Here is a 72,089-nt window from a genome sequence, read left to right as displayed (position 1 = left end):
TTGATGTGCCACATTTTGCCTGACCAACAACAACAACCTGCTGGGAACATCATTGGCCTCAAAACTATGGAATAAATGTGTCAGCTTATGGTTCTCTCGACAGAAGTACTGGAGTAGTAGACTGTCCGTAACTCTGATGATGTATGCAGCTGTTTACAGTTGGTGGAGCCTCATCAACACGGCACCGAAGATGTTAGTACACGTAGCGTATTCCATCACACCATTGCCACCTATGTCTCTTTAGTTCTTTCTTACCAACCAGGTGGTTGGGGGGAGGGGCCCAAATAAAATCTCTATTACTAACCCCATACCATAACAAACAAACAAAATATTAAATCTTGTGATGTGTTAATTGAAAGGGTGGAATATGGTCTCAAGAAAGTATAACATTGAAGTCTCCTCCAAATACTATCCAAGGCACACTGTGGGGATTGTGAATAATTAAAATGTGTGTTATCTTACATGGCAATATGTATTTAAAATGGCCGGCGCATTGCGACCGACATGGGTCTTCATCTGCTGTTTCCTCATTGGCTATTTATGGGCCACACACACTTCCTCTCATTAAACAACTTCCTGTGAATGCCCTTCATAAAACAAAACACCCTCATAGAACCTAAAAAAAGCCACCACATGTATGTGTGTCTTCTTAACACATGTTTATGTCCTTGAGATGGGCAACCACCAGTTTACTTAAAGGAATAGAAATAGAAAAATACAATCATGATAGAAAATCCATTAGTACCCCTGGGATGAGGATCAGGAGGTTTAAAGAAATCATTGTTAACCATTAAAGGTCAGTGTCTCCTAAATCATCATACAGGTCATGTCCTCTTAGGACATTTGGCCAGTAGTTCATTTGAGACGATCATCTTTCACATGTGAGATGAAATGTATCTGCTGTGATCCAATCCAAGTCACGGGAAAGTCAGGTGACATTAGTTTTCATCAACAAATTGCAAGTTTTGCATTTCAACATTTTGCTACAGGATGTGTTAATGCATAGCTGCATGTTTGTGATGCATAATGATTAAATATGCAAGCTGAGTGGTTAAGAATGGCCGATTTTATTTATTTCTATTGGCCAGGATTTTCAATAATCTTTAATATTAGCGTGTGATATAAAGTTATAAAAGAAATATTTTGAAGAAATATGTGTTGAATGATAATTTTGAATGAAGTAACAAAAACAATGTGTTGACGGACGGAATTCATCTATTCTGTTTTTTAAATTTATTTTAAATTTATTTTGAAACTTATTTTATTTTGTAAAATGTCCTGATATAGAGCACATATTTAGGTTGCAATTTTAAAAATAACCAATTTAGGGGATCCTATTATGTTATGTGTTTGTATACAAATAAATAGGCATTGGCCAATACATAAATCTCTAATTCATTTTTGCTCTCAAATATTGGTATTGGTATATTGAATCTAGTATCAATCAGGCCTTTGTGGAGGCAAGTCCCACAGCACAGCAGTAAGTCCAAGTCTCAATCTCAAGTTTCACATTTTTGTGATTTGGTCTCAAGACTACAGCTCTGAGTGGATTCCTTCTACTTCCAAATAGATATAATATCCTTTTTTGTGACCTTCCCTAGACCTACTGCCCGCTCCGCATTTCCCCTGTTCTCCTGACGCCATGGATCTGAACAGAAAGAGGCACACTAAGTAGCAACAAATATTGTGTCTTGGTTGCTGGGGGCCGGCCCTGAGCTGACGTGTCCTTATGCTCGACCACGGAATTTAGCACCCATGTTAAACCACCTGCTGCTGTCATTTGTAAGTGTGCGTGTGTATGTGTGCGTGTATGTGTGCGTGTGTGTGTGTGTGTGTGTGTGTGTGTGTGTGACACAGAGAGATCATGGGTCACAATACTTCATACGTCATTTTAGATAGCTAAGCCCCTGCAATGAACACACACAAACATAGATATATGCATTACTTCATCACACTCTAAAATTACTCTGTGATAAAAGGTAGCGTGCCCTTCAGAAGGCTTAGACGTTAGATTTTGTTTAAATGTTGTGGCATAAAAATGGAAAAACACACTTTGCTGAGTATTGTGTATTGCATTGGAGGCATGAGAGGAGTGTCTAGATGTTTAGCTCCAATATGTACAACTAGGTTTTTTAATCTTTAAGACCTGTTTTAAAAAGGACTGCTGCAGTCGCTGGAATACCTTTTGAGCACAAGGTTTGTTTGTTAGATTGGTACACGCAGCTGGAATCCACCTCAGTGTGCCGTGGCCTTATGCAGAGCGTCTGTGTCTGTGGCTCGACTCTGACGTGCACACCGCTCGCCTCCACAAGCTGACAGCACTGAGGGTTTATGTTGTGTGTAGACATAACTGACAGATAGTACCTGACCATGGGCCCCCTGCAGCACAGCCAATTACAGCCTGCCATTCTCACCACACCCCACACCCACTGAATCAATGAATAGTGCAAAGTGAATATATTCACTGCCCACATACTCTGCCAGGAACCTTGACCTTGCACACAGTGTCTGAGCTGGACAGCAGGCTGAAGTTGAGTCCCTTTCAGTGGCAGCACGGAGATGTTGATGTTGAAAAGCACTGATAATACTCACTCTGAGTCGGGCTCCGCCTTCAGGAAAGCTTGGATGACCAGCGGTAACTCAGATTTAACAATGTACAGGTAGCTGGACATAGCTGTAACAGACGAGACAGAGAAAAAAGGGGTACATGTGTGGCCAATTATGCATGTTTGCAAATACGCTGGCACATCGAGCAGACAGACACTCGCTAAGCCATGTCACATTATGTTTGTGTAAGTGACAGAGCAATGGCTCCTGATGAGGACATTGAGGTCATGTACTTGTGTTTGAGCAACATTGGGGGAGGTTACTTAACACATAATGGTCATTTATTGGCATTTTACACTGTATAATTAAATCTGACAAAGTTTAGTCTGACAAAGAAGGCCATAATTGTATTGCTTCATAGCATTAATACTTTTTCAAGCAAAAGTACCAAACATTATGAAGCTTCTCCAGAATTTTGCTCTGTTTCCTCTTAGGTTTATTGGCATTTTTTCACTATATTTTGATATAGTATTTTACTCAGTATTTCTAAAATCCTGGCCATGGCCCTGGAAAGTGAGTTACCGGCTTCAGTGTGCCAATCATAACACCAATCGGCGTTATTGAATACACGTTATTGCACCTACTTAGGGCAGGAACAACTTTATGAAAACCCTTGCATTTAGTCTTTAAGCATTATAAATTGAACCAATTTAAATCATGTTAATCATGCCTCAAATGTATCCAAAAAGCCTTGGTCTGAAACAACCAGACATACATGCTGTTCAGTGAGTGGGGGGAATGTTTGTGATAGTCAGCAGACAGCACTGGGAAAACAGCTATTTACCAATACTTCTCCTGATCTTTGCTCTTAGTACATTGTCATATTCCAGCATGTATAGCCAAAAATAAAAATCACATTAATGTTTTAAGGAATGTAGTTGTGTGCGTGGTCGAGTGGGGGATATCATTACAACTCATGTTTTCTGCTACAGGGCTTCCACAAACAGTCTACATATTTATGAACACATGAATCACTAAGTCACATTGGCTTCTCACCTCCAATATTCTGCAGGGTAATTGCTATACCAGCAGCCATTTTTCCAGGAATGCCAAAGGCCCTGTACCCCAGCTCTTCATAAGCTCGAATTCCTGTAAACATTCATATTTAACTCAGTTATGTTTACTGAGACGTCTCTCTGAGCAACACACACATTTTAAATTAAACAAATGAATAAAAAGGTTTACATTCTGGATTATAGAATGAGACTGATTCATTAATGTTCCTTCTTATAAACAGTCAGTCTAATAAGAGCAGTTAAGATGACTGGAAACCAAATCCCTCTAATCATTCTGGCATTTAATTGTGATTAACAGATTTACTGCTATAGGGTGAGTGTTAAAAGAAGACAAACCAAAAATTCCTTCTTATAATCTGTTCACTTTTCTAGATTAATTTGCTAGAAGTGAAGCATGGATCCTAATTTTAACCAGTTTAACTGTATCAGATGTTGCAGAACTGTTGGATTTTCAAGTACAAATAACTTTGATGACATAACTGAACACTATAATTTATAGCTACACTATTTATTTACAAAAGACCGAGACATGACAAATCTTACCCACAATGCCAGAGGATTTCAGCAGCAGATGAATGGAGTAAGATGACAAGGCTGCTATTGCAGTCAGAAGAAACCTGTGACACAATACAGAAGGGACAGTCTTACGGTTTATATATGTCAACCGTATATTTTACCAAATTTTACATTCCTCCTGGGATTATAATCCTGGCCTTATTTTACTGCCCATTTACATATATATTACAATCAAACAGTCATTATGTATTGTGCATGTTATTAGATGCTACTGCCAATGTACCATAACTTATTTACGCAATGTATTGTTTGATCTGACATTCTGTATTAATGAGAGAACAAAAAACACTTCATGAAGCCTGGGAAATTGAACTGCAGTAATGGCTGATTTTTCACTATGCCATTGTCCTGCCTTTGCATGACATTTTACAGCTGTTCAAAGCTTAAAGATGTTCATTGTACAGTAATATTGTGAGACTTTACCAAAAGTTGAGGCACATGTCCAGCATGAAACAAGACGTTCTTGTAACAATACTTCTTTTTTATAATAGAATATAAATGATCTCAATTGATTGAATTGAACAGTCCTACACATGGATCAAAACAATATTTCCCACAAGTCATTTTGCTCTACGAGTTGCAGTGGTCCTCCTACAGAGTCAAGTCAGTGGGCTTGTCGGGGCAGCATTATGGGTCAAAGGTTGGTCCCAAATTCATCACCTTTCTCAGACCTTTTCCCAGCATTTCTGCACACTCTGCCTTTCTTGTAGCCACAACTGTAGTGGGAATACCACTGGCCCCTGTCTGTAGGCAGAGGGATGGAGGACGTGTCCTCAGATTCCACTGAGCAACTTTCCAATCTCCCTCAACAAACAAGCATTTATTTGATCTGCTTTTTAGTATATTACATGCCTTGTGTCAATGAAGAAATATCCTTCTCTGGATTCTGCCGCCTTCGTGACTGCTCTATTTCTGTGTCTCACTGGAAATACGCTGACAAGGAGTGAGAATGTTTATTTGTATCTCTGCTGGTGGATCGAGGGTTCTCTTGACACTATCGGCTATAATCTCCACCAGAGCGACAATGAGGGAAATAAAGTTAGTAGCAGAAAGAGCCACTGAGGCAGCAAGGATCAAACATCTGGAGTAAACATGTATGAACAAAGATGAATACACATGCTTTAAATCAAAAACACAAAAATGACTATAGGGTAAAATAATGCAGATATTCTTAACACATGTGCTCTGAAGCATGTGTCAAAATAACAATGCAGTCAACTAGGAGGCTTGTATCAATGCTTGATTTTTCAAAAAACACATAGTCTTCTTTTAATGAAGTGCTTGTATGTTTCTCTGGAAATAATACATAAACAATTGGGCCTGGAAAGCTCTTTTGTTTGCTTTCTAGGAATTACACTTTAATCACATCAGAGATTAAAAAAGCAGTGCTCTAATGCATTAAAAAACAGACCTAAACATATATTACAGTGAGATGTAATGAAAATAAGATTTGAGGATAACATAGTGAAATGCAAATAAACACTGGTAATCTATAATGCTTTAATACTGATTGTAATGTTGTTGATTTCAATAATAATATCCAGATATCATGCTTTTAATCATACTAGAGGATTATATACTATTTATTTTATTCATTTATTTATTCTGGTGACTCAATCAAACCTACAGTTTTTCAATAAATCTCAAGCCTATATTTTGTATTTTATAACTGTGTATTGTCTTTAGATACAAGCATTTTACAATTACATTTTTGTTTAACTTTGCCATGCATGTGCTGGTTATGGTATGTTATGTTTGACATACGTTGTAGTGATATTAAAGATTGCCTCAGGTTGCTTTTCAAACTTAGCACTGCCATAGCAATGATAGATCCCCAAGTATATATGATTTGAATAACTCTGACCTAATTCCTAACAGGGATTTCATAGGAAATGGCCTGCAGCCTCTTTTATTAGAGAAGTTACTCTTTGAAATCTCTAGCATTGAACTGGCTTCCTATTGCCACAGTTGAATCTATTAGGCTGAGGCCATTCTATACCTAAGTCTCGCTCTTTGCTCTCTGCAGCTACGTAGACACAGACGAGATGACCAAGACCACCAGGGTCACGGTCTGACAGAAATATTATGGTAAGAGCAGAAGGAAGTACATGAGGAAAAAAGTCAAAATGCCTCACACAGGGTCTGGTGGTTTGGTTATTCTGGGCGGTGGCCTTTCTGAATGTGGCAGCAGGGTTGGGAGCATGAAAAAAGGTAGGACCAGAGGTGTATATATCATGGTACTTGATATGTTCTAAGATGTCGGGGCAGATTGTAATTCACTCCTGAAAGTAACCAGCACCACTCTGGCCCTCAATCACACCACTACAGCAGCTCACTCCTGAAGAAGTGTAGTCCCCCAGGAAGCACATTAGAGAATATCAGGAGTCCATAGTGCCTTTGGCAAATTGTTTGATTATTTTTCACCACTTTTCGGTAAATTAAACTAATAGTGTTGTAGTAATGACCACCTAAACCGAGACCTAGTCATGAGCAAGACCAGAGTGTATCAAGGCTGAGACAAGACCAAGACTTGACCAGTGTGAACCCCACACTGCATGAACTCCTACGATAAAATGTGGAACATGCAAACCATAGACACTTCTCAAATTAATCTGACAGATTCACCTTCCCATAAAAGAAACACTTAAATGAAGAGTCCTCTTACATTAGAAATGTCTTGATAAAATAATCAAATGATTGTGGTGAATTTCTAAATTCAGAGTCCTCTTTGTGTGAGACTGACACCTTCAAAAAGTTGAGACTGTTGAATGATCTCAAGTACTACGACACTGTTAAACCATTCAACATTCTCCATAGAGGCATAGTAAAGCAGGGCCACAGAAACACATTGGTATGTTACTAAACTGACAACAATTCAGCAATGAAGCCATTGACATAAGTAACTTTGCCTGTATGCAGGTTCTAGCTCATATTTTGCAAACTGCCACGAGTTGATGAACATGCTTATTTACTCACAAGAAGAGGAGTATGCCAGTGTTGGCCATGGCATACGCCAGTCCCAGGATTCCACTGCCCATAATAGCATTACCCAGGTTGAAGACGGACATGCCAAAAGACGTTTTTCCTTCAAACTGAGGGGGGAAGAAACAAGAGCATACAATAAATGTACAATTTAAAAAGCATATTGTGCATTCTGTTGTTCTTTGTCTGTAAACTTGACTTACATCTTTGAAGCGTATGTGTTTCTCTCCATCCGCACCGGGCAAAAATTCCTCATTCTCCAGTCCTCCATTATTATCATCAAATCTACGGGACAAAGTTATGACTGTCAATTGATGGTCTCTTTATCTATCTCTTAAAATTGTGCACATATCTGCTGTAAACTTGCTTATTTCTTTGTATCATCATATGCATGGAAACAAGTATGCAGTTTAAAAAGCCTTCGCACAAATCTGCACAGACATACCTGGCTGTTTGAGTGCCCTTTCTGAATAAGGATCCACCCGATGAGGTGAGCAGAAAACAAGGTGAACATGCATTAAAAAATGTCAATATTAGGTAGGAAGTAAGTCATACTGTATGTTGCTCACCATGTCCATAATCCTGGTCATTGTTAAATGAGAAACTCTTATCACAAGGACAAAGGTATGCTGATGCATACCTTTGTCCTTGTGATAAGAGTTTCATTTAAACGACAGTTGTTTAAACAATCTAGGATGTGGTTTCAAATACCAATAAAGAAAGACAAAAGGTATAACACATGCTAGACACATGCTGTGTTATAAGGCTACTAACAGTATGTAAGCGGCAAAGTGCAGTCATTCATCGATGTTTACAATAAAGGGAGAATACTCACTGATCCCCTTCTGGCAACGTCTTCATTGGCATCCCCAAGTCACCTTCGGGGTCGTGACTTTTCCCGTTGGATAAGATGTTCATCTCTGACTGAGTTAATTCCATAGTCCAAGTAGGGACAGATTATTTTTGTTTGCTTGTATGTGGAGAATGAATATAGTTGCTCAATATCTTGAATATCTGGGAGAGAGAGAGAAAGGACAGGAATCACATACAATACAAGTGCGTGGGTTTCTTTGTTTAGGATACATTATTCCATGTCCTAACTGCACACACCATTGAAAATGTGCAGCACGCCTTGCACATTTAAAGGCCCTGAAATTATATTTCCAGGCTTTTGTCATTTCACGCCTAGACTACTGTAACTCCCTCCTGGCAGATGTACCTGCTAAGGCCATCCGACCTCTGTAGCTCATCCAGCATGCAGCAGCTCGACTGGTCTTCACCTCCTTAAATGTACCCACACTACTCCGCAACCTTCACTGATTACCGGTGGCCGCCCGCATCCGCCCGCATCTGCCCGCATCCGCTTCAAAACTTTGGTACTTGCGTACCGTGCTGCGAACAGATCGGGTCCGGTCTACATCCAGGACATGGTCAAACCATACACCCCAGCCCGCTCACTCCGCTCGGCATCTACCAATTGACCTGTGACTCCATCACTGCGAGTTAATCACTCGACAAAATCAAGACAGTTTGCTGTCCCGGCTCCTCATTGGTGGAACTAGCTCCCCACTGACATCAGGACAGCAAAAAATCTCTACATAACAGATCTTTTGCGACTATACCTTGAATAAAAACCGATTAGCACTTCAGAGGCACTTGAATGGCACTTACTTATGGTATTTTTGAATGCACTTATTGTAAGTCGCTCTGGATAAAAGCGTCAGCTAAATGACATGTAATGTAATGTTTCCATCAGCTTCCCACTATGATCCTTGGGGTCCTGCATAGGCATAACATTGAGTGCCAAAGTTCAAAAAGATTTTGGGAAGGACTGATGTCACATATTTCCATGAGCCAATCAGATTCAGCCTTATCCTGTGGGGTTTCCACACCTCTGTCAAATCTGATAAAATCACACAGTGGCAGTCTTGATGAAGCAGATAAATAGACTTGTTGCATGATTTTTTGTTTTGGGTGATTATAGACAAATGGGTACATTCTAAATATTATATACCATAGACTTTTAATGAACAATGTATGACCAAAAACTGCATTTTCACATTTCACTGTGACTTCTGATGCCAAAGAAATTATGTATAGTAAAAAGGGAAAGCATGTAGCTTCAGCCATACCTCTTTTTGTACTGCTTTATTCAGTGCAGTTTTGTTGACTGTAATTGCCTTTTTTTGCAAAATTGTAATTATTGACATTTAATTTTCAATGTCAAAGAGCATTGGTCTTGTCTAATAGCTCAGGCTACAGTTCTCGTATTAGTGCATCTACACTTCTGTGAATTCTGCGATCAATGACAGACGTCATGAATCTTTATATTCAATATGTAACATCTGGGTAGCGATGACTCAGTTCTACTGTTGACACAGTGTCTTCCACCACTTAAGGCCTGATGTCATTCTCTCACTCATCCAAATTGTTCACTAAAACTTTTGCAATACATACACCAACATGAACGATATGTAGCGGTAAATGATCAAAGGCTTGGGTCAAATTTCGAACAGTATGGCACATCTTTTGTGCTGTCCAGAACTTTAGTACAGAGCAAGGCAAACAAGTACAGACCACATGGTCAAAGGTCTGTTTTAGTTTTTTTTGGTACTTTTGTTTGCTCATGTCTTTTGGGCAGTTAATGTCGCAAACCTGCAGATTCTCAGTGCTACTGTTCACATCCCACACAATGACATGGTGGTCGTTATGGTGAATATAAGCACAATGTGATCAAACAAAATGCTAAATCACTCACAACAGCAGGCCTTAAATTACTGAGAAAGCAGTTTACAAAACTGTTATTACTGTATTACTATGATCATACATGTCAACAGTATTTTTCCTTAATGAGCATCGGATCGGGTTATTTAAACAATAGTTTGAGAAGAAAGAAAGTATATTTGTCAACCGAGTAATTACTACAAAACTATACTACATTACTCACATCCAATGAAATTATCAATAATTGGCAATATGTGACAACCTTAAACCATGACCCAAATGACATATGGAATGCTTTTCACTTCAGAGAGACAATAGTCTGTTGTTTGCTGCTTCCTCTGTCACGATTGTACAGTAGCTCAATTGTGTTCCCGGTGTCTTCTCAGCCAGAAGATAACCTTGTGTTGCTATTCACAACATGCAGTGTAAGAGGCCACTGCAACTAAAAGAGAAGGCTAAGTAGAATAAAACAAAGTCACACTAAACAACAATAAACACAATAATCAGACATGCTGATAATAAATGAATCCTTCAATCAAAAAAAATTGTATTTAAAAACTAAAATAATATCTAACTTCCATGAGACCTTCCATTGCCTTACCTATTTAGTCATTTTATTTGCCCTAAGTTAACATGTCCCGTGAAATAGTCACAAATGTAAAAGCCCCAAATGTCAATACGTTCTGTTGCAACACCAGACTTTGATGAGGGGAAAACAGAAAACAGCCACTGATATTTACTGTAAATACACTTAGATGCTCATTGTGAAATCTCATGATGCTGCCGTTGTTCATATTATCACTGTTTTGAACTGTTTACCCTTTCCACCTGATTATACAGCCTTGAATAATGTGTCTAATCTGAGACAGTTACAACTTTTCAGTCAATAGTTGTGTAGAAAATGCAAATACTAGCTCAACTGTCCCTAGCGAGCCATTTCTTTCATTCCAATGAATTGCTAGCACAGGCCAGGGAGTATTTTCCATTAACAACTATTAGGGAAATCACACACCCATAAAATAAAGCATTAGCAGCATTAGCTTTTATGATGAGTGATTAAGACCTTGAGAACCACATCAATCTGATTCTGTTAAGGTGCAACAACAATAAGTCACAGTGAAACAGCAGCATTAATACAACGGGACTGGAACTCTGTGGAAACCTCCGTCACGTACACACCAAGTTCGAGAAGAGGTAACTGGATGCAAAATGAGTTCTTTAAAAAGACACATGGCTGGTATTATTTCTGCTGTGAAATGTAATCTGGCAAAAGGACAGGCTGGAACGTTTAGCCATATGTGTGTCTATATAAACTTTGTCCCTCAACAGCTTGTTAGAGACTCGACAGATCCGGTTACTGAAGTTACTGTTGCTGATGCCAGCTTAGTACTGAAAAAATCATAGCTGTGTGGGTCATCTTGAGAACATCCTATTTGTATAATTCAGTTTTACAAACATTAATGGTTATGCACATATGCATGACTTGTTTTGCACCACTAGAATAATAACAACCCAGATACTTGGTACAATTGTGGTACAAAGGAGGGGACACAATTGCTTGTTTGCAGAACTGGCAAAAGTTGCACATCTAACTTTTAATCTTCTGATATACCTCTCTGTCCAAGTCTTTGTTTCCTGCTGACTTCAAATAACGAAGATCAAATGCAAAAATGGTTGCTGTCTGTATATTGCAAGGAACATCTACCAAGCCTTAAAAACGAGTTCACAAGTTCTATTCAAGAACATCTGCATCAACCTCTTGGAAACTAACTTATAACTATACTTGTTCTAGTGAGTAATACAGTGTTTCTATATCAATAAAACATATGAAATCAAGTCCTCTGGGCAAAGAAAACTGCAAACTATTTACGAATATGATCGGTGTCCATATGAGACAGCCCATTGTGTTATATAATAAATCAGCCCTACAGGAGCATATGAGTGAGAGGTCCCATTCTGAGTTGACATTTGAAATGTTTGAACAGGTGGGAGGGTGATTAGTGATTAGCTGTGAGATGTGTCCGTCTGTTAGACATTAGTGTGAGAGAATGGCTTTTTAGGAAACACTTTGCTCCCACAATTATTTCCTGTCTCTTCTGGTGTCAGTTGGACATAAAACAGGGCAGGCACAAGGACAAGTGGGGAGACTGTGAGTGCAGGAAAAGGCACGAGGTTCAGCCAACAGTGCCTGGCAGCACCAGCTTGTCCCAGCCATGTGCTGCCGGGGGCCGAGGAGCACGCGCTCAGGTCCTGTGTGATGTCGGCCAGGACCTGAATCACATATTCTGCTAAGTGGCAAAGCAGGCTGAGGGGAAACATTTTATAACGGTCACTTCGTCATGAACGACAACCCTTTTAAATGCTACAAACAACTCTTAAGGTCCAATGAAACAACAGTCTGGAGCAGTGATATGTTTCTGTTGCCAGTGGATATTCAATCTGTCATAGTAAACAATAGCCATTTGTATGGCTATGTAGTTGTTGTGGAATTAACCATATATGCAATTGATTATGACATTTAAAATAATTCTTAAAGAAAGATAATGAATACACCAATACACAAACATACTTTCAATCACAACTCAATACACAAACTATATGAAAATTAAACGAAATATCTTTGATACCACATCAAATTGTTGAACGATAGAATAGATGATATAGTTCCTATTTCACCCTCTGCCCCCCCACCGTCATATACCAAGATAGTCAGCATTCCCCAAACATTTGGGAGAACAAGCAGGTTCCTTCACATCCTATGTGGTCAAACAAGCACAATTTGAAGATATATTACGATTATAGATTGAACAAGAAAATCAATTCTAACATGAGCCTTAACATTTCGGAATGTGTTATAAATAGCAAATTACCGAAGACATTAGCTTTCTCCGTCACAGCCTACTTACAGTGGTATTAAAGCAATGTGACGCTTGACAGAACACACACACACACACTAAAGATTAAACTGCATCAAGGTTTTCCCTAACTTTTAAGTATAATTGGATTAAATGGAAATATATATAATTTTTAAATACACATTGCATACATGCTTCTTTGAAATATTCACAGTGGTCTCCCATTTTGAAGACTAATCGATGACTGCACTTTAAGTTCAGTATGCAGCAGCAAAGAATAAATGGTATATTGGAAAAGATAAAAGGGAACAACACAAACAGCTGATATCTAATATAATGAAAGTCAACAGAAAGTTTCATAATATATTCTCCCAGCCCACACACAGACAGGAATCGTTAAATATCATAAAAGCAGCACCACTAGAGTGAAAACAGGGCGCCAACACATTATTTAACACACTGTTTTACAAGCAGTAAACACTACGAATGGATGTTATACGGGTGACAACTGACACATCCTGAATCATGATTATAATACAGGACATGGACATGGACACAAACACAGAACACCTGTACAATCCAGTGCAATCTAATGCAGTGACCCTGCAATAAACCCTGCCTCTGTGGACCAATGTGATATGTTTTTTTTGTGACATTTCTGCAAACTAAACAAATCTGTAACTGACTGCATTATTGTGATAGGTGTTCGTGGAGTAGAGAAGACGTAGCTCTACGGTTGCTAATTGCCATTACGTGCTGATGTCTGCAGTTTCTAAACTTAAGGTGACAGGTAATATGTTTTGGGCTGATGGTAACAATGGCAAAAGAAATGATAAAATGTATTATGTACCAGACTGAAAAAGTACATAATGCACTGAAACACAATGGCATTGCAGGTTGTCTGTGTTAAAATGTGTTTCAGTGTAACAATGGCAACTATGCAAATATCATCTTGGTCCATTTATTTAAAATTAAACTAAAAGGAAAGTCGTATAAAAGTTTGAAAAGAAAAGCCGTTTGAGTTTACTAAAACGTGACCCTGTGTCAGTTACTATGATGACTCTGTTGACTTTCATTAATTACAAGTACGTGTTGACAAGCTAAAGAGCACTTACTTTTCTAAGAAAGCAACAGCTGACAGCAGGAGGTTCAGAGTAAGGCCACTCTTGGACTTGAGCACAGGGCCATCTTTATTTGACAGCACGATCCAAAATGCTATATTCACAGACGTAACATTGCTATAGTTAATAAATGGACAACAACATGTGTTGTAGATCAAATCTAAAACAATTTCTAGATTGTGTATCGTTGGGCTATTTGTTGTCAATGAGCCTCCGTAGCACACTCTGTAGCACACGTATTTATAAAAGGAACACGTCACATGAGAGATGTTGATGGTGGCCAACTGTGACTTGGGGTCGGTTTGTATCTACTATGTAGGCAGGCCCTGTAAACCACGGCAGTATCAAAATATACACTCATTTATGTCATGTTCAGATCAGGGTTTTGAAAAGAAATGTCAATGCTATGTTGTTTTACAGCCTCTTTGTTTTGACAGCTACTGTGTGGGCTCTCTCTCACCTCTCATGTATGTAGCATTGCTTTTGGAAGGAGGAAGCCGCTGTTTACAGTGAACACGGTCTGATAAACACACTGAATGCTAGCTTCTCAGTTAACTGCTGACATTCAGGTTGTTTCTTGCTTGGTCTATGGGGATTTATTTCCTGAAAGTCTTCAAATCCAACAACATATGGCTATCTGTAGTATTTTGTTGACTTGAGACCATATTTTGGCACTGATCGCTCAAGAGGGGACGAATGAATTGGAGTGTTTGTGCCATTTTCTACCCATGAAGCTACAGAACACAACAAAGCACAAAAGACGCTCTTTGAACGGACTGAATGCTAGTCCAGTTTGAGCTTTCTCAAAAGATGGTCACCATAACATTATCAATTGATCAAAAAGACAATCTTAAAGATCAAAAGGCCCACAGGGAACATATAATTAATTACATAATTAATGCAATTTAGCCATTTCTAGACCCAACATCAACAAAAGACGTTACAGTGACTTAAATATAGACGACAGCACATAATATGGTCACATTCAGCCCGACGGATTATGGGCCCTGTAACCAGGACAATAATAACCTCTGGAGTGTCTGACACTTAACACTCAAAGGCAGATATTCTCAGGTCTTTTCAGCGTAACAGAGGAGAACAGCTGGCTGCTTCCCACATGGTTAAAACATCGGCCTCCACATGTCGCACACCTGTCCAGCTCCTCCTCAAACCCTCCGCCACTTTGATCACTGCACATTCTGAGGTCAATGGCCGCAGTTGAGCTTATCTGCTCATTCTCCACTGTGATGGAGCATGACAACCCATATAGGGTGTTGGTGTTTATAGAGGGGCCAAAGTCAAAAACATGTCCCCTTAGCCACACCACCTTAAGTACACACACAGAGGTTCTCTGGACAGTCTATCTGTATCCCAGAATCTGTGAGGTTTTCAGTCTTAATATGGTTGGTATTTCCAAATATCTTTCTAATTTAACTCTAAGTGCCTCACACTTGGAAAGTTACATGTTTTTACCAGTACAACCACAGCTGTTCATGATGACTACTCAACATCTACATTTAAGCAACTTGGGGTTAAGTGTCTTATTTCACACAATCAGCACAACAGTACTGTACTATACCCATTTCCACACCCAGCCAAGTAAGTTAAAGATTGAAACTAGCAACATGTAACATACTTGTAAGATATTCCAACACCCCACGACTGTATTGTGTGATTAAATGAATACAACCCACAATTAGCTCGCCGCAACCACGAGAGGTTCTTGAACGTGCGGCTATAACTGACCACCCAAAATATTGTGCTGTTTGCTGCAGCAGAATGTGAGATTGGCCGTGGACAGACACAGAGATGCACACTCACTCAAGGACACCCTCAGTAACACGCACAACGCATCACACCAATAATGGTGCAATTAAGTTTGATGAATGGATTGATCTTTTGGTCAATAAAATGTCCATAGGATATATCCTTACATTTTTAAAATACAAATTACAATTAGCCTATTGGATTCAAAATAGTTGGGGGAGACAATAACATTTCCTCCAAGCCATTATTTTCAGGCACACAGTGATAACACAATACCCCATGAAACAGGCTGAGCAGGAACTGCCCACGCAGGACGCTCTTCCTGTATGTTGAACTGACCATAAGACCAGCAAAGCGCTTTAAAAGGCTGCTACTGGTTGTTGGAGCTACTGGTGTCTATATTGGGTTGTCGGAGCTACTGGTGTCTATATTGGGTTGCCATGCAGATTGTGTGGTGGGCTTCTATCTAAAACTAATTGGAATATTAGGTCGGATATGGTGTTGGTGGTAGGAGGAAAAGTAAATTGTCTTTGCGTTTACTCCATGTGCCATGTGGCTGCCCCCCCCCCCCCACGCAGTAAGGTATACACTGAGAACACGGCAGGAAAGTGTTGTTGTTTTAATAACACAAGCTATAGGCCCCATGAAATATCGCTAAGTTTGATTCAGCGCCGAAAGCTGATTGTGAAGAAGGAAAAAAAAGCACACGTCAACTAAGACTAGGCAACACAAAGACAAAGGTAATATGCGCGTGCGAGTCACACACACTGGCCACGTTGACTAATCCCATTCATCCAGCTGTTGCAAGGCGACTTTATACCAAAGACTTTATACCGCGCCAGCTGATCCGACATTTATGAGAGAAAAGATTCAAAAATGCAAACACGTGTGCTACACGTGTGCAATTTGTCAGTGAGTCTTTGCGGCACATGGTCCTCACATCTGGACTTGGCGCTCACTGCGGGGGCACCAAACATACACCATTCTTTCTTCATTGATCACCCCTCAAAAGAAACAACGCCATGTGCCCCGGTAGTCCGACAGTGTGCCATGTGATCATAGAGGCTACAATATTCATACTACCCTGTTTGTTTTCATTATAACCGGTACATCGGGGATGTACCGGGGGGGGGGCCCCGGTACATCCCCGTGTGATTGAGGGAAATCAGATTATACATTCAAGTTTTGTTTTTCCGCCTCAACCTTTCAATTAAACCGGTTCATTTAAAAACATCGTGTCAAACACAGCAGCATCGCCCCAAGTAAAACCTGTGTGTGTGTATCTGCTTAGAGAACCCAGTGTGATCAGTCTTACCAACGGTAGTTTTCACGAAGCCTCCCAAGTTAATTCCTGTGATGACTGCGGATGGATTTTGATGGTAAGGTTCTATTTCTCCTTGCGTGTCTTCTCTTCCTTGTTCTCAGCGGAGTTGATAGTATCTACATTAGCCTTTTTTTTATATACTCACATTCGGACCGTCGCTCTTAAAGTCAGCGGCCACAAAATGCGCTTTAAGAAATGGAAGGCATTGTAAACCCCTCTGGAGCGCAACTGTGGGGGTCGCATTAGGCCCGCCCCCTTCACCACCGCCCCCATACTTTCGCTGTAGCCTATAGGTGAGTGAAATAGAAGGAACATCAGAGGTTGTGTCAGTGGCTACTTTGGCCTTTACAGAATATACAGTGCGTAAAGCCAAGAGGCATTATAATGGAGATAATACTTATAGTCAATATGTTTGTCATATAATAATAATAATTCATATTTGGAAGTGAATAAACATGTGGATAGGACATTGGGATAACAACGGAATAAATGACCCAGTCTCCACATTTACTCAGGAAATGTAGGTAAATCAGTACAGTTCCCGACAGTGATGATGTCATATATATTTCCCTTTCTCAGACTCTTCTACTTCCCTCTCGGCCTGGTGGATCTGATCCTGATCCAGCAGCTCCCAGCACGGTGCAGCCTGAGATTTGGCACCTTATAGTTAAGAGGGTGGAATGTGGAGAGCTTCCCCGTGCTCACTCATGAGAGAACAAAAGCTACCCGGACACCTAATACTGAGGTGAGGAGGTCACCCTTGGCCTCTGGCAGACACATATTATGTAATAAATGAGTTCACAAATTGATTTTAATTGCATAGTTGCGCAGCAAGCTCAACCAAAGTCCATAAAAACAATGATGGTTGTGGAATAAGGCATATGTGAGTTCACCAAGTATATATCTACAATGGAATATCTACAATGGAAATATCAGCAGTAAATAACTGTATTCACATAGACATCAGAAGAGATATATCATTTTGATATTTAACTCCATGACATAATACTGATCATTACATATACACATATACAAGGTATTTTACAAAGTTATTTTGATAGATTAAAGTGACAGCATAAGTTCACCAAGAAGCCACCAAAAAGAAACTAGTCTAAATTCATTAGAGTGGATAAGTGGCTCTTCTAGTGACCTCTAGGGGCCACCTTGCCTTGATGAGTTTTGAGGATACTAATGTTCAACAGTTAGTTTAATCCTTGTTTACATTTCCACCAACTGGGTCATCTTTTGCAGAGTAATTCAGAAAGTGGTGATCTTTAGCAGTGACACTTTTCTTCTGACCTTCCAGATTGATAGACTCATGATCGAATGGACAGACAGAGACAACACTGATGGATTAGCATTAGGGGGAAAGGATATACATATTAACTAACCCACTGGTGTAGTGGGCCCAACTCCCTAAATGAGAGGGGGCACACCGGATGACTCCATGCCTGCACTCCCACATTCGTCATAGCGTCATATTGAAAAATGTTCTTCCCATGAACATGATCAATGTGTAGGTTTCTGACTCCAGAGGGGTTGCTAATTAGTGGTTATTGTAAGACTAATGCAACTAGAACTGAGCAGGTAGAGGAAATGACTATCAAACCAGTATATGATCCCCCCCAGACAAAAAATACACAAGCATCCAGCTTACTTGTACCCAGGTTTCACCCAGACTATAACGCGTTCTAAAAAGCATACGCTCCACACACCCTCATTTATAAATGTGAAAGTGCTAAATATGTATTCTAAAATGCATTTATGTATTTTGCTAACAAATATCTCTTGGAAGAGGCATAAACCCAGATTGTGCCATACTAAAAGTAGTATCAGTTTTATATTGATATGTTTCTATTTCCTTTCTATTATTTGAAAGAAGAAAAGAAAGATTTGAATCGTACAAAAAGTGCATAGACATATATGTCAATATGTTCTTCTTACAGATGGTTAGAAGACTCTTCAGAACAGCTGAAGGTATTTCACTGTTGTCAAATTCATAAACAACCAATTCCATTGTTGGTTATTTATTTTTCACAAAAATGGATGCTGACAGTAACTCTGTGAATTTAATACAAAGATAGATCATGAGAGGCACACATTGGGGCCTGAGACAGCACAGCACCACATACTAGACCACATACTAGAGCACTTTGTAAACCATGTTTTTAAAGGTGCTATAAAAATAAAGTTATTATTATTACTTTGTTGCTTATGCTTTTGTACAGCTGGATTGTATGGTTTGCTGGGTGGCAGAATGTAAACAGTTTACCACAAACAAATACAGAACTCTGTCTCACTTACCTGGTGCTGTTTGATGGGATCCCAGGTCATATTTGAGTTACATTACTTAAATAATATACTGCACATTATAAATTACATTTAGTTCATTTCCATTGGTCATGTTAAAATATTGAACTTGCTTGCTTACACACAACAGCACTCTACACAACTCAGCCCAAATCTGCGTTAGAAATGAGCAGAACTCGCCAAGTTCTTTTATCAAGTTCACAGTTTATTTGAAATAATGATGTAAGCCCCTTCAATATTAGTTTTTTGTGATATTTCTGAGAAAGCAGGATGGGAAAATAACCATCCTGAGTTTCCAACTCAGACTGCAGGAGTTAGGCAGTATTGTGACAATATATTTATGTAACAGGAGGTTAAGAACATTTCTCCCCGAGGTGTAAGTAACCACCCCTGGGTTGTATTGTATCATATTCCATTGTGTAACACACATTGTTTGAATAAGGACCGACAAACTGACCACTTCTTTGTGTGGACGAACAAAACCATTTCAATATAATGCACAGGCCCAGGAGAATGCACATTTTACAGATAATTTTGACAATGAAAAGTGTATGCCGTATCCAATAAATAACAGCCTTTGATTCTCCATTTATAGGAATTTTCTCTTCATCTCTTTCCACTAACAAATAAATGCACAAACAGAGACCTTGAACTCAGAGGGCAATGATCTCTTTAAACAAAAAGAAACTAGGAGCAACACAATTGGGGGTTTTCTTCAACCTATAACAGTGTCGCCGAGGGGGATGGGGAAGAATCAAATCTGAGACACAATATACTAAAGATAAGTTACAAAATGCTACAAGTGTTGAAAACGAAAGAAAATGGGAAGATGAGTTGAACAAGACTCATTAAGTGTGAATTCTGCAGGCTTTTGCATGTTGAGTGTTTTTTTGGTGCGGTGTCTTAACTCAAAAAGAATGTATCTTTATACACTTATTCCTATTATTACATGCAGTACTTATCTTTCACTGATCATCAGTATAAATAAACAGCAAAAGACTCCAGTGGATTGGTTACGTCATTGCAGAAAAGTATACCTCAAAGGAATAGACAGAGAGCACCAGCACTGTGACAAATACGATGCTATCAGTGAATATAATGGGGTTGAGCAGGAAGCAGGACATTCAACATCCGGACATGCTGTGTGCTAAGACCTGCAGAAATGGACAATTCATTTATCTATAATGACTGGCAGTGTAAGATGGTAGTCATGGAGTCTTTCCAGCTTTGTGTCATTGGGCAAATATATTTGTTGTATTGTACACATGTTCCTCTTTGTGTCTTTGATTCCATCTTGGTGTCTCACGTGGTTCTCATTCGCCTTCATGTGCTGACTTCACTGGTGATGTTCATTCTTACTCTACAGGTGGTCTGTGAAGCCATAAACACCTTGGCTGAGTTATATGTTGACCTCCAGCGGTTGAAGTGCCAGGCCGAGCACTGCTGCTGAAACTGGCACAGACCAAGGACACCTTTATTTAGCAATTCAATTCAATTTAGTTTATTTTGTATCACCCAGAATCACTAAATTACTATATATTACCCATATTCTTAATATTACATAACTTAATATTTAAGTTTAGATGATTACAAATGGGATATGATGTTAATTTAAAAATGGATGCATGTGAATGTTGAAAATAAATGTCAAAGTTGCTGAACATACTTCATGGCTAGATAAATGATGGAAGAAAATGTTGTCAGAAACAGGCAAATAAAGGCACTTCTTTCATTCAAAAGAAGATTATGTCAGGACAAATTCATAGCATAAGTGAGGGAATTGCTGCAAAACTAAGACTTCCAAACATAACAATTCAACAGAGAGCGTCACGGAGTTCAACAAGTTTCTGTGCTTGAACCAATTGTATTCACCTTATATAAGCTTCCATTCGGCAATATTATGAGAAAACACTGCATACACTTTAATTGTTATGCAGATGATACTCAATTATCTCTATCGATCAAGCCAGACAAAACCAGCCAGTTTGCTAAACTTCAAGTACCGTATGTCTTAAAAACATAAACACATGGATGACCTACAACTTCCTGATGTTTTACTCAGACAAAACTGAAGTTATTCTACTCGTCCCAGAACACCTCAGAAATCAATTATCTAATGATATAGTTTCTTTAGATGGCGATGCTCTGGCATCCAGCACCACCATAAAGAATCTCTGAATTATCTGTTATCAGGACTTGTCCTTTAACTCCCACATAAAACAAAAAGGACTGCCTACTTTTTTCACCTTGGTAACATTTCAGAAATCAGGCACATCTTGTCTCAAAGCGATGCCGAAAAATTAGCTATGCTGCGATAGGCCTGGACTGCTGGGGCACTTCCTCCAGCTCCTCTCTCGTCTATAAATGTATGTCCCTTCATTGCACATTACTAACTCTACTTCATCCCTGGAGTCTTTGTACTTTCTCGCCTCACAGGTTTCCATGGATTGTGGTTTTATGTGGACCCTGGTCCTGCCTCGGCCCTGCTAATGCCCACTTGTCTTTATTTCCGTCTGTATGAATTCATGCACCATTAATGCACATTACTAACTCTTCTTCTCCGGAGTCTTTGTACTTTCTCGCCTTTCAGGTTGTCATGGATCGTGGTTATGTCTGGACCCTGGTCCTGCCCGACACCTACTGCTATTATTATTATGTTATTATTATTAATTATTATTATGTTGCCTTGCAGTTAGTATTGCCAATAGCATTACTGCTACTATAGCCACTGCTGCTGTTATTTTTGATAGTTGTAACTTGCCTCCGACTCATGGACTACTGTGCACAGGTGTGGTAAATTAACGTTTTGCTACAATCACTTAGCACACTGCATCTAGTTATTGTTACAATTATAATGCCAATGATGTCCATATCAAATAAAGTCAAGTCATATGAATCATTTGTCTTTCCTCAACCGATGTGAGGTCCTGGGACAGAGGCTGTCGTATGTGTAGCTTGTTAAAAGCCCGAGGCAAATTTGTCATTTGTGATTTTAGGCTATACAAAATAAATTGAATATACTTCAATCATAATTAATTCAATTTAAAAAAGAAAAGGTCTATGTGGGTCTCAAAGTTAAGTAAAAGTAGTCATATTCAGTGTTATACGATAGATATATATTTTTTTATGTATTCATTTCTAAGCAGCACTTCATCGGGCAAGGTTACCTACTTCATATAGCTCTGGTGGTTCAATCTGTAACAATGGATTATATTCTATAAACTGACCATGGTTTGTTTGTCAAAGCTTGAAGTACAATATTTCTCTCTGAAATGTAATAAAGTAAAAGTAGGATAACAAAGAAATACTCAAGTAAAGCACCTCTATTTGTAGTTAGGTAGAGTAAACTTGGTTTCTTTCCACAAAGTCATGAAAACTGATTTACTCCATCTCTTGTGCCTGCATGAATTAATAAAAGACTGGTGTTTTTTGCTATTACACTGCAATATCAAAAAACACCAAACTGCATATTCCACAAGGCATTTTGTCTAGTTGCCACACAATTCTGCAGTATCAGTAATTTAATTTAATTAATTTTTTTCTCTCCAGAGAAATGAGATGCGAGTTAAAAAGCATATATAAATATTTACACTAAAATTTAAGTGAGGATCCCCACTTTTTATTAATTACAAACTAAACTACAACTAGTCTACATTTTCTGGTTTATTTATATGATGAAGATTACGCTTCCTTAATAATACTTTCATAATTTGTTGAACATTTTCTGCCAAGTGTGATAACATAGGATAAAGACCATCTTAAACTACTTTCCTTCCTTTATTTCCTGTATAAACAGACAATATTTTTGTAAAAACTGTACATTTCAGTTTAACATGCTGAGACAAAAAAAAAATGGCATTAAGACAGAAAAATGTAAACAAGAAAGAGAAGTAAATTTACTTTGTCTATGTACAATTTATAAATTATATATTATCGTCCATCTTATGCCTCCATTTTAGATTTGTTCTGCCGTCTGGTTTTTGAGAAACGGCATCATACAGAGTAAAATCAGTAAGGGAGAACGTCTCTTTAGCTTCCATGTCACTTCACGTCATTGTTGATGCAGACATGGTGGCGCTCCACTTCAGAAATAAGCAACTCTTCAGGCCATGATGATAAATGACTTGAGCCCGAGACGGCCAACTCATTCCAATTCAGTGAAGCGAGCAAACATGGCTTTGCGTACTGCGTCTTTGTACGTGTCCGAAGCAGAGAGGGAATAGTTGGTGCCTTTAGTACCAAGTCCAGCTCCTTTTGTTCTCAACTGTGCCTGAGAAGGAAAACCACACACTTTACAAATAAACTAAAAAGTACCTACCAGAGAATCATACAGTTATTGATGCTGATGGGTACTGGTTATTTCCCGACAACACCTGGTAATTATTGTGAATACCTCAATTGGTGCAGTGATTCCCTGCTGGTTGCGACCGAGGCCTTTACCCTCCTTCCATCCCATAGCCTGCAGCATTTTGTTCCCAATATTGTCACTGTTGAGGCCGTCTTTAGTGGGCTGTTCATAGTTACTGCACACAAAAAACACATTTTATTGCTTTAAATATTACAAAAATCACCAAATGAAAAACTAGAGCTCTGCAGGGATTGACAACCCACTTTACTCAAAATGGGAATTTAACAAAAGGTTCCTTACATGACAGGTGCTGGTTGGCTGAACTTCTTCTTTTTGGGTGCTGGCGGTTCGGGGATGCCATATTTTTCTCTCCTCTCAGCCGCACGGTCTCTATATTTTAGCTATTCACCAGCAGCATAAAAACATTATATCACAACATTGACAATGGGAAACAATTTGACTCTAGAAGCCGGTTAATTATGTATTAAGACAAACCTCAGTTTCTTTTCTCTCCAACTCTTCCAGTTCTGCTTCGGTCAGTTTGGATCTGTGGAAAACCTCCATGTTTTTCTTGGAAAGACGAGATGAATATCTCAATTAATTATTGGTCTTTTTGGTTTCTTCAGTGACACATTAGACCCAAAGACAATATGTGTGATCTTACCTTGTGAAGGTCAGAGAGCTGCTGATGTCGAATTAGACTTTCTTTGTTGGGAAACTGTCTCCTACACAGCAAGCAGGCCAACTTTGACCAGTCTGTCAGCTTGTCCTGGACTCCATCACCACAATCAGAATCTGCTACCCCTTCCTCGGGGTCACTGTCTCCACTGTAGGCTGCCACAAGACCACACTAACCACACCATGGAAAGACAAAGGCAATCGGAAAAGGTTAAGATAAATAGCATAAATAGTAGGCGAGTACATGCATTTACAATGCAATGAAAATAGCTTTGATAATAATAGCTTAAACACTGCAACGGATGTAGAAAACACTCACCTTTGAAGTGTTGACTGAGCTGGTTGGTGGCTCCTCCTCTGGGCCTCTTGGCACCTCTGGCATGAGTCTCTCTAGACTGCCTGCCTGCTAAAAATTTAAAAATAAATCAATAAATCCATTTAGGATGATGAAGTCAAAAGCTTCCACATGTAGTCTCAGACAGTATCCCAATGATTACCTTCTTTTCAAACAGTATGTAGCCAGCATCAGCAGCTGCTGCCTCCTTCCTCTCTTCTTGACTAACAGGCTGAAAGCCACCCCTGAAGTTCTCTTTGTGCTTGTTGAGACTTTTAGCCCACCGTTCCATGTCTTTAGCAATCTGAAAGAATCAAACCAATTTCAACAGGAAAGCTAAAAAATATTCAGAAAAGGCTACACAGAAGTTGAAGTAGACAAAGCCACAAGATGTAAAATGTAACATGAGGTGCTGGATGTATTGGTCAGTAAGCTTGACAATGGTGAATATGTTGTGATGTAGAATTCATATCACAATACCTGTTGAGCAGTCTTGCTTTTAGGCTTTTCTTTTTTTTCCTTTCCCTCTTTTGATTCTTTGCTGCCTGCTGCTGCATTATCATTTAGTGCAGCATTTGTGTCTGTTGAGGCAGGTACGTACGTCTGTTTCTCACTGTCCCAGTACAGATACTGCTGGGTCTGAGAGTTGTAGTAATACTGAAAAGCGATAAACAATGCAAATAATCAAAACAATATGAACTCCTGGGACTCTCACCAACATGACAGGAAACCAAGTTACTCAGACATGGTGGCTGTGCACTACTTACATGAGTGTTTGGGTCATAGTAGAGGCCAGTTTGAGGATCATAATAGAAGCCAGAGGACTCATCATACTGGTAGGTGGAAGTGTCAGGAACTGTTGAATATAAAACATTATTAACAACTGTGGGAGAAAACTGCAGAATTTTTATAACTTGCCCTGCAGTCAAAAAACTAACATTTTTCATTTCTAATACTACTGAATTATTTATAAGTGGTCCCAGCCCTCCTGACAAAACCTTCCCACTGAAGCCATTCTAAAAAGGCAGGAGCCTTTTGATCCTTTGAGCTCTTGCAGCTTGCCTCTCGCAGTAATAAAAAAAAAAGTACAAGGTCCAAATATTTAGGCTATCATAAGACTAGTCGCTGCCGTCTTGTATGAAACGGCATATTATACAACAGGCAAAACCAAATTCATTTTTCTCTGCATTTCAAGCTGTTGCCAGGAAAACACTATAATATAATAGATGTGCATTACAGTGACCTCAAGAGGATACTCTATGTACTTAAACAGGACAGGTGTTAGAGGATCTAGTGTGCTCATACCAGCACTGGTGTCAGCTGTCTGTCCTGAGGCTGTTAATGTACTGGCAGCAGCTCCAAATCCAACAGGCACAGATGCAGCATCAAGGCCTGAAAGATGTCCCGTGTGCGCTCTTGCTTCCAACTGCTGGGCGAGTGACAATACCTGCAATTAATGCAATGGTTATTTAGAGAATGTTACATCATACATTTTAATACTACAAAAAGCACTATAGCATAATTACAGAAATAAGAAAAAAAAGTGCATGTTACCTGAACAGCAGGTTGACCGATTATATGGGCTTGGTAGACTTGTGCGCCCTGTGCGATAACTACTCCAGCTGGAACAATCTTTACACCTGGGGCCGCTAAAATTGAAAACACAAATCTCGTTGACACTCATCTGGCCCATCTAAATACAAACTGCAATATTATATGTTTTTCCCAATACTATGACAAAATTTAGTGTCAGTAACTGCGCCAACATCTATGTAACACCTAGGACAACACTGCCTGCGTGAGCTTCATGGAACCTTTTTGTTTTTATTTCGGCACCCAAGTTAACACGCTAGAGCCGCCACACCGCCTGTGCGAGTGGCGCAGATCAAGTACGGCTGTGCAGCCTCTCTTTTATAGATTTACGGTCTAGTAAATGTTTTACCTGCGTGCCTTTTACACACCAGACAGTGAACATGATTGTTAGGCAGTATATTGATTGTACCAGCAATATTACAACAGTGTTGTCTATGTCTGTAGAACATGTCAGAAGTTCATATTTATTTTTTACTCTCAACTTCCTGTTTCCGTTTCTAAATAAAAGCTGTCTCTCTGTGAACAAAATCCCAAGGCTTTTATTCTGAAGCATTTAAAGGATAGTGCTAGTACTGGCTTTAAAGTATTGCTTGTTACCATTATTTACAAATGAGTACACGCTTCTTAACTATTTTTCTATCTAAATTAAAATATAAAACATGTATAATTAAATGTAACCTTCTGGCAAACATGAAAAGTTGAAGTATGTAGAAACAAAAGGCTGACATCAGCATTGCTATCTGTGTGGACACTACTCGTGTTAGAGACGCAGTAGTTCAGCGAGGTAGCCGGCATACACCGTTAACCGACAGTGTCGCTTGGGCACAAGAGCTGAAAGCATGTCATACCTCCTAGTATCCCATTTCCCTGGGAGGTGCTGGCTGCTGCCGCTTGCTGGTAGTACGCCTGGTAGTCCTATTGAAGTAAGTCGTAAAAAGTACATTTAGGAACTTCAGTGCTACAAAAATACCTCACGTAAACCAATTTTTACCAACAAGAGGATGTTGATACTTGCCAGTGTAAATATTTCTTAAAATATTTAAAACATTGTTATGATACACAGGCACAGCCTTATTTCTTATCTCTGGAGGTGCTGTAAATATTGGTCAGTAAGCTTAACAATAATGAATAAAATCAGGATATTTATTTATCTGTGTTGTAGTCTGCTATAGCTGCCACTAGATTTACTGAATGCATCTTTAAACCGAACCACTTGAAAGACTGTAGAACGCATCTGCTCTTAAATTACAGTTGATCAGTTACAGTGTTCAATTCAATTTGTTCTACTGACCTGTGACATTGGCATATAGCCTTCTTGTAGGTAGCTGTACTCTGACATTCCGTCTGAGCTCTGCTTTGGCTGAAAAGGTGAAGCATACGTTATGAGACTATTACATTGTCATCAATAACATGATGTTGACTGAAAATTGACCTACCTGACTTGAAGACCACTGGGCTGCAGCAATGGCTGTGCTGGCCACAGAGAAGGCACTGACACGATTCCCATCAGGTAGTAAAAGGTCCCTAAAACCGGCAAAAGGAAGACAAATGCAAACAAGTTTATTCCCAACTTTAATTTAACTGTTGCTGTATCTCAGACAATATGCCAGGTAAATATGTTCATCCATCACAAAATCAATGCACATTATACTCACTTTCTAGCACTCTTAGCATAATCCACACCAATTGTTTTTCCATCCAGTTTTAGAGGTGGCTGCAGTCCCTGTAAGATGGTTAGCAGCTGAGAGGCCTCCTGTGAAAAGGAAGATATTAAATTTGAACTGATATGCAGGCATCGATGAGATAGCAAGTTCATCAAGGAGAAAACTTAAGAAAACCTAGGAATAACAATGGAAAGCCAAATGACGGCCCTGATAAGTAGTTGGTCGTTTTAGCACTAAATAACAATAAATGTAGACTATGTTCTTTTGTACATGCTAAAGAATGTCTTACCAGAGGAGAGGACAACTGTACAAAGGCAAAACCTCTGTTCTGGCCTGTCTGCTTGTCCTTAATGAGGCGAATGTTGTTTGATGAAAGATTAGCATATGGTGCTAGGGATGTCAAGATGGCGTCCACGGTGGCCAGAGGAGCAACATTTCTCAAGATGATCGCTGTGCAGGTCAAAAGTCTATAATTAACATCCTAGCATGGATAGGGACATTTTTTGTTCCAAACTAAAGTAGGACATTGCATCTATAAGATAAGTCCTTACTGTCTCCATAGAAATCTCCGTTGGGGTGAGTTTCAGAGACTCCAGTATTATTGCAGTTTTCACTATCTGTTGAGAAAATGACAGAAGTAAGAGGTGCATTAACATAATATTCAGAACCGTCTAATCAAAAGAATTGAAAATGGGGTATACGGTGAGAATTGTCAAATCAGGTCACTATGCTAAATTGAGTATTTACAGCATCAGCCCATTTCATAAACTCCATTGTGTATTGTGTTTTGTGCCCATTTTGCATTATTGCCAGGTAGCAAGGAAAAAAATGCATGCCGTTTCCAATCTATGCACTTTACCTACATCTGACAGTGACAACACTTATTTCTTATAATTTGGTTTACTGGGCCTCTACAACAGCAACAAGACAAACTTTGCATCCCAGCACTGTTGACTCAGGCTGCCCAGATGTCTGCAGTCATCGGCCTCTGGTTGATTTAACTACTTACCGGCTTTGGCTGCTCCACACCTGAAGCACTTCAGCCTCCTCCGGAAATTGTACAGGCCACACTGCAAGTAACCGTTCACATCATTTTTATTATACACCTACTAAAGCCCTGAACAGTGCTGCCTCAGAAAACAGGCAAGCTATATTGGTGCAGCATACCATACTTACCTGAGACACAACCTAAACTGTATTGCTTATTCAAATGTAGATGCACCACAAAATAAGCTGACTGCAACAATGATAACTTGTGGGCCGAAAATATGTACTTATAGGCCTGTGTGTGTGTTTGAAATGTTCTGTTGTAGCATTCTTTGGATATTGTGGCCATGAAACCAAGACAGATCATTAACTTACAGTGTTGCAGAGCCAGTCTTCATACTTGTTTCTGGGATGGCTGTAGTGCATGTCCACGCTTTTGCCTTGGATGGTCAGACGTTTCTGAAAGAGGAAGACAAAAGTCACTCAAGCATTCCTGGCATGTATCAATCTCATCAATAGAGCAAGCAGTGTTGGAAGGGAGAGTAGGGGGAGAGGGACCCCCAACAGACAGCCTTTGTGTTAAAGACAAGACAGGCACATGATGTATATGTGAGCATGATGTATAGAAAGTTTTAAAGTGTTTGGGACCCGAGTGTCCAGGCTGAGCTGGAGCAGAGTGTACAATGTGACCCTAACAGACATGTTGACAGCTTTAAAAGAAAAGAAAAAAAGGAAGATTAAAAAAAAAAAAAAATCCTCTTCTACTAAGGGGTAGGCTTACAAATAATAGGCTGAGCTTAGATTCAACTCTGAAATATCATTGAAGATGCATCAACTAACAGCAAGGTAAAGATAGTGTTTTCATTGTCTTAAATGCGGATTATTCAAAAAGATAACCTCACAGTATGAATCTAACCTGCAGCTTTTACGGTAATGCAGTTAACTAGACAAAATATGTTACAACACTAAGTTGTAAATCATGTTTATTATAATTTCTACAAATATACAAATCAAGTCTTTTGCTCAGTGGCATACAATTCATGAGGTTTTTTTTTATTTTCCACACTACTTATACAATGCACTATGGTTGCCTTTTGAGTTATTTTTCCAGATCCCCAAGATTAAAACTAGACTTGGCGATTGTGAAGCAACCTGATTGGTCTCCATCCATCGGGTAGCATCTTGCAAGTGATAAAAGTCCACGAAGGCGAAACCACGGCTTATACCTAGAGACAGCATTCAAATATAGACGGGAGGCGTGTTAGTTAAGAGTCCATGGGCATATTATTCAAACTCTTCCACAAACTGCTTCACGACCCAGGCCCTGTTTGGTACACAATAGGCCACTCCTTAGGAGTTTTACCATAGCATGAATTCCTGCTGAATACCACTTTTTGAAACACTCATAGTGTGTCTGCCAATTTAATTTCTGTTTAAACTGTTATTGCTGCTCTTACTTACCTTAAAAAGATCCACAGTGAACTGAAATGATAGGTCTTAAATCAACATTTTAAAACTTTTCAAGTACCGTGATAATATTCTCTCATAGCTGCTATGGGAAAATGGGTCTGAATGGAAGCAGATTTGCCCTATAGTCAAAGACTGAGGGGGAGGTAGAGGTCCGTCATTTATCTAGTTCTCACCTGTTTTCTTTTTCATCAGCCTGACATCCACTGGCTGCGGTCCTTCCAACTGGTCTATGGCAAAACAAATCTGAACAAATATTAATATTAGGATTTCAATCCCCCATTATTAAAAGGCATTTCATTTTACAGAATGAATGTGAAAAAAAACATTACACCAAACTACAAACTAAATGGATTGCATATCTGCAGAAAACAAACTAAGGACTTACATGGTCTTCAGTGACATGAGGAGACAGACCCCAGAGCATGATGGTTTTGCTTTTCTTCTCGTCCCCAGGCTCTCTTCTGTAATCCTGATCTGGGTAGTCGCCATCGGAGTGATAACCATCTTCTGATCTATCACTATTACGTCGTTTCCTTTCTCTTTGCTTGAATTTTTTTTTAAATAGATCAGTGCATTAGTTAAGTGTGGATGTCAAACAACAAAGTATGCTTACTTATACTACCATTGTAACCCACTGATATTAGAATCAAGAAACTACCTCTGGACTGTCTCTAGGTCCTCGACGATCTCCTTCAAAACGATCACTGCGTCTCTCTTCGCCCCAGCGGCGCATGTTGTGATCACGCTCCTGGTCTCTCTCTCTTCTGTCTCGCCAATCTGATTCATCGCGTGGTTGTTCAGAACCATATCTACCGCTACGTTCTGTCCGGCTAATCCTTTTGAGGAAGCAAAGCATCACATCACATCAACCAGTCTGCAATTGTACAATATTCCTTATAATGTGACTCAATCAGATACAATTGTATCAGCAAACTCGCAACATAATTCCTTGATTGACAGTACACAAACAAATACGCCTGACACTGTGCATTCCCTCTGTTGTTTGGGCACTGTCTCAAGTATAGTCAAAGAATGCTAAAATGCTTCAACATTTATAGTGGTTGTTGCAGTACTTAAAAACCTTGTTTGAACCCATAAATGTATTTTACCCGTCCAGCGTTAGTTTATTCCTCAATGAATGCGACATAGGCAGAGAAACTAAGCAAATGAGCAACAAAGTAACCACAAAATAAGTTAGTTGTGACCATATCATTTCAGTAGTTGGATACATTATACAGCCCTGACATGCAATGTACTCTCAATTTGGAGAGCACAATGTCTCGCTCTATCAGTTATGTATAAGTTAATACTTTTCTTATAGCAAGGCAATTCAATAATTTAGCAAGATTAAATTAGCCATTGAGATTCAAGGATTCCAATAGTACAAATATGTGCCTATAATATTCCACATGGAGGACATTTTTTGGACCATGACGAAAAGATTGCCACGTTTTCTTTTAGCGACTCTGTTCTTTAGATTTTACTTTTAAGATGGATATTGCCACAATGGTATGGTTAACAGTAGGTTAAACATCCACCTGTGTTGACTGAAATGACCGTGTCTTCGGAGATAACGTTAAACTCATGTAAACGTTAACTAGTTGCTTCTGTTGCAAGGCTAACGTAAATATGTACCAAGTCACAGGCAGGCAATATAAACTAGCGTTATAAGGTTAAACTGTAACGCTAGATTAACATTAGCTGAGCGAAAATAAAATGAACGCTGCCATTTTAATAAGCCACGCCTACCATGGCGATCAGCGCTACTACTAACCTAGCGACTCACCTTTTATCAGCTCCCATTTCTCCCAACTGCGCACACACACACACGAGTCACGACTCTAGAAAATACAAATGCATCACGGCGGTGTTTTAATTGACTTACAACACAGAACATGCTCACTACGAAGTAACGTTAGCTGGATTACAATGCGCACAGCTACATGCTTGTAAACCGTAACATGGATCCGGTTCCTAAGTGAGAGATGCCGAACAGTGTTACCGTTTCCAGTCTCAATCTACAATAACTCACCTGTATAGTTTGTTGAAAATGTTATTACCCACTAGTAGTTTTTCACAAAAGTATTTAAATAACCGTGGGAAAGACAATTCATGTCACGTTCAAGGACTCTTTCCAACACTACTACGGTCCCTTCTTTGTCCCAAGATGCATTGCTGTATAACCCGATGCATTATGGGAACTGAGAACATTTGCACCCTATTTGCCTCACAGGCACACTGGCCAGGGATTTTCGTCGGCCCCCAACAGGTTCTGACAATTATCTTTAGTTATGTTAGGGACTGAAATGGCAGGGAATTAATTTACAATTTGTAATCGCCATCTGTCTGTCAATGTTAAAGACGGAGGCATGCTACCTCAACATAAATCGATGTGTATTGTTTTTTTGTGCTGCCTGAAAGTCTAAACTAAGGGAATTCATCTACTACCTCACATTTCAGCCATTTTACTGGGTTATGAGGGTTTTCAGCTTGTCATATTTACAGTAAACTGTCTTTTGTAATATTTAGTACATATGGCTTTTAGTTGATTGCCTTATATAGCAAATTGCATTAAGCTGCAGAGCCTATATGACTAATGTAAGTGTGACTACTTTTGAATGTGTATATTCAGGCCAATTGGAATTTGTTTCTAACCTGGTCCAAAAGCAGTATTAAGTCCCAAATATTGTTTATACTACATTGATTTACAATATTTAATTTTCATTTCAGCATTCATGATAGTGCTTTGGACTCTTACGGTGTCCCACAATCCTGTAAATTCTATAACAAATTGAACTGTCAAATATCTTACTGTTGGCTGACTTGTACAATAGCATAATACATACTGTGTATGTTTATCTTTGTTAAGCTAGAAGCAGTCAATATTTGTATCTTCCTGTTAATTTTTCCAAGTCTGTTTGAGCATATTGAGAGCTAACGAGCATTAAACTCCTTGAATGTGCCAACATACCAAGTCACTGAAGTTGAATCAGACTAAGATAAGCTACAACACACAACAGGGTAATTGTTCAGTATTTATTACAGTATTTCAACCCTGAAACATCACCAAACAGTTTACTGTACAAGCAGGTCCTCAATAAAGATGACTACACAATTAATTGTTTAACTTGGCACACAATGATGTTCCCCTTTCATTAATCTCTAAGGTGTTAATGACTATGCATACAACACAAGATGGTCAAAAGTTGCGCTGATACCGATCCATAATTGAGCTCCTTACATTTTTTTCTTTTCAAAACAATACTTTTGGAGCACATTTTGTTTTTCCTCACATTGAGGATTCTTGAGTCACTGAGACCAAGACAGACCCACATCTTCTATACAAAAGTGTCATGAGACAAAACGACACAAAACTCTGTCATAAAATATAAAAATGGTCCCATAAAAAGGAGGGTGGAATCCATCACATTTATTCCAAAAAATCAGGGAGGGGGATGGACAGGTAGCTCTGGGATCCTATGGATTCCCATCATGATTTCTAGGTCAAAGTCTCTCCTTTCGTCACCTGTAATGAGACAAATAATTATGGAATGTAATCTATATTTTTTGAAATATTCAAATAGGCATTGGGTTATATACACATTACAATGCAGTTTACTTACTCTCGCCTCAATATATTCAATCCTCCTCTCCAAAGCAGTCAGCTTCTCATTGAGGGTGGCCAAGCGGGATCGACACGACATATCTGAGGAGAATAAATGGTGTCGAACATGTCACGCTAACCATCACCGGTCACGACGTTTAATTTTCACAGGCGCAGCTTTGTCGATTATGACGACAACAACCACGTTCACTCGACAATATTGAACACACATCAATGTTAGCGGTAAACCCGTTCTCAGAGATCATCGTTTAATTTCGGGGGTTTTGCTGCTGTTGGTATATGTTGCTGCCAGCGGAGCAGAAGGTTTGCAGTGGCCCAACAACCAAGCTAGTAGTCTTTTGATTGACGTTTTAACACTTGTTAGGCAACGAACACAGCTAAATGTGAGGCTCCAAACCGCAATCTCCCCCCGAGGAAACAATAACACGCTCACGGCTAAGTGCTAACTGGGAGTGGCAGCTGGAAGCATCATAATGGATGCTAGCTAACAGCTAAGATAGCTAGCTAACTAGATCTCGGTTCGCTGTCTAGAGGAGGCAACATCAATACTCGTTTCCTTCAGTTGGCCGCGAAGAAGCTTACCAAATGAGTTGAGAAAGTCGGCGATTTTTTTTATGCTGCTCGTAATAACTTCGATGTACTCTCGATTCGCCCAATCTTGGTGAATCTCCCTTTGCACTGGATCTTCCTGGCCAGCCATGTTGGACGAGTCGCAGTTCAGCGTAGCGTTCAATCGAGCATAGCCCCCTGCGTTCAACCAGGAAGCGCAGCTTGGACGGGCAGAGTGCCGCTGTGGTCGTTTTAAATCTTTTAGTTTTAATCACAGACTTATTAAACAAAAATCCGTTTAATCAGTGTGATTTAAAAAGAACCCCAAAATGCATTTGTAATAAATATAATAGATAAATGAAATATGTGCCATGTGTCTTATTGATGAAGTATGAAGCACTATCAAGGGCACTGTATCAGACATTTTTAAAGGGTCAGACACAGATGCAGTTGACAGATTTCCTCATGTGCTATGTGTATTTTGGTTTTACACAATGTGCAAATCAACTGTATTTTTTCTAAAATAATGATAATTATCTATTTTTTTTCCAGATAACATGAATTACATTACATAACATACATAAGAAATATGTTAACATTTTGCTATTATGGTTTTTTTCTTGCCGTTTATTTCCAGTCTTTAGTCCTTGAGGGTTAGTTAATGTGATATTGCTTCTTTTTTTTACTGTCGTAAAAAGCTGAAGGGACATACTGTTTAACTGTTCACAAATGCATTTAAGCACAATAAAAAGACTCATGTGGGCAAATGTAACATAGGCATCCTTCAGACTAAAACTGTTTTATTAGGCTACTATAATTCAGGACATTAATAGAGAGCTAGGTACATTGTTTTGTTGTCCTATAGGGATAGAAGCACAAATGTTTTTTTTTTGAATATATATTTTGAATAATATATATTCAAAAATCAGGCACATCTTGTCTCAAAAAGATGCAGAAAAGCTGGTTCACGCGTTTGTTACTTCCAGACTAGATTACTGCAACTCCTTATTATCAGGCTGCTCTAATAAGTCTCTTAAATCCCTCCAGTTGATCCAGAATGCTGCAGCTCGTGTACTCACAAAAACTAAGAAAAGAGATCACATGACTCCTGTATTAGCTGCGCTGCACTGGCTCCCTGTAAAATCAAGAATCACATTTAAAATTCTTCTCCTCACCTACAAAGCCTTGATTGGTGATGCACCATCATATCTTAAGGAGCTTGTAGTACCATATTGCCCCACTAGAGAGCTGCGCTCACTAAATGCAGGACTACTTGTGGTTCCTAGAGTCCTAAAAAGTAGGATGGGAGCAAGAGCCTTCAGTTATCAAGCTCCTCTTTTATGGAACCAGCTTCCACTTTCAGTCCGGGAGGCAGACACAGTCACCTCATTCAAGAATAGACTTAAGACTTTCCTGTTTGATAGTGCTTATAGTTAGGGCTGAATCAGGTTTGCCCTGGTCGAGCCCCTTGATATGCTGCTATAGGCTTATAGGCTGCTGGGGGGTGTTTTAGGATACACTGAGCACCTATCTCATCTTCTCTCTCTCCTTATGGATGAATTTACATCTCTCCATTGCACCTTATTAACTCTGCTTCCTCCCCGGAGTCGTTGTGACTTCACGTCTCATAGGGTCCATTGGACCTGGAGGTGTCTGATGCCTGGTGAGCCGGCCTCCCGCGTTGGCCCTGCTGATGCGCCTCCTCTCTACCTCCTTCTGTTTCATGGATTGGAGTTCCATTCATACATTGTCATATTCATGTAATGCGTTTATGTAACTTTGTAAATGCTGTTCATTCTGTACACATGACATCTATTGCTTCTGTCCATCCGGGAAAAGGGATTCTCCTCTGTTGCTCTCCTGAAGGTTTCTTCCCTTTTTTCCCTGTCAAAGGTTATTTTTGGGGAGTTTTTCCTGATTCGATGTGAGGTCCTGGGACAGGGATGTCGTATGTGTACAGATTGTAAAGCCCTCTGAGGCAAATTTGTAATTTGTGATATTGGGCTATACAAAATAAACTGAATTGAATTGAATTGAATATGCCATGGGTAAACAGAGTATTCTCAGACACTTTTGAATTCACGCATGTCTTACCTGATGTCCAAACTGATTACAGGGCATAGAATAACGAGGCCCTCGGTGGAGTGCCTACATAGAGCTCGTTCAGTTGAGTATAGTCCCTGGTTGTTGTTCCTCACAGAGACGCCACATTCTCAATGAGAACAACTTTACCCTTCAGTGCAAAGAAGGTTGTAACATCTCTTCACGTTCCCAGACATTCTCGTGAATACCATAAACAAGTAAACTAAAGAAATGATTACTCTCGGATTATCTTTATTTAGACAGTTCAAGGTAGGCAAGTTTCCTTTAAATCCAACCCTACCCTCACATGGGACAGGCCGGATGTCACACAACTCTCAAGGCTGGATTATTTCAAATTGATGTAACCTCCTCCTTTGTTTTTTTTGCAATATCCATCATGTTAAATCACAAAATAAATGTTCACCTGTGTTATTATTGCATTTCGTCTCTGGCTCACACGGCCATTTAAGAAAGTAGTTTGCCATGATGTAAATAATGTATTAGCTAGATAAGGTAAATTAGTTAAACCCAGTGTCTAGACTACTACATAGGTGTCTGATCACTTTGCAGAGCCTATATGCTTTGCACATCTACAGTTCACTGACTTGAGCTTCCATTCAAAATGACAAACGTGAAAAAAAGTGTCAACAATGGGCGCCACAATAATGTGGGTTACGAAAGTTTGCACCGATCAAAGATTCATCACCATGCGAACTGCACACTCACTCGGTACGTGTAGCAATCGGGATTTTGAAAATGTTTTCGACACGGGCATGTTTTCTTTTAGGAGTAAACCCCCACCCCCTTAGGTCGGCCCGGATGGTACTTTCCAGGAAGCACCGTTGCAATGTGTAATCTTTGGTATTTGTTTATGTCCATTCAAGGACAACTGAAAACGACCAAACACGTGCTTGAAACAATGCTAGATTGATAACGCTTCGGCCAACTGTAACGACTGTGTTCAGGGCTCAGAAGAAGTTCTATACCGGTTCCTGCTGCGCCGCTAGCTCTCCCTCCCGCCGACCATGCTGGACTGGGTCGCTCTGTGTGCCATTAGCCTGTTGATAAGTCTTCTAACCGTGGCTGGTTACGTGTTGTACTCGGGACTCCTCTCAGACGTAACCGTACTGACTGGTTCGCCTCCCATAAAGAAGATTACATTCGTCTACAAATTCAAAAAAGGTCCATACCAAAACTGCGGGCAACTTTTTAAGGAGTCTCTTAGTATTGGACCAAAGCGTGCATGTATTGGAGTGTTTTATGATGACCCTAAAAAGGTAAATATTCATTACACACCACTTACTGGAACAGATGGGTCTTTCCCCCAGTGTTTTACTTCACTCACTATGTTATCCTTAAAATAAGGCGGATTTTACGACGGTTGTTGGGTCGACCGCTAGATGGCGATAACGCCATTCTCCTAAATACAGTGAGGCGATCAAAGGTGACAGTTGGTCTTTAAAATAATGTAACAATCCAGTGACATGTTTATTTTCACAATAAATAATCAGTTTCATCATATTTCATTTATTCATGAAATCCTGTCTGTCTTATTTACACTTTTCTCAGAAAATGTACAGAGACTTGTGTTTTCTCGAGAGCACTGTCATAATCTGGTGTATCATAATTACACAGTGTGTGGTGTTTTTTTGTGGATCCATCAACGTCACAGATGTCATACAATATTATCCATGTTATCCACATGCTATATATATATATATATATATATATATATATATGTATATATGTATATATATATATATGTGTGTATATATATACATATATATATATGTGTATATATGTATATATATATGTGTATATATATGTGTGTATATATGTATATATATATGTATATATATATGTATATATATGTGTGTGTATATATGTATATATATATGTATATAATATATATAAATATATATATATATGTGTGTGTATGTATATATATGTGTGTGTATATATGTATGTATGTATACATATATATATATATGTATGTATGTATATATACATATATATATGTGTATATATATATATATGTGTGTGTATATATATATATATATATATATATGTATGTATGTATGTATGTATATATAATATGTATATGTACAGTGGTATGAAAAAGTTTGGGCACCCCTGATCATTTTCAAGATTTTCCTTTATGTATCATTGGTTGTTCGGAACAGCAATTTCAATTAAATATATCATATAGCAGACAAACACAGTGATATTTAAGAAGTGAAATTAAGTTTATAGGATTTACAGAAAGTGTGCAATAATTACTTAAACAAAAGTAGGCAGGTGCATACATTTGGGCACCCCAACAGAAAAATTACATCAATATTTAGTAGATCCTCCTTTTGCAGAAATAACAGCCTTTAAACGCTTCCTATAGCTTCCAATGAGGGTCTGGATTCTAGTTGAAGGTATTTTTGACCATTCTTCTTCACAAAACATCTCCAGTTCAGTCCGGTTTGATGGTTTCCGAGCATGGACAGCCCACTTTAAAACAGACCACAGATTTTCAATGATATTCAGGTCTGGGGACTGAGATGGCCATTCCAGAACGTTGTACTAGTTCCTCTGCATGAATGCTTTGGTAGAATTTGAGCGGTGTTTAGGGTCGTTGTCTTGTTGAAGAGTCCAGCCCGGCGCAACTTCAACTTTGTCACTGATTCTTGAACATTGTTCACAAGAATCTGCTGATACTGACTGGAATCCATGTGCCCTTCAACTTTAACAAGATTGCCAGTACCTGCACTGGCCACACAGCCCCACAGCATGATGGAACCACCACCACATGTAACTGTGGGTAGCAAGTGTTTGTCTTGGAATGGTGTGTTCTTCTTCCGCTATGCATACCGCCCCTTGTTATGTCCAAATAACTCAATTTTAGTTTCATCAGTCCACAGCACCTTATTCCAAAATGAAGCTGGCTTGTCCAAATGTGCTTTAGCATACCTCAAGCGACTCTTTTTGTGGCATTAGCGCAGAAAAGGCTTCTGCCGCATTACTCTCCCATACAGCATCTCCTTGTGCAAAGTGCACTGAATAGTTGAACGATGCACAGTGACACCATCTGCAGCAAGATCATGTTGTAGGTCTTTGGAGCTGGTCTGTGGGTTGAGTTTGACTGTTCTCACCATCCTTCGCCTCTGCTTATCTGAGATTGTTCTTGGCCTGCCACTACGGGCCTTAACTAGAACTTTGCCTGTGGTCTTCCATTTCCTCACTATGTTCCTCACAGTGGAAACTGACAGCTGAAATCTCTGAGCTAGCTTTGTGTCTCCTTCCCCTAAACCATGACGTTGAACAATCTTTGTTTTCAGGTCATTTGACAGTTGTTTTGAGGCTCCCATGTTGCCAGTCTTCAGAGAAGATGCAAAGAGGAGAACAACTTGCAACTGGCCACCTTAAATACCCTTTCTCATGATTGGCTTCACCTGTGTATGTAGGTCAAGGGTCAATGAACTTACCAAACAAATTTGGTGTTCCAATAATTAGTGCTAACGTTATTCAAATAAATAAAACAACAAGGGTGCCCAAATTTATGCACCTGCCTACTTTTGTTTAAGTAATTATTGTACACTTTCTGTAAATCCTATAAACTTAATTTCACTTCTTAAATATCACTGTGTTTGTCTGCTATATGATATATGTAATTGAAATTGCTGTTCCGAACAACCAATGATACATAAAGGAAAATCTTGAAAATGATCAGGGGTGCCCAAACTTTTTCATACCACTGTATATATATATATATATGTGTATATATATATGTATACATACGTATATATATATATATATATATATATATATATATATATATATATGTGTGTGTATATATATGTGTATGTATGTATGTGTGTATATATATATATATATATATATATATATATATATATATAAAAACAGTATTAATATAATCAACAACACAATCAACATTTGTCACAGTGCTTAAAATACATCCTAATGTCTTTTAGAGTCTGATTCTGCTGATTCCACAGTTTGAAAGAGATCTGTTGAATTGATCTGCTGGGTTTCTTTCAGAAACATCCTTGTGCTAATTAGTCACCAGTAGTCTCAGTCAGATTCCTCAACTGCTGATGTGATCTATGTGTTTTGACTGGTGTACGGTTTGTGATATGTTGTATGATGGAGGTCCCCAATGCAGCCACTAGTGAGTCTACAGCTGTGAAGTCTGTATTTATTAATCATCAAACATATTCCATAAAACAACTGTCCATGTGGGTTGTTTTCGATTCACAATTGGACAGTCAGTTTGACTATAGCTTGTATTGTTAGCTTGGGGTTTTCACAATGTATATTTTAATTTGAACCATTTTGGAGTTCCATAACAACCGAGGGTCAAAATGTGGACGCTCACAACACTTCAGTGAATGTGACTGAAACTCTTGTGGTCTCTTCTACTGTCTCACTAATGCTGATAAAAAAATAAGTCGTATCTCTCTGTGAGATGTTTTCCTACATTCTGAACCGTTCCCTGTGTGAACTCCATCCATCCCAAAATCTCAGTGTCTATAAGCAGCAGGAAATATTATCTGCTGGATTTGTTTTCCTAATGCATAATCCTGCTTACTCCCGGGGGTCTCCAAAATCATGCAGTGCAAGTTCCCACTTTCTGACGAGAAGCCAGCTTGAGTTGTATTTTCAAAAGGCTCCGCCCAAACAGAACGAGAAGGAATGAAGGAGTAGGAGTAGCTGGAAATGGTTAAGCAGTTTGATGCGCTGTGGGGGGTCTGGAGGTTCAGGTAACAAAAGGGGATCTGTAGAAAATACTATATCCGAATGTAAAACACTGTTGTTACTTGGCTCTCATACCCGCAGCGAACTGCATAACCCTTAATGACCTCCGTGAGAGAATGCATTGGAGAGCTGGGTCAAGATATCTTGAATATTTAATAATAATAAGAAAACAAAACAATAATTTAATTAATAATAAAATAATGTTTTTCATAGATAATTATATAGAGCGGTGCATGTGCTATTTAGCCTACTCTTATTGATGTAAATGGGGTGGACAGCATAATAGAAACGCCAGTGCAGTACAATGGCACCACAGACTGCGGCCTCCAACATGACCTTCTCTAAATTAGTTTCAACAAAAACTGAATTTTAGAACCTTCAGGAAGGGATGATTTATTGTCGCGCTGTTGTATTATAAATTTGGTCAAGCTGACCTGGTGGAAAAAAGTATTTTACTGTGTTTGACAACAAGCTTTCAACCAAATAGACACACACATCTCTAAAAAACAACATCTGTACTTCTTGAGAAAATGTAACTCTTTGAATGTGCACTACAATTAGGACTCTGTTCTGTAGAAGTTTCATGGAGTCTTGTATTGTGCCCTTGGTTTGTGAGGCTAAATCTGACCAATGAGAAAAGACTTTGCCGACTTGTCAAAATGGCCTGCAGAGTTATTGGGGTGAGTCAGCTGTAGCTTTCTGACCTCTACTATCGAAAGGTCCTAAGGAAGGCCCAGACCATATTGGACTGTTCTGCTCACCCTCTGCAGAGGGAGTTTGATTTACTACCTTCAGGCCGTAGATACAGAGTTCCTGCTTCGAGGACAAAAAGATGCAATGTATATTTTCTTTGCACAGGAATTAGGTGCCTGCATTTGCACATGTGATCTCGGCTCTAACGTTTGGGGTTTGTCCCTGTGATTTGTCCAGATAGTTGCATTATGTGATTATATTTTTATAAAGATTGTGTTTGTGTACCTGGCTGCAACCACATTTGCCTTGGTGGGATAATTAAGTTTGACTTGACTAGTGTTTTCGAAAGGTTTATCCCAGTTTAAAAAAACTGGCATATACAGTTACAAATTAGCAGCTCTAGCTGAGCGGAAGGATCAATCAGCGTCGTGGTTGGCCATTATTAGTGCTTCTTTCTTCCCATGTTACATACCTGTATTGTAGTAGAAATATTGTAGAAGGAAGCGCTAATAGTCAGAACCAAACATTGTCGACTATGCTGTGATATCACCTTTGACAGTATCACTCTCAGTATAACTCTAACATGTGCATGTATTGTCTGTCTCTGAAATATGCTGATATCTGCATTTTTCATCTTTCAACAGTATTGACTTAAGTAGCGCTACTTGCTACAGCTACAGCCTGATGCACAACAACCTGATGGAATGCAACCAGAGTTCAGTGGTGGACTCTGGTCCTCCGCTCTGCTTCAAAACACTTTTGTTTTGCTCATCCTCTTTTTCCCAAGCTGGCAATTAAGCTAGCAATGGGTCCTAGTTCCTCTGCACAGTCAAAGCCAAGTCCTGATCTAAGTTAAAGTAATTGGCGTAATGACCTCAGCTCATTAGTGTCTGAGCCTCACGATACCATTCAGTCCCGGCGTCCCAGAGAGTGCTCCCAGATTGGAGGACTGGTATTTGGTGTCTAAATAGTGAGACACTGTCCATTGATATTTGCAGTGAGAAAGATTTTCAAAAGTGCAGCTGACAGAGCATACGTGTCAGCGTGGCTAGTCTCATCCTCTGTTCTCAGTTTTACCTCCTTTAATCACTTTCTCTGGAGAAACAAAAGACCTCACCAAGGACTGTAGTTGGTCTTTATATGGTTGCCATGGATACAGGGCTGGAGCAGCTCTGTCGGTTCCTTCAAACGGCGAACAGATATTCTGGGCCCCACTCACTAAACACCTCTCCACCACCAGCCTCTTCACAGTTTCAAAGCCGGGGGGTTTCTGACCCAGTACTCCCACTTCACCTCTACTCGGCAGCTCTCCTCTCCCCCTCTGCGTTTAACTGTGACAAGCGTCAGAAGACGGTAACGGCATTGGATCATGGAGTTTTCTGTCAAACTTGATATTCCAAGTAAGCGATCGGGGTCATGGTTTGTGGTCCTTGAGACATAGAGTCTAAATAAAAAGCTGTGTGACAAGTGGAGTGGTGGTGAAATGACATGTGTGTCTACCCGCCCCCAGGGAGCCGTGTTTTGGGTCACAATACGATGGATCTGTGGACTTGGCTGCTGAAGCAGGGGCTGATCCGGAAATATGCATCTGTCCGAACGTTCGACTTTGCGGTGAATGATGAAATAGTGGAAAATCTCTTTGATAATTGGCCGTTGAGAAAGTAAAATGTAAGCCTCTTTTAATGCGAGTGTGGTACTTTGTATGTTGGTCTAGACAGTTTTCCTTTCTTACTTTGTGAAAATACCAAAGTCAAGTCAGCCCGTGCACAACTGAGACACAGCCGTTGCACACTTGTGTCTTGATGAGTGCAGAGAAGCAAAACAAAGATTGTGGACACAGGCGTGTGCTTTTGGCGCTCGTTCTTTGATCTGGACGAGCCCTGTGATGATTAATAGATCCACTAGGCTCAGATTCCCCATTGTTGGCCCCAACAAAGTGTAAAAAATATATTTAAGTTTCCCCCACCCTTTTACTTACAATTGTGTATAACACTTATGTATATGTATGTATATATATATATATATATATATATATATATATATATATATATATATATATATATATATATATAAAATCAATGTCTTTTTATTTCACATTTTAAGTGTTTGACCTGCTCTACTGAGAACCTGACTCTTCTTTTGACTTGAGTAACTATTGATTTGGAGTGGTGACTAGATGTTTATTTGGGGATTTAGGGATTGTGGACCTTTGATGGAGATCATATATTTTTCTGTGTGTGTCTTTATTTAATCTGTCCTTCATATCTTCACTGAACATCTAACGCACAATATGGCACGAGGCTTATGGGACAAACAAGGTGTGGTGTTATTTTTAAAATATCATGTGCATCCTTGAGTTGTATGTGTGTTTGTTGCTTCATGCGTGACAACAATACCAACTCATGGAAGTAAAAATCTATAACTTTTCTTATAACCTCGAAACCGGGCTGCAACCAACATTTATTTTATTAGCGATTAATCTGCAGACCATTTTCTCAATCAATCCATAAATAATTGGGTCAATAAAATTCCACATCACATTTCCTGAGAGTCCTTGTTGACATCATCAAATGTCTTGTGTTGTCCTACCAGCAGTCCATAACACAGATGTATTCAGTTTACAATGATATAAAATCAACCAGAGTGTTTGGGTGTTTGTTGCTTACAAATACCTCAAATCAATTTATTCAATCAATCAGCATACAATTTCAGTGACATGTATTCCATCCAGTTCTCTTAATGTGTGCATTAAAACAGTTTTAGTAGAATAACCTGGCTAATTGATTATTATTGCAGCTCAACCCTGAGTAAAGCTATTGATTGCACTCTAGTTTCAAAACGAATTCTGTTTATCTGAATTCATCACAGAATTATTAAAATTCACAAAATCAGTCTAGTATAATATTTAATTTGGCTACGACACTATATTATTAACAATACTCACAATAAGATCATCTGTTGTTCATCTGCCGATACCAAACACATCTTGGATCAGATGTATGCATATCTCTCACATCTTGCAGTATTTCTGGGTGCGTGTGTTTTAAACTTTGAATGTGCTGTAGTGTGCATAAACAGCCTAGTCTGCAGTGCATGTGGAGCCCCACACTTCTACCCTTGACTGGCCTTGCGTGTGGAGGAATAGAAGAGAACATTCTCTCATTCTCCAGGCTGTGCTAGAAGCGTAGCATTGATAGGTTTATGGACAAATTGGACCATTCCAGCTTATTTATTACATGAGCCTTCAGCGGAGCTCAGCTCAGCACAGTGGGGAGAAAGTCTTGGATGTCCCAGGAGTATTCATTTGTAAAGAGTGTCTCCCTTTTCTTGGGTGCGCCGAATGGAGGAATGAGCAGTAATTGCTGCGCTGCCAAATGGTCCAATTAGCGCTCAGATTAATGAGACTAAGTTCTCCTTAAATTTAGCACCTGGCTGACATCAGAGAAGATATCTACATCCCATTGTATTTTTACATGTGCTATGCACTGCTCACAAAATGATGTTACATCATGACTTGCCAGTCTTCAGAGACTTTGGAAATGTTGACATAACTGCGGGTAAGATGACCTTTCAAGGTTGAAACCTTTCAAGGTTGAAAACATTATTCTGTCAGTGCTGCTGTTGTCATATTGGAGGCTCTGTGTAATTGTTGAAGGAAGAATCACAATATTGAAGAAAAAAGGGAAAGGATAAGAATTCAGCAGTTTTACCCTTTTCTGTTTATCTATTTTCTATCTGATCTATCTAAATCTTTCAGTCTTTTGTTTATATCTACTCTTTTATCAACCTTTTTATATATGTTTTCATTTTATTCTTGTTTCTAGGTGCCGGGTCCACAGTGTCGCTGTGCTGTCGGCAGTATTCTGAACGAGGGAGAAAATAAGGCAGATGAGGAACTTTTAAAGAGCTACGAGACATCCGGCTTTAAAGTTTTTTCCTTTCCCGAAGTCACACACGTGGTCACTACCTCGTTCCCCCACAGGACGTTTTTCTCTGTGCTTCTGGGAATAAGAAGAGTTTACCCACGGCTCGAGCACTACATCAAGGTATTGTGCCTTTTGGACTTTTTTCTACCAATCACAATCACTTGGAATTTTGTTTTCCATCACCACATGTGTTGATTCAAAGAAAAGGCAAATGTTCCATTCAGGAAAATACGATGATAACCGTATAACCGTAAAAACCGACTACAAAGTCACGACTGTTTGCTGTCCTGGCTCCTCATTGGTGGAATGAGCTCCCCATTGACATCAGGACAGCAGAAAGTCTCTACATCTTCCGTCGCAAACTAAAAACACATCTTTTTCGACTATACCTTGAATAGGGAAGGTAACGCCGTAGTAGCACTTTAGTAGCACTTAAATGGCTCTTACTGATAGCACTTTGGAGATTAACTTTATTGAATAAATTGTACTTGCTTGATTCTTGTTGTTCTGAGTTTGGACTCATGGTTTAATGCACTTATTGTAAGTCGCTTTGGATAAAAGCGTCAGCTAAAAGACATGTAATGTAAAAAAGGCACAGATAACTATTATAAGCCACTGCCTGTATGCTAATTTTAGTGGTCGGACAACACGAAAGGAAATGTGAAATGTGTGTGTTTATGATAGGATGAATCATTGCTAACTCTATGGTGGGCTTACGTCAAAGAAATGATCAATATCTAACCCAGTGATCGGCACATGTACATCTGAGTCATATTGTGTGTTTTCAGGCAGTTGTGTATTGTTGAATGCTTTTGTTTACATCGCCTAAAGGGTTGGGAGGTGTTAGGTAGTGCAGCAGGAAGAGTTGTATGTTTGGAGAGGAGACGGATGCGTGGAGAGAACTTTAAGACAAAGCAGGAGAGAGAAGGAGAACAATTTGAGCTCCTTTTAGCACTTTTTGAGGAATGATCTTGCTGAGTGCTGCTTGAGGGATGCTGGGAAAGTGAGTCATTGTGTTGAGCCAGGAGTTGTGTGGATGTGGTTTAATTATGCAGTGTGCAGAAGCAGGTGGCAACACCACAGGTTGTCTCAATCCCTCTGCTGCTGCTGCTGCTGCTGGAGGAATGTGTCATGCGCCCTGACTGGCTGCCTCTACCATCTGCTTGGACGCTGTTTAAATCTGGCTCTGCTCCAGTGACTCTTAGCCTGTCAGAGAGGTCAGCTTACGCAGCCATTAAAGTGGACACCAGTCTCCTTTATCAGCAATATAATATTGCTATATATCATTTACTGTGTTGTATCAACACTCACTGGCTGTAGTCATTTGTAGTTGTTTAGCTCCATGTCATTGGAAACACTATTGTATTTTATAATTAATGAGCCATGAAATCTGTTACATAAATAGATACCTATTGAATCAGAAAGAAGAATAACAGCTTTGACAGTTTGATGGTCTTTACTGCACTTTCTCAACTTACGTGAAAGTATATAGGATTTCTCCAAATATATTCAGTTGCCAGTTTATTTGGTACAGTTAAAAATAATGCCGTCCAATACAAATATAACATATTTACAGTGTACTTTGAACAGAATCACTGTGGTTGTGCTTTGTTGAAAATGTTTTAGAGAAGGGTTCATTCAACTTCATGGTCATTTTGGATACTGTAGATTCTTAGAAATCCTGTTGGTGTAATTGTGATGGACAACATAGGCAACAGCACCACGAACAGCCTTTAAACTCTAGTCCATCAATTCCTAACTTAAACACTTTCAACAAAACTCAACTCTATAACCTTCATGAAGGAAGAATTTGCTGCAGGCTGTTTGTTAGACTTCCTTAGTTTTTGCTAGATGTTGCAAACCCAGCTATGAATTAAGCGTACAGTGTCAATTGCAGTAACCAATATAGGTTCTGCCTATAATGTCTCTTGTGGGCTGCTGTTATTATTTATCGCCCCTCCAGCTATTATTGATATGCAACTCTCATATTGACCTGTTACGGAAGAAGACAGGATAATGGGGCAGAATATATATATATGATTATATACAAGCCATCAGCCTGTCTGGATACCTGGATATTCTGTGAATTTATTAGACAGCACATTTTATCCGCAGTCAGGCAATACGTAGAAAGATTTGATTCCAAATCCTGTGGTTATGTTTCGAGGCTCAGGAAATCAGTTTCACTTCAGATGTATGTAACATGACATCTTTTGCTGTAAATCACAGGTTGGGCAGTTACAGCTGTTATCTCTTTCTTTTCTGACTCCCTAGTACATTTGCAAAGTTGTCATATGTTGTTATTAAAAGAGAGCCATGTGTTTATTTGAACACAGCTATACGATCTTGAGTGAGTTCAAGAAAGATGTTACGGTGAAATGAAGTTGGTGTCAGCTCCTGGAGACTGATTATCTGGCATCACAGTATCTTGCACCTGAACACAGATAACCTGGTCTTCTGTGAGAGGCAGCATTGTCTTATGAAGTCTGAGATTTGTCATGCAAATCCAGCCATTTCTCTGTCATCAAACTGACTATACCGACTATTCCATTTTGAAATTGTTAGAGCATTTAAAGGAGCAACATTTATTTCCTGTAGTGTCCTGCTCCTTTTATATCTTTTACATCCACACGGACATCGTGAGTTGAAACACTGTGGGTAGTTCAAGTGTCAATGGAAGTCCAAAAGGAAGCATTAAAAGGAGTTTAAGTGTTGGTGAATGATGAAGGACTAGAACAATCTTAAACATATTTGAAATATATATGTGAAGCAAATGCCCTGTAAACATGCTAAACACATTATGGAACACTACGACATCTAACTTCATTATAAGTAGTGTATTCCTGTCTCAAATTCAACAACAGTATTGAAACTAAAACATGGCTCACCTTTTAAGCGAAGCAGCAGAAACTGCTCTAAATGGATTTAATTTTGTGAATAAAGCATGCTGTTGATGCTGTTGACACTTTGAATATCCCAAGTGGTGAGACCTTTTCAAACACGCTCATCAGTATTTAGCATGCCTGGCTTGTCATGGTAGAATGATTTCTGTCTGTCAGACACTTTGAGTTGCTGGCCCACAGTTGGGCCTGATATTTGCCAAGTCGGACCATCGATTGGCCCCAGAGTTTTTCTTCTGTGCCTTGGCTCGTTAGTGGTGGGCTACATCACACACGCCTTGGCATCTTGAGATTTGATTTAAGCATGATGGCCAGGCCTTCAGACTGGATTGGGGACTCGAGTGGGAAAATAATATTGCTGACATTCACCGAGATCTAAAGGTTTGTGAGAGACAGACGATGGAACATTTGTTCGCTTCAGGGCACTGAAGTGTCTTGCCAGCACAGAGGTTATGGGCTGAATATAAAGTAAGTTTTTCTTTGTCCCTTAGAAATGGTCTTTTTTAGTAACTGACACACATGGTGTGAGAGTGATCACCAAGTCTTCCTCAGCACAATATAGATTAAAGCCTCACTTTTGGGACGTAAGGTGATGCCTCTCACAATTCTTATGAAGTGTTGTCCACATGGAGCGAGAGTGATGCAAAGCAGTGCACAGATGCTAGTCCGCAGGGCCTGTTAAACATGCCAACTTTGAGCAAAAGGGGATGTATATTCAGAAAGGTCAGAAAAGGTTATGGGATGGACAAAGTAAAATAGGGGCAGAGGTTTTAAGGTCTGGTTTATATATCTAATTGTAATTCTGGAAGTGTCTTAAAAATATGGACATAAAACAATTTATAGTAAAAACCGGCCATTATGTGGAGAAACTGAAGTAAAATCCAAAGTCTATTAGGATGCCTTCCATGCAGAACTTTTGTATCTGAGTATTCAGATGTTGTACATATTTCTTGTCTGTTTCAGCTGTAACTCATGTCACTAATGAGGTGCAGGGATAAATGTATGTAGTTGGCGTGATTTATTTGAAAACTATCAACTTGTATTCTTTCATCACTTTCCATCTACAAAATCAATTACTTCTATTGAAATGTGGTAATGAATTGAACCTCTTAAGTTTTTTAAATGCCGCGCTCTGTAGTAGAATTCATCTTTTTTGCATTTGCCATATCCAAAATATCATAAAGATCATGAAGATTCATCTTGCAAGAGTAAGTACTGTTATTAGTGCCTGTTTTTGTGTCATTGCTAAAGTAGCCATCTCAGTGTTAAAACACATTTGTTTTCTTGTTTTAGCCCCTCAATCTATCTATAATTTCTATAAACATTTTGTGTTAAATATCCCAATTATCTACCTCAGCCTTTTTGTCTAATTCCCACCTATTGTCTTGCAATCACAAACAGCAGGTATTGTTTATAGTTAAAACTATGTGTATTATTGAGGTTTTCTATAATGAAAATAATTGCTTAATGACCTTTTATACAACATGAAAGAGGTTACGTTTAAGACTCCAGACATTCGATTAGCAGGTGTTATTTCATCTGACAATCAGAAAGCAATAGCTGAAATAGAATGGATACCTCTGGTATGTTTTATTTTTAACCGAATAATTATATTAATGTACAAAACCATTGGGCCTCTTTCATCAAGTATGCAACACGATCCTGCGAGCCAACTCTTCCCACGGGACGCTCTGTGGAGTTTGCCCATCAAACATCCTCCAGCAGCTGGGAATCTACTGTTGGTGTTAAATGTCACATCTACATATGATTGATCTGATCCAAACTTTATCCTCTGTTGTACTGTCGCTCTGAATCAAGATTGGGCAGGGTGGGATTACATTTTAAGAAGGGTAGTTATTTTTAGATATGGGACAAATTGTTTTGTGCTCACGGCCATTTCATCAATCATTTAGGATATGAAGATCGAGTAAATGCGTAGGAGGTGCACGCTGGCTACTTTGATGCTATCAGTCTGTGATTGTGTTGTTAAATGTTCTCCCTGTAGATACAGTTAACATATGTCAAAAAAAGTGGCCAGTGTAGACTCATAAATAACAACTATTGTAGTTTTTTGACTTGACTTATTCAAAATGAAATACAGAATACTTAGAGGCCCATATGGTACTGTCATATTAGATGCTCGCTGCAGTAGGACTACAATATCCAAATCCCTTAGTAATATCACCAGTAAAATGGTCAAAATGTGTGTGAAACATTAAACAACTGTATGGGATAAAAATGGAAATGTATTTTCTGCATTCAAAAACAAACTGGACATACTTTAAAATCACCCCTTAAAGTTTAAACCTGCTGCTGACATTTTTGTGATTAGATGATTTACCAAAGTAAAGTCCAAAAGTCTTTCACAAATTGTAGTTTTAGGCCTATTAGGTCTACATATTGCATTCCTAAAGCTCTTTCCAACATCTGCGCTTTGTTCTCATTTTCTTATGTCAGCTAAAACATTCCAAAAATGCAGGTTGTCTCTTTTGTTGAGACAGTCATGTAAATTTAATCAATTTGCTCCACTGTCCTCTTGAGGGATTTTCGGAAAAGCAATCTGAGAGGCAATTTTAAACCATTCATGTATGAGTCGGACAGCAGGGTGGGGGCACCTAACCAAGGTGCAGAGGTGTGGGACTGGGCTAACTAAAGAAAAAGGAAAAGATAGAGGCTTAAGACTTAACCGCTTTATTCAGCTCAGTGACTGTCAAACAGTCCTTGTTCATTTGTCAGGGCTGAATAAGTATGTGTAAAGAGTGTTGTTGCTTGAGTGACACCTGGATTAATCGTACTGGCAGGGACTACTGTCATTCATTGTGCCTTCAGCCCCTTTTAACCGCTTTTTTACCACATCAGGGCTTTGACATGAAATGTAGACTATAAGGGGCTGTATGTTCCATTATCCACTCCTCAATGTGAAACAATAATACTCTTAGAAAATGTCAGAAAAGAGTGTAGCAATGTTAATGAAACACTATTGTGCTACTAAATAATTGTGTGATTAAGCAAAACAGAAACGAGAAGAAACACTAAATTAATATAAGGGTTTGATTGGATATGGTGAGAGAAGTGAAGGGACAGTAAATTGCTAGGGAGAAGATATACCTCTAATGGAGTGGTATCCTCCATAATTTCACAAATTACTGTTATTAACATACTGGTTGCAGGAAGCGGTCAAATGTCACCCTAAATTACACGCTCTTTGTTGCCACTGACTTCTAGCGTTGCCTTTGCAGCACTGCTTGATTCCAATATTTAAGTAGCCTAGAAAAGCACTAATACAGTGTCAGTAAATGGTCATTTTGATCCAAAGGTCACTGTTGTGCTCCATCAATTGTACACATCAAATTATATTTACTTGTCTCGGGGAGTACTACTGCATATTTTATAAGGGAAGCTGCAATAAATGGGATACATTGCCTAGCAATTGTTGGTCTGAGCTGAAGACTACAGGTTTGAAAATGAAAACAATCTGGGGTTGTGGAGTTCCAAAGAAGTGACCTTCTACATACAAGACCTAGCCTGCTCCTCATCTCTGCTCGAGGTGAGCGACTCAAGGCTAAATTAGCTGTTACTAGCATAACGCACCAGAATCTGACACCAAGCTGTAGGCAGTCGAGTTGTATTGTGGGTACTGTAGGCACCTAGACAATATCTCGATTAATTGTCAATGTTGATCCATATCCCCAACTGTACATTTTTAGTCAAATGTTATAAAAGCTGAATTTCTGTTTGTGGCGTACCAGTGGGAGTGTTCAAGTTTTGGCAACGGGTCAATTCCATTTTCCATTTTCTGTTTTTCTCTGTGTTGAGAAAAACGGCAATGCCCTGTGGGATGAGATGGAATGCATGGTCTTATGGTCATGTTATCTGTAAGAGAGACCGTCTCTGTTCCCCGCAGCCACTGAAAGCCTGCTGTTATTATGAACCATCAGGTGACTATTACCTTTGAAGTCATGTTAACATACTGCAGTTTGTAGTTGGTAGTGTCCCTGCAGCATTTAGCACCAACATATGTCTTGGTTCTCAATTTTGAAAAGCCTTTGTGAATACTCGAGCTTTGATGGATGTTTTTTTTTCTTTTTCTGTTGCTACTTTTCTTTCCTCTGCTGTAAGTATTATGCAGGACACATTTTCTGCATAAGTCTTCTCCATATTTATTTAATCACGCAGACTGCAATTATAATTCAAACATGCCTTAGCAAATATGACCAGAATGATCCTGAAATGACAACTGGTGTGACACAGAGACGCTTCTATAAACTCTTGTATTTCTATTCGAATTTATGAATAATAATAAACAATTTACTCAACGGCTAACCAGACATTGGCTTTGTTGTTAATCGCACTCAGTTGTAAATGTTGAAAACATTGTGTGTCCTTTGCTGTGTGTGTGCAGTGAACGCATCAAGCATTTTGAACATGGTGGAGTAATCTATGAAACCACACATCAACCTCAAGCCTCACCTATACTGGGATGAGGAAACACCTTGAATTTAGCTCAGATCGCCTTTGAGAGTGGACACAGTGCAGTTATCTAAAGGAACATGTGCATTTAATACTGGGAGCCTGCTAAGACTTTTATGCAGTACATTTGTCTCTGGCTTCTTTTCCTTGTCTTGTAAAGACATCAAGATTTTCTGCATTTTCAGTAAAACAAACTTGCTCAACTTCCAGGGGCAATATAGTTTTGTGAAGACAAAACCACTCTAAAAATATTCTAAATTTCCTGACCACTTTCCAGATGCAAAATGTCATAAGATATAGTACAATCTGCATTGTTACGATTAAAGGGGGAAATAGTTGCCTTTTAGAACACATATGCTGTGGTTTCCGCAGGATTCATTTGGTCCATTTTGTGGAAATTTAGCTGAAAGAGGAAACACACTATAGGACTTAAACAAATGCATAATACTTAAAGGCCCCCTGTGGACTTTTCTTACGAAAAATAAAAAAAGTTTATTTACATTCAGTGTTTACCCAAAACACATTTTGTGTCCCTTGAGGTCTAACAGACAGTTTCTTTATTTCATAAAACATTTATAAAGTAGTATTGTGTGCATCCCCGTTTACCGGCCAGCAGTCTTCAGCTGTGGAAAAGTCGAAACCCTTTGAAAGAATGTGTATTGCGTACAATGTGTGTCCTTGTAAACGTTTATGATTTAGAAAAAAGAAATTAACGCTACTCAAGGTAAAAAAACTCTACAGGGAACCTTAAATGATGACACGTGTTTTCTCCCAGTCATAAATGTGCAAATTAAACATATGTCACACAACATTATACTGTCACTGACATTATCTTGCAACTCAGAAGGCAGACTCTCTAGTCTTGTATGCACATGCATGAATACACACTGAACTAATGCATCTTAATACTCACATGAACATGGGACATGTGGTCGTATTGTAGCTCATATGCACTCTCTTTGGATCAGGACAAAAAAAGCCACAAATGATTTATTTTAGGACGAGTTCTTCCATATTATTATCCTTCCATTATTATGAATAATAATTACTGTGATTTACATTACTTTTTTAATGTAATTTCTACCTTGATCCACTGCTTTTCACTAGCTATTTGGTCTTGAATATCAAGCTGATCTGTGTCGGATCAATTTTAGAATCAATAGGCCCTTTTCACAGCAGCTATTCTGACACGTCATAGCAGGGTAAACACAGGTGGAAGTCATAAAATGAGTTATGGTCCCATTCTATTTAGTGTCATAATAATTCCAGTCAGCCAGCATGCATCCTGGTACCCCTAAATGGAACAGGGCATAATGAATGTTATTAATTACACTTGTGATTTCCCTGCAATGACGAAACGGTTGCTGTGAAAAGGACCTAATGGTGCAGGTTTACTGTATTGTCTTGTATGCCTTTTTATCAATATATTTTCATCTTTGATTGTTTTTCTTTTTTTCCGTTTTGTTTAAGTTTGAGGCGTGTTATGTGTCACTGATGTATTTTGCCTATTTATGTTGTGTTTTGTCATGCTGATGGTTGAATATAAATTGCTTGAGTGGTGGGTGTTGAGTTTCTATTTTCTTGCTCACAAGGAAATGGTAAATTGTAGTTAATATACCTAAAAACAGCCCTGTTTCCAAATTATATGAATCCAGTACGATGGTTGGGAGCACTTATGTGCCACTTTGTCCCTTCAGCTGTCCTCTTCACTGCTGACAGCATGGTGTTCAGTTCCTTTTGCCTTTCTCCTCAGGAGACAAGGGGCCTTTGTTGAGGCTGAGGTGGTTGTTTGTATCCGCTCTGGACTCAGAAGGATCATTTGTCATATTTTTTTCCTCTGAAATAAAAAACACCCCTGTTTTTCCCATTTATCTCCCCGTGTGCACCAGATCTTCGCTTTTCTCTATCAATTTTTCACTGTCTTCATCTCATCTCATCTCGTCTGACTCTTTCTCTCTAAGATACAGAAGGTGCAATGGCAACCTTAGCTTCTTTTAGACATAGTCACATTCTGTAACATTTTAATAGTTTTGACATTTAATTCCTGAAGTAATCTCTGTCACATATTGTCACAATATGCTACAGTAGATAACTCTGCCTCGGTCTGTACCGCTGAAGCACCTGAGAATTAATTAGGATTATTGTTCATTATACATATGGCTAACATGATGGGTTTGAGCACAATCTTGCAACATATTTTGAGAACATAAACCTGAAATCTATAAAAAAAATTATGAATTATTATAACAAGAAACAATTAAATTGATATTATGTCAACTCTTTTTTCATGACACTTCTAAAGCAGCATTTCCTCCACCCACTTGTGTTACTGCTGCACAACTAGTCTAGCCTAATTAGTATACCTGTTAAGGTGTTCACCATTATCTGTAAAAAAATTTATAACACACAGGTTCTGGCATATTCCCATTCATGATGAGTATGTATATTCTGGTCATTTACTTTCACACTTTAAACATTAAATTATCAATAAGAACTGGAACTGCAAAAATAAAAATGCACTATACAAAAAAGTATATATTTAATCTTTTAGGAAATTGTATGAATTCACTGTACCCTTGTGTTGTAAGCTGGGATCTGGTTGATCTAAAGATATTCTTCTTCAATCAGCATTTAGCTGTTTAAATGCACTCTAATAATGCAATAATGCCCATTATTGCACCTGTTAACACATTAGCTGTTATTTGGCTGTAATTACAATCAAAACCGATCAACAGACCTATATTAGTTGTCAATCTTTCAAATCACTGTAGCCGTAAAACTATTTAGTCTGATTGCCTAACTTGATTTGATTAGAATTACAAGCACAAATAGCACTTCAGAGCAACAAAGAAATGTATTTTTAGAGCTCTAAAATATCCAAGAGCACATGTGATGCATTTGCACAGGGGTCCCTTGCAGATGTTTTTCCCCGGGCTAGAAACCTGTAAAGAGAGGCCACTAACGCATCCTCTTCTTCATGTAGACTATCCTTCACCAGTTCCCTCAGGAGCTTCGCACAGCTAGCATGAGAAAATGCTTGAGAGGTGATTTTGAAGGGAAGTGTGTGTGTGCGTGCACCTATTTGATGTTTTTGGTAATCCCCTACACTCTACAAATGTCATTAACTTTGAAGCCTTTGTTGAGTCAGATTTTCCTTCACAAAGAAAGCACCATAATATCAAAGTGTATTAAATTGAATTAGCTCAATAGCTAAGCTTTCAATAACCCATTAACTAAGCTTCCATGCTACCTTTGAATGGTTCCCAATGACACGGCATTGGCACAGACGGATGTGTGTTTGAAAAGCTTGAAAAGGGAGCTATCTACTCCTGAAGATCCTTCTGGAGATGAGGATGGGTTACTGCTGTTCTCCTCCATATTTTGAAACGCATTGATGGTGATGGGTAGAATTGTCTTATTTGCCTGCTTGTGAGTGATGCTTTTCCAGTCATGGTTTGCAACAGTTGACTTCCGTGACACAAGATGTCTGTCACTTGGTAACAAGCAAACGGCAACATGAAGCAAAGAATTCAATCTGGGCTTCTATTTTTTTTAAACATTTTTGAACAATTAAATGCAGGTGAGATCATGTTCTGTTGGCCCCTGTAATTTCCCATGTCTATTCCCTTAATAATCCTTGAATGTAATAATGTTTTTATGCCTGAGAAACACAATAATATTTTTCTTTCCAAATATATTGCCATTTCTATGGCGTGGAGGATATGAAGACAAAAATGACCTTACTATGACCCTGTTACTCAGGACTGCCTTAAGTAATCCCTTGGCCTTCCGAGGCCCTGATACTGCAGGAGGAAAATACGGAGAAAATAAAACAAAAATCTATAACAACACTGACCTCAATCCCATAAACAATTACAAAAGTCTACTGTGCACAGTTTGTCTCAGCGATTCCACTGTGGGTCTAATTATTTGTCTGCCCTCTGTCTGAGGATTTCTGTTCATAAGACACAGAGAAACTGACCTCAGCATATTGGTAGGCTCCCTGGGTCAGGTTGTTGTGTAGTTCCTAATTGCATTGAGATACTTTTGGCAAGACCCTCCTGACAAGACCTTCAGCTCAGGCTGACTTTTACCTCTCACAACTGACAAGTGCTTCTATACTTTGCGACATGGATAATGGCAATAGTTATTTTCAAGAATTAATCTATTGAATGTTTGGTGTATAAAATATCAGAAAAATAATCAGTTTTTCTTTTCCCAACCATACCAATTTCCTGAAGCCTAACTTGACAACGCCTAAACGCTTGCTCTCTCTCTGACCAATTAACTCGAGAACATCGAGAAACTGAATAATTATTTCAAAACAAAAATGCACATTGGGTGCTTGATGATGACCCAATTGGGAGGTTGCGTCTCGCTCTTATTTGTACTCAACTCATTAATTTCTTCTGCCTTTGTGTACAGCTGAGATATGATACTGGGCTCATCCTGTGGTCATCATCTTGTCTAAATGTGTATTGTGTCCTGTACATTTTTATATAAGAGTTCAACTAAATAATGTTTACAACAATGATTATAGTTATTGGATAGGCTGCAGCAGTCAAGTTGTGGTTGTTGAATACAAAATAACTATCTTTTGGTTATGTCTTGATTCATACTTAAACAGTTGTATTTTTATTAACTTCCTGGAGAACTTCTATAAAGCTCTAAAACAAGTAACGCTAAAAGCATCCTCTGGGAGAGTGAACCCTTTTACTGAATATTAATCCATTCATAAGCAATTAGCATTTAGCAATCCTTTATTCTTCGCTGACTTATCTGGCCATCACTTTTGGTTCTGAAAATACAAAAGAGCAGTTCTACTTTTTCATTAAGGGTGCTGTATTAGTATTGACTACCTGTCGTGAAAAGAACATTACCAACTTTAATTTCTGTCTTTACAAGGACTTCATTTGAGGTGGGATTCATTTGAGTGTCTGTTCAGTTGAGAGGCAAAACACATTAAAACTTTGAAATGTTCGGTTACAAAATAAAATCCAAGGATGATGATCCATTTAGCTTCGAGCAGAAGCCTGAAGGGTTTTCTACAAGAATGCATCTGTTTTTCTAAAAAGTAACATAAGACGTCAAGGAAACTAAAAGTATAAATCAAAAAACTATTTACTGTGGAAAGGAAAGTAATGTAAGCTGGACTGCATGAACTAATTGATGAATATAGATTGTAAAAATTTAACCGGGACCTTTTTAATTTTAACAAAAGAAGAGTATCACAGAGCAATGATGGGGCAACGGAATGACGTATAGTTAAGTTACAATAGCACAAGCAGGTTTTTCCCTCATCCGATGTAAGGGTCTGAGGACAAAGGATGTCTTATTACAGATTGTAAATCCATCTGAGACAGATTTGTGATATTGGGCTATTCAAATAAATTGAATTGAACAAGACGGGTGGCTGAGCATTAGGTCCTGATGAGTTTGTCCTACTACAGGTTTTGTTTACATTTTGAGAAAGCCAGAATCAGTTTGTTAGTGTCTTGGTATTTTCATTGAGTCCCATCATTGCTCTGCACCGTCACATAATTGCTGAGGTTCATCGTGACTTTTTGAAGGACCCGATGCTCATTTCCCTTATGAACACAATTTTGTCACAATGTTCCCATTTCCCACAATGTAAATAATAATATCCTGATGTCATTAGACCTCGGGTTAGGAACTCAAATCACTGCAAGGCAAATCCACAAATCTTGTTATGAATGCCATTTAAAAATGTGGCTTCCTGAAACATCAAATACAAACATCATTGTGAAGCAAACAGATGTCCACCCCTTCAAAGAAAGAAAGAAAGAAAAAAGGGTTCTCTTTGTTAGGTACTTATGAATTTTTACTGAGGTATTGCTATTATTGGCCTTTAAGTGTAAACACAGTGCTTTAAAAGCCGACCCTTTGCATAATGCATTTGCTCTTTAAAGTGTGTCATTAGACTGTTGAGTCTACTCCCATTTGTCACATCTTATTCTGCAATAGACCTACCTTATTTCTTAGTTACTTTCCAATCCTTTGTTGTGCAACTTTAAGAACCAACTAATTAAATATCATTTATTTTTCTATTTTTGTACCGACAGTGTGTAAATTTTCACATTTATTGATGGTCTGAAGTGCAAAATGTAAACTTGTGTGTGTGTATGTCAGCATGCATGTGTGCACATCAATAAGCAATATGTAGCAGTAGCTGATGAAGCAACTCAATGAGGATACACAGATGTTCCTGTAGGAAAAGTTCACCAATAATTGATGCTGCTGAAATCCCTGAAACTGACAACGTTGTTCCTGCAGACGACAGTGAGAGGAACGTCAGTGCTGTCATAATTGGGCTAAGAAACAGATGGTGAACGAAATGATAGGCTGGAGTTTAAAGAGAAGTCAGCTGTCTCTTATAAAGAATGTATCTTATGTGTGTGTCTGTTCAGTCTGCAAGCCTGATTAGGAGATCCTTTGTGTTCCCCAAAATGGTAACCTACCTGTCACCACTTCCACTTTGCTTGAAACTGGAACGCCAGCAAGGGGCACAGGGACTCCGTACTCCCGGGGTCTGACTAGAAACAAACATAATCTGAGCGGTTCCAACTCCAGGAGAGACGACATGAATTTGCCATAGTGTAAGAAATGATTTATAGTCCACGTACTTGGGCGAGTTCAAGCCGGTGATGAAACACAGGGTTCGGAGATGAAGGCATACTGCAATGTGTGAATGCAGAGGTCTTCATAATCATAATACCAAGCCTCTATGCTCAATTTAATTTGCCCACGGACTACCCTCTTAAAAAAAAGAGGGTAAAAGAAGAAAAAAAGGGTTCGCAAACCTTTTGGGGCCAGGGCCCCCTTACAGGGGAGAACCATCTCTCAATTGTTACACCGCTTAAACCTATACTACTACCATTTCAACTATTAGATGCCATTGAAACTACCTGTCTAAAACTTTTCAACCTAAATACTTCAGACCTGACTGTTTCATAGTGATAAACAGAAACACATTTCAGTTTTAATACTGTTAAGATGAGATGATCCTTTATTTGTTGCTAAGTGGGGAAAGTTGGCGATGTTATAGAACAGTGATATCACTTATATAACTTTAAACAGAGGGTGATTTTATCCAAAAAGCCTTTGGATTCAACATGACAGCATTTATATCCTACATTCCAAGTAATTGGTCAGGAAATCTTTCAGAAAAGGAATATAAAAAGACTGGCATACTCTGAATGAATCCAGACATGCCAGTCTAAAGCTGACCTGGATGAGATTAATGGACATAATATACATTTGTTTTATTGGTCAGTATGGCGTCCACCTGTAGCCTTAAAGCAGTAGCATTAGTTTAAACCAGACCAACTGCTGTGGTCTCTGTCATGACTCGCTCTGAATCCTTTTCACTATCAGAAAATACGATTTCTTGTCTGATGTAATATCACATTGGATAATAACCAACATCTAGTTTATTTATTTGTTGAATTGCATTAAACAGCAACACATATGTTACACAAGTACTCATGAAAACTGACACAAATCTTTGCAAATATAAACAAATTCCTAATTGATCCCATTGAGATGCTGCAATGTGTTTCTAGTATTGCTCGACATTTAGCATATGCCAAAAGGGTGAAAGTAACAGACATCGGATGTGCATGACCGGAATAACAAAACATGGTGTATGAAAGGTTAATGAGTCGGAGAAGTGGAGTGGTGTCTGTCATGTGAGACTTCCCACTTCTAGAAGAGTGAGGCAAGTAACAGAGGAAGAGCAGCATTTTAAACAGAGGCAGCATAGCGCGTGGAGGCTGCACATTCATGAAGACCGATGTGTTACATCACATGTGTGATGTGAAGACAGGAAAGGGAGAATGATGGTAGTTCAGGGGGTGGAGCGGTGAGGTTCCTACATATGAAGTCATTTTCACTCATTGTTGAAAGGAAGCACACTTGTGGGATTATTTGCAAGTCTGTGCTTGTATCCTGCTATGGCGTTTCCACTGTCCACTATATATGTACATGTGTGTGTGTGTGTGTATTCAAATGCGTAGAGCACATTTCCCAGTGTTAATAAGTGTCTATGGGACTCTTTTTAACTTTACTTTACTTTACAGTGATGACTTTGCACCTTCAGAGTTAAATTAGAATGGACGTGTTTTAATTTGACTGAATTGTGCTATCAAATTACTTCTAAACACTTGATGTTGCACGGCAGCGAGATTGTTGCGATGTCCCGAGATCACATGAGAAATGCGGGATTACGAGATCACACAAGAATCCATCTTGTCAGGCTTCAACTTGTGCGTTTGTGTCCAGACCAGCAGCGCCCTGTGAGCAGCCACTGGCAACTACGGGTCATGTTGTTTTTGAGCAATAAGTGGAGAGTATTTCTGTATTGAAAGAAGAGCGAAGAATGATACTGAAGGCTGTTTTCTTGATGGAAAAGGTGTTTTTCGCTCTCCTCCCGACTGGCAGACCCAGATGGTTCTGTGTAACAAACCATCTGGCTGGTCATGTTACTAAACACCCAACCATTGAAGAAGAAAAGAAAAGCACATGTTAATGTTGTGTACTACATTTGTTGTGAATCCTGAACGTGTTTTTTATTCTCGCCAACTTATTATCTCTTGAAGGAAAGGAGGCTGTGTGCTCACCCATTCCTTGAGATCTACAGAGAGGGTCTGATCCAGTTCATGGTCCCCTTGGCCCGGCAGGGAGATTTCTATGTGCCTGAAGTCCGACCGGCAGAAAGGAGGCTGTTGGAACGTGAGGAATTGCACAGTGACTCTGAAGTCTCAGGTAAGCACATACATTTCTGTGGTACTCGAACCGTGTGTGTTTCAAAACCCTGTTAAGCCACACAGGATGAGAGGTTTGCATACTGATGGGTAAAAGGCGTCATTTAGTATCCCTACATAACTTGATGATTTTCGCTACAGCAGCATTTGTACAAAAAATGCACAATATATACAAAGAATAGAATAATAAGAACAATGCATGATATATACTAGTCAGGTGATTATTTTCTGTGGGTTTCTCACAGTGAGTGACCCCCTTTACATTAAACTTCAGGGTAAATTCACAAAAGGATGCGTGGCTTTTGTGGCAACTAAACCTGCACAAATACCACAAAAGGAAACCATGTAATTCTGAAAGGTACCCCTAAATGTGCTGCCAACCAAATGGCGTCTTGATGCTACTGTGCTATTGGCACGTATTTGGATTAGAAAACATGCCTCGATTCGGCACAAAATGTGCCTGCTTCTGTGTCTGATTCACAAAGATCTGGGCTGTTAGCCACACACAGTCACAGTGAAACTATTAGCATCTTCAGAGAGTTGGTGGTAACTGAAGCACATTTATAGGAGGTGTCTGCTCAAACTCATTTATTTTGGGATGCAGTAACAGGATGCAATGACAGTTGTGTCATGAAAAATAAATGAATAAAGCTCTCCTACATGTTATTTTGGAAAATACAAGAGATAGAAAAACAAGAAAAAGATGAATGAAAAGTAATGTTTTTATATATATATGGATAAACACATAATTTCTTCCCTATTTATATTTTCTCCTTTCCTCTCTCCTAATTGCCTACTTTTGGCAAGACCCTCCTCACAAGACCTTCAGCTCAGGCTGACTTTTACTTCTCACAACCGACAAGTGCATTTATACTTTGCGACATGGATAATTGCAACCAGACTCAAAAGAAAGCTGCAAAATATGATTGGTGTTTTTGCGCTGTAATATCATTAGCCCATTATCTTGTGAATCGTAGATGGCGCAGATAGCAAATGTCCAATAATGATTAGTGCTGTTTTAAGGCTTCTAATAGCCACTAGACACATTTCAGATAAATGAAATCTGTTATTGAAAAAAAAAAGAAGCTTTTGACATAATATTATTTTTTGATTACTGTGTTAAGGCACCTGTGTTTCGACTCGAGTTGCCGCTCGGGTGGAACCCAGGGGAGTTGGGCCTCGTTTCCATGCTGTTTTGTTTATGAGCAGCTCTGCAGAAGCAAACTGTGATTGACACCTTCCTCTGTGTTAATGAAAAGCATAGACATAATAGCTTCTAGTGGAAGTGGGCTGCCACACACAGTCATCGAAGGGCCGTCCACAGCTATATGGACAACACATGGAAAACTTACTTTCAATGTTAAAGATGCACATGCCACTTGACACAGATTTATCCGCACATAAGAGGAAGAGAGCGAGACATAAAAGCTTGTGAGCAAATGTTTTCAAGAGACAATCCTGGTTGATGCGAGATGAAGCGAGGCGCATGAGTGTGAAAGTAAGCTTCATCGACGAATGCCTTCAATTTTCTGGCAGGGGCCATATTGTATCTAACAAAAGGAAAATGAATTAGCGACCATTTAAACTAATTTATCAAGTGAAAATGCCAAATATTCACTAGTATTGCAAATGTTTGGCATCCTGTAGATGTCACATTGGGCTTTGCAACCTAATTTATTTCATTTGATGAACTAAATTATGAATAGTCTTAAAAGGTTGCATCTGATTATTTTACTACTAATTTGATTCTGAAAGGTTTTTTGTTTTTTAGAGATACAATTGATTTCATCATCTCTAAAATAAAGTACAGAGTCAGAGAGTACAACACAGTCAAGAGTGGGTGAGGATGATGGATTTATTCATGGGCATCCATGTCCACATTCAACCTAGATTTTAAATAACTTGATTTTCCTAACTTCCAACCAATATTTAAATTTAGTGATGCTCTCCAAAAGGGAACCCCCTTTATTCTTAGTGGGTAAGATTTGAATATGTGTTTAAAGCAAACCTTTTCGCTAACTATAATGTATCTGTAATTGTTGCCTTTCCGAAAGTAGTTCAATAATCTCCTTTTTTAAAATTGAAAGTAAATGATTTTGCACAGACAAAGCACGAAAAAGCCACTCAGTTACCTCAAGAGGTGTTACAAGAATGACTTACTTCTAATATACATGTCTGACCCCTCACACCTAGCGTCACATCCCCGCAGGAAACCATACTCCAAATATCCATTTTCCTCTTGGCTCCAAAACAGATTGAAACTGAGAGTTGTTGACAATTCCACTGCTTTTCATGTGTCATTGGTGCAGTGCAGAGTAGGAACGACATTTGTGTCCATGACTGTGAATGATAATGGGAAAGGCAGCCATGCTCCTGTCACACTGGGATCAACTCAACCACATCCGTGAAGCATTCAGGACATCAGAGGCGTCTGGTTTCCCTCAACCCACCCATCCGCTCCACTACCGACCCCGTCTCAGTGACCGGATCAACCCGCGGTCTCTTCACTCTGCCAGACAGCAGTCATTCTCTCACATAGTTCACTCTATGGAAGCACACAAGTCTCAGGTCTTTGAGTGGATGAAGTGCAATATTTAGTAAATTTTTTCCTAAAAGTTTACTCCAATTCTAAGTTGCTTCATGGGGCAAGTCAATGTAAAATGTCAAGTTTTGTCAAAGTGTTCGTTGAGTGAGATCACAAGTTCAAGTCATGTCACAAATCTTCCTGATAATAAAAGTATTTCACATCTCTGAACATTGACCATTAAAATGACCCAGTATTTAAACATTTTCCTCTCTTGGAATAGTTTAATATTTTGAGAAATGCTCTTGTTCGTTTTTTCGAGTAAAATGAGATTATTATTACTAATCTCTGTCTGTTAAGTAGCAAGCTAGAGCCAATAGCTATATGCTTATCTTAGCATAATGACTCAAACATATGCCTTCCTATTCCTCTGCAGCTCACTAATTGACATATTTTGTTTAATTAATTTACACACAAACAGAAATATAGAAATGACCACTTGTGGTTTTACGGAGAGAAGCATGCTATTAATATGTCTTTGCCTGGTGCAGTGATTTGTGTTGTACTTGCCAAGGTTGCCAGGCAACAGGCAGAGACTGACCAATTGATGATAACATTGCAATTAGTGCGCTTTTGAAAGTGCTGGTAGGCAGATTTTTCAACTTTTAAACTCGCAATCTTTATGCTCTAAGCTTCCTACTTACCAAAATGTCAAACTATTCCTCAAAAGTGATCTTAGTTAGTGGATGTAAGCCACAATATGCTAATTATCCTTCTGTAAAATAAGTTTTATTTTGCACATTACATCTTAACCTGCTATAATTCTGCAGCATCTTTCTCTCATTCCAACAAAGGATAAACTGTCACTCAGATGCATGTAGAGGCACCACTCAACCCCTCTGATCAAATGCAGTGACAGTTTTTGCCTTTTAAAAATGAAGATGTTATTCCTAATGTGTGTTTTCCTTTCCAAATTGTATTTTTCTTCCCCACTGACTGATTAAATCTTGCTACTTTTGCATTAGGCGTTCAACCAGCAGGGGACAACCAACACGAGACCAAACTCTATCAGAGCTCAGTATGCATATTTCTAATGTTTTTTTAATTTATCTCTTGGCTTAAAAGCACATGGAATGGGTGTAGAATTACCAACGAGAGCTTGTGGCTTCAGTCAAAGATTTCATTTGAATTTGAAATGCATTATATAAAGATATTTTGGAATTAATTCTACAATTTGGTAAGCGCTGACTTGTGTGGTTTGTGTTTTTTCTTATGTATGCAAATTGTATTAGTCCCCTGTAATGTTTTAGTCTGCAATAAATATCTCAATAAGCTTTGCAGTTAACATGCAATTAGATGAAATTATTTCTTGTTCAAGCGCCTGTGTGCGCCATTAGTCTCATATTCGGTCAACATGAACTGAGTTTCACTGCAATATTGCTCATCTTTTTCTAATATCATATTTTGGGCATGCGTGACATGACAACATGAGCCTCTAGGTCTTCTCAGTTTTGACTAAGTGCATTACAGTGCACACAGCAGCAGCCTGGCACGCATAAACGTAAAGTATGTCCTCATAAACTATCAGCTCCGCTCCTGATTCAAATGCCAGACTAATTAATGTTCTGTACTGTTTACATGATGCTCCGTAACACAATTCCCCCTTTTGGCTGGTTGGAAGTCGCTTAACGTGAGCTCAGAAGTGTGACATTCAACTCTGAAGCTTCTAGTTCTGTTTACTACCTTTGACGTTAAATGAGGAATAAAATAAATGTTTTGCTTTGTCTCAAGAATTTCTCTCGGACTTACTGACCAAATCAGCAGCTTTCACTGTATTTGTTATTTTTTTCTTCACCTCGTTCAATCGAAATTTTAAATAAATCTGACTGTGTTGAGGTTACAGCCAGTGTTCACCTGAATGCCCATAATTGAATGTTAAATGGATTGCAGAGGAAATACATTTGTTGATTGATAGGTGGTGATTTTGAACAGTGATAACTTGTTATTGTATAATACAGTCTTTGATTTAAAGCGTTGTGCTTTTTATAAGTTGTCCCTTAACTGATATGCTCAGCGATTAGAAGATTTCATTTGTCAACCTGTCTCTTCACTGCACAGATCTCCGCTACCTGTACCATGAATTATATATTATCGGACATGACGATTAACCACCTTCTGGCTTCTGTCACCTCTTTCATATGACGGATTAGGTCTTATGTGTATCATCATCAGGTCTGCTCTTCATGACAGTCTGGCTTAGTGCAAGGAGATATTGATTTGAGAATATTGTTATGTGGGAACACTCACAGCCACACAAAGACAAAGTGGCACAGGTACGAAATTAATCCTATTAACCTGCCAGGAACAAACTAAAAAACAGAGGAGTCAAGTGGTCAAGCTGCCTCTATGAACCCCTCCAATTAGAGAGCAGAAGACCTTTAGCTTTGGTGTACAGGAGGTTCTAATTAACAACATTTCAGTGCCTATTTTGAGTTCCCACTCCAAGATGCACATGCCATAGTTCATCAACAACCAGAAAAATGTGACGAGCAAGATATGTATTTCCTATCTTCAACATTTTTGGAGTTGAACTTTATACAGACTTTCTAGTTCCTCATTCACTTATTAACCAAAGCTGAATTGAATGTGCAATTCGCAACGGTTCTTGTCATTTCTACACAATTTGTGGATCTCCTATTTCAATATAAAGTACATATAATAAAGTATAACAATGGTGTACAGCACAAGAAAAAAATTGCAAATGTATATGAAACATGTAAGCAAAGATCAGCAAAAACTATAATCCAGTAAACATATACGTTATGCAACAAAACTGTTGGTTTAGCTGTGGATCTGTCTACCACTTCTATATTTTAACATAACTATTGGATGGATTGCGGTGACATTTGTTGGGACCATTAATGTGTTTACAGATTTTGGGGGATCCCCTGACTTTTCTTCTCATGCCACCATGAGGTTGACTGTCACAACCTGGCTCTAAAGCCATGACAAAAGAGAGGAGACACAGATTTAAGGAAAACAATAAAGTCATTTATTGTAAATAAAGCGGCTGCTAATAAACCCCAAAACAACTATAGGGAACGATGGGTTGTGATCAGTGAACAGGTGTCTGCATGTGCGGTGTGAGAAATAGATGTTGCATGGGTGGAAACAAAATAATAATAAAAATAATGGAAGGGGTTGTGGTCGTTATTGACAACACCCCTAAAGAAAAATAGCAGCTATAAAAAAAACTACGCAGCTCCACCCGGAAATATCCGGCATCTTCACCATCAATATCATACTCAATTAAGTCACTAAATAATCACTACGTTGAGGAGAGTCTCCGAGCTCCTCAACCGGCCGTGCAACAGGGCTTGGTCGGGAGTACCCAACGAGTCTTCCTCACAACCCAACGAGTCTTCCTCACGACCCAACAAGTCTTCCTCACGACCCAACAAGTCTTCCTCACAACCCAACGAGTCTTCCTCACAACCCAACGAGTCTTCCTCACGACCCAACAAGTCTTCCTCACAACCCAACGAGTCTTCCTCACGACCCAACAAGTCTTCCTCACAACCCAACGAGTCTTCCTCAGCGGAGACTCAACCAGCACTGGATCAGCTCCACAAGCTGCATGAACCTGACCACCTTCTGGCTGCACTCAGAAGGAAAGTGGCTCAGAGGTGCGCACATTATATGCCTTCAGTAAGTTTACATGACAAAGCTGAGTTGGCTTCCTGTGCTGAGGCGTTGAAATTATGATTTCTGCTCTGAGATTTGTTTTTATGCCTGTGGACTTTGCCTGAAAAGGTGAACTAAGCACAGGGAGCAAGTTGGTCTCCAGGACTGAAAATGCGACGCTTAGCGTGACGTGTTTCTTTCTGACTTGAGCCAAGCCCAGATTCTCCCGAGCCAGTTCTCCATCTGTGTAAAGCCGGCGTCTAAAACTGTTGATGTACTCAGTCAAGAAATTTAGGATTTTCTGCTTCTTTCCAGCTCCCAGACAATGCAGCGAAGGGACCTTTCACAGTGTGCGCAAACACCAGTTAACGTCCAAACCCAGTGCTCTCTTTGGTCATGGCTTCAGAGCCACGTCGTGACAGATTGTGTTTTAGTGAAATGTAGCATCAACTGAATTGATTATTTCAAATAGGAGTTGGGACACTGTCTCTTTTTGGGTGAATTGTAATAACTTTGTGGAGCCCCTGTTGTTTCATCCAGTGCCATCATCAGGTCAAAGCTTTAATTTATTCCACTCTTCACGTAATGTGTGCATACATAATGAGATTCCTGCCTCAAGCTGTACTGTTTAATGCTAATCAGCAAATGTGTGTAAGTTGAAATGCGAGACAAACATGAACATGGTGTAAGTATGTTAACATTGTCTTTGTTAGCATATTAGTCACAAGCGTGGCTGTAGACTGCACACTTTGTATGGTCTCGAACTATTTGAACAATCTCTCAAGCATATTTGAAACAATTTGATATACTGACAATTCATTTAAAGATATATTCATACATCTATGAATACATTTTCCTCCAAACATATGATATACAAATAATTGATGAGTCTGTTTTTAAAATGAAGCACAACTTGTGGAAGATATAATAGTTATCATGAGCTGAAGTCGTAGTGCAGCTCAACTCCCGTCATGCAGATTTGAGTTGAATCCCAGCACTGGATTTTTTTGGCAGCTTGGAGTTTCTCATGTGGTGTTTGTTTATAGAACTCCTCTCACCATCTGTCCATTCCTCCCTTTTGTTTTATCACTGCTCTAGGTGCAGACTCAAACAGTGACTGCAGCTCAGGGAGTGGGGTTCTCCTGTCGGACAGCAGAGAGACGTCCCTGGCGGGGTCCTCTGTCCGCTCCGTGGTGCTCCAGGATCAAGGGAATAGAAACTACAGACGGAGAAGCTCCAGGGGAACCTCGTTTAAAGAGCTGGACTGGGATCCGACTGGTGGACAGCGGGCTGAGAGAGAAGAGCGGCTTCGTAGAGACTCCAACAAGAAGAGCCCGCAGGCTCACGAGTGGTGGGGTGCTGTTGGAGGAGAGGAGTAAAAGTGAGATTGAAGGATTGGAATTAAGACGATTGAGAAATTTAAAATTAGAAAAGTTAGTTTCAGGATGGGTTCATGTCCAAATGGGGAAACATTTAAATGCGACTGTGGGTCAGTGGTTAGCAGGTCTGGTTTCAATCAGAGGATCGGCAGTTCGATCCCCGCTCACGGCCCTAGTTGATGTGTCCTTGAGGAAAAGACACTTAACCCTGAATTGCTCCCTGTGTCTACGGTGTATGATTGTAAGTCGCTTTGGATAAAAGCGTCAGCTCAATGTAATGTAACTAAAGGGAAGGTGATATATTCTATATTCCTGGTATTGTGAACCATTTCAATGAAAAGACCAAAACTAGCACCGTGTTTATACTTTCAGACTTCCCAAGAGCACGTTCTACCGTATAGAAGAACTTTAAAAAAAATCATGAATATAAGCTGTCATTTAAAAAATAAAATAAAAAAATTCCCAAAACAGCTGATAGCTATAGTTTTTAGCAAATGTTACACAAAGAGGAGTAAATAGTGGATTAATCCGTATTTTGTGTTTTATTAAGCAACACAACAGTGTATGCAGGGCCAACCCCAAATAATAATAATAATAATAATAAACTCTAGTGCATTGTAAAGAAGGAACATGTCATCCAGTGCAACTGTGTCTCACTGACGTGTTTCTAAAGGTTAGTGAGCAACACAGGAGGTCTATGGTGAATATGTTGTATTGGGCTTTGGCTACACATACACTTGTTAAAATTATTTGCAAATGTTGGCCTTTCCATTTGATCTGTTGATACTAAGACAACAATTGAATAATATAACCAGTATTCAAGTATTCAAATGTGCAAGATTTTACTGAAATAAAACACACCACTCTAAACTTATTCAGGTAACCTGAGTTCCTTGAAACATTTTTTACAGAAGTGATGAGGTTTGTCAAAATGATGAATACAAGATGACTAAACTGAGTATATGTTCGAAAAAAGCATTTTACTTGAAATGTATGAAGTTGCTGTACTGAAGCTAACCATTACTCTCATTACTAACATGGCTTTTGTTCGAGGTTTGTTTGACAAACATATATGGAATTCTGTTTTTAGTTGTTGACTTGTTAACAAAAGGCCTTAGTTTCATTCATTAAGGCATTGAAATTACTATAAGCACATAGACTTCACAAAATGATCTGTACTGTTTTTTTTTATTATTGTGTTTGACTGAATATGTGTGTGCTTTGTAAAAAATGTGTTGTGTATTTCCACAAGGCTGTGTGTTGACACAGCTCTGTTGCTAATGCACATATTTTGATATAAAATTGACTTCATTTCCAAAGAGGTAGGTATGGATGAATGCATAATAACCTCCTTCGTGTAGTTCTCACAAGCACTCCTGAGATAGAGGACATGCTTATTGTAAGTGTCATGATCAGTCAAGGAGAAAGATGACAAGGCAAGTGACCACTAATATTCATTTAATTATTACTGAAAGCAAAGCTCTATTATTCTCCCTTTCATTTACATTTGGCCTCTTACTTCCTCAAAGTTTCCTCACACATCCATTCCCAGCGTCTTCATTTTCGGTCCAGCCGTCATATTGTTATTTTACTTTCTCAGCCTTTCTCCCATCTGCTGTCTCTTTGCACAGGCTAATTACCAGCTGCAACAGCGACGCTGGTATAGTTTCCACCTTGTGAGTATGTGTGTGTGTCATCATGACAAAATGTGTTCCTGGATACACCAACTGCAGTAGGAACTGCCACAGAGGCCTTTGCCAGGTGTTTATATTTGCCTGATAGTCTGTCTATTTGTGGAAAGATTTTGTCACAACTGTGCAAGATCCAATCACAATACATCACTGGAATGTAGTTGAGATTAAAATGAAGACCGAATACAAAGATGGGTGTGATCCAAGAAAGGCGGCAAGAAGTGGGAAAAGGGCCTTTCACTTTATGCCGCTGGCCATATTTGGCATTTTGGCTAGTGTGTGTGATCCCATTGCAAGACCGTCTCTAGTTTCGGTTTGTTTTCCTCTTTTCATTCTTTTCTCTCTTTCCCTCTGAAATAAATATGGCAGCTGCAGCCTGAAAGACCACACAGGCTATAATGTGTGTCCAGTCATATCCATATCCGTTATTTTCCTACAAGCAAGAGGTCGCACCGAGCTTGTCACAGAGAGCAGCGCTCACTTCGAGGGTGCAGGCAGCTCAAAGGGATGTGCATGTGTTATCAAGTGTGAGAAAAGTCTTGTACGCCAGTTTGAAGTTAGTAGCTGTTGCATACTCTGGGCTAAAATGTGTTCATTTATGATTCTACAGATTTCCACTTGGACAGGAATGAGTGTTACATGGAGACAAAACCTTATGTCTTG

The 72,089-nt window shown here is 39.1% G+C and overlaps 4 protein-coding genes across 8 annotated transcripts in view; 1 reads left to right on the top strand and 3 right to left on the bottom strand.

The window, feature by feature from the left end:
- Positions 1–17,200, bottom strand: part of slc38a3b (solute carrier family 38 member 3b) — a 24,724-nt gene extending 7,524 nt beyond the window's left edge. Inside the window, exons 1-8 of one of the 3 annotated variants that reach the window (XM_034532055.1) lie at positions 16,964–17,200; positions 8,017–8,195; positions 7,627–7,647; positions 7,385–7,466; positions 7,176–7,291; positions 4,167–4,240; positions 3,604–3,696; positions 2,593–2,674 (exon numbers count right to left, since the gene is read on the bottom strand). In XM_034532055.1, the coding sequence (XP_034387946.1) occupies positions 2,593–2,674; positions 3,604–3,696; positions 4,167–4,240; positions 7,176–7,291; positions 7,385–7,466; positions 7,627–7,647; positions 8,017–8,120 (572 nt within the window). In that variant the 5' untranslated portion in view covers positions 8,121–8,195; positions 16,964–17,200. Of the gene's footprint in view, positions 1–2,592; positions 2,675–3,603; positions 3,697–4,166; positions 4,241–7,171; positions 7,292–7,384; positions 7,467–7,626; positions 7,648–8,016; positions 8,196–16,963 lie in introns of those variants that run through there. The other 2 variants (XM_034532056.1, XM_034532057.1) reach the window with 2 other exon arrangements.
- A 5,840-nt stretch (positions 17,201–23,040) lies between these two features.
- On the bottom strand, positions 23,041–32,535 carry LOC117730598 (RNA-binding protein 5-B-like). Of its 3 annotated transcripts, none has more exons than XM_034532401.1 (25): positions 32,389–32,535; positions 32,143–32,197; positions 31,015–31,192; positions 30,742–30,900; positions 30,530–30,599; positions 30,039–30,112; positions 29,262–29,345; positions 28,909–28,969; positions 28,451–28,516; positions 28,189–28,349; positions 27,891–27,988; positions 27,672–27,759; positions 27,527–27,595; positions 27,084–27,150; positions 26,197–26,291; positions 25,948–26,089; positions 25,410–25,498; positions 25,123–25,299; positions 24,806–24,946; positions 24,628–24,714; positions 24,295–24,480; positions 24,126–24,200; positions 23,931–24,031; positions 23,676–23,805; positions 23,041–23,552 (listed from the first exon to the last, which is right to left on the bottom strand). In XM_034532401.1, exons 2-25 carry the CDS (start codon positions 32,157–32,159, stop codon positions 23,427–23,429), a joined length of 2,541 nt encoding a protein of 846 aa, XP_034388292.1. In that variant the 5' UTR covers positions 32,160–32,197; positions 32,389–32,535; the 3' UTR covers positions 23,041–23,426. The 3 variants fall into 3 exon arrangements, with proteins under 3 accessions (XP_034388292.1, XP_034388293.1, XP_034388294.1); XM_034532402.1 differs by having other exon boundaries at positions 24,628–24,711; XM_034532403.1 differs by lacking the exon at positions 32,143–32,197.
- An 843-nt stretch (positions 32,536–33,378) lies between these two features.
- On the bottom strand, positions 33,379–34,744 carry brk1 (BRICK1 subunit of SCAR/WAVE actin nucleating complex). The gene is made up of 3 exons (XM_034532797.1): positions 34,564–34,744; positions 33,980–34,062; positions 33,379–33,882 (listed from the first exon to the last, which is right to left on the bottom strand). Exons 1-3 carry the CDS (start codon positions 34,679–34,681, stop codon positions 33,856–33,858), a joined length of 228 nt encoding a protein of 75 aa, XP_034388688.1. The 5' UTR covers positions 34,682–34,744; the 3' UTR covers positions 33,379–33,855.
- A 2,696-nt stretch (positions 34,745–37,440) lies between these two features.
- LOC117730531 (testis-expressed protein 264) lies at positions 37,441–69,921 on the top strand. The gene is made up of 4 exons (XM_034532281.1): positions 37,441–37,889; positions 45,894–46,115; positions 61,984–62,149; positions 69,455–69,921. The coding sequence occupies exons 1-4, from the start codon at positions 37,638–37,640 to the stop codon at positions 69,733–69,735; spliced, it is 921 nt and encodes a 306-aa protein (XP_034388172.1). The 5' UTR covers positions 37,441–37,637; the 3' UTR covers positions 69,736–69,921.
- The last annotated feature ends 2,168 nt before the right edge of the window (positions 69,922–72,089 follow it).

Source organism: Cyclopterus lumpus, chromosome 5 (assembly GCF_009769545.1).
Source record: "Cyclopterus lumpus isolate fCycLum1 chromosome 5, fCycLum1.pri, whole genome shotgun sequence".
Classification (NCBI taxonomy): Eukaryota; Metazoa; Chordata; class Actinopteri; order Perciformes; family Cyclopteridae; genus Cyclopterus; species Cyclopterus lumpus.
This window is presented reverse-complemented; position numbering and strand designations above follow the sequence as displayed.

Bases quoted from the DNA above. Each gene is read 5' to 3' on its own strand.
- LOC117730598 (XM_034532401.1), bottom strand. The intron at 28,350-28,450 runs GTAAGGACTTAT...TGACCTGCACAG, and splicing joins CGGAGATTTCTATGGAGACA to CGATCATCTTGAGAAATGTT. The intron at 26,292-27,083 runs GTATGACATGCT...TTTCAATTTTAG, and splicing joins GGGAAATGGGATACTAGGAG to CGGCCCCAGGTGTAAAGATT.
- brk1 (XM_034532797.1), bottom strand. From the start codon at position 34,681: ATGGCTGGCCAGGAAGATCCAGTGCAAAGGGAGATTCACCAAGATTGG. The intron at 34,063-34,563 runs GTAAGCTTCTTC...TATTCTCCTCAG, and splicing joins CGACTTTCTCAACTCATTTG to ATATGTCGTGTCGATCCCGC. The intron at 33,883-33,979 runs GTAAGTAAACTG...GTCTCATTACAG, and splicing joins TTGAATATATTGAGGCGAGA to GTGACGAAAGGAGAGACTTT.
- LOC117730531 (XM_034532281.1), top strand. From the start codon at position 37,638: ATGCTGGACTGGGTCGCTCTGTGTGCCATTAGCCTGTTGATAAGTCTT. The intron at 46,116-61,983 runs GTATTGTGCCTT...TATCTCTTGAAG, and splicing joins GGCTCGAGCACTACATCAAG to GAAAGGAGGCTGTGTGCTCA. The intron at 62,150-69,454 runs GTAAGCACATAC...TCACTGCTCTAG, and splicing joins CAGTGACTCTGAAGTCTCAG to GTGCAGACTCAAACAGTGAC.